Source organism: Panthera leo, chromosome E1 (genome assembly GCF_018350215.1).
Source record: "Panthera leo isolate Ple1 chromosome E1, P.leo_Ple1_pat1.1, whole genome shotgun sequence".
Taxonomy (NCBI): Eukaryota; Metazoa; Chordata; class Mammalia; order Carnivora; family Felidae; genus Panthera; species Panthera leo.
Genome location: NC_056692.1, coordinates 37,911,513 through 37,974,138, shown reverse-complemented (window position 1 = coordinate 37,974,138; position 62,626 = coordinate 37,911,513). Strand labels below are relative to the sequence as shown.

At 40.2% G+C, this 62,626-nt stretch overlaps 1 protein-coding gene across 4 annotated transcripts; it reads left to right on the top strand.

The window, feature by feature from the left end:
* The first annotated feature begins 18,435 nt into the window (after positions 1-18,435).
* Positions 18,436-62,075, top strand: FBXO47 (F-box protein 47). 4 transcript variants are annotated; one of them, XM_042915633.1, is made up of 11 exons: positions 18,436-18,484; positions 42,662-42,871; positions 43,304-43,396; positions 46,290-46,366; positions 47,899-47,976; positions 50,606-50,714; positions 55,744-55,920; positions 56,868-57,014; positions 57,681-57,823; positions 60,611-60,770; positions 61,424-62,075. In XM_042915633.1, the coding sequence occupies exons 1-11, from the start codon at positions 18,469-18,471 to the stop codon at positions 61,534-61,536; spliced, it is 1,323 nt and encodes a 440-aa protein (XP_042771567.1). In that variant the 5' UTR covers positions 18,436-18,468; the 3' UTR covers positions 61,537-62,075. The 4 variants fall into 4 exon arrangements, with proteins under 4 accessions (XP_042771567.1, XP_042771564.1, XP_042771565.1 ...); XM_042915630.1 differs by having other exon boundaries at positions 43,226-43,396; XM_042915631.1 differs by lacking the exon at positions 18,436-18,484 and adding an exon at positions 39,616-39,792 and having other exon boundaries at positions 43,226-43,396.
* The last annotated feature ends 551 nt before the right edge of the window (positions 62,076-62,626 follow it).

Sequence of the window (62,626 nt, the reverse complement as noted above, 5' to 3'; positions counted from 1 at the left end):
CCCCAGCCTTGTCCCTGAGAAGCTGTGTGATGTGGGCCAAGTCGCCCAACTTCTCTGGGTAGGAATATGCTCGTCTTCTTAGCAAACAGCCTCACCTCCTTCCACCTCCCACCCCACAACCCTCGCCCTTTCACACAGCACCTCAGACCCAAGCGACCCTTCCTTTTCCATTATCCTGATAAGGTTACCAACTTGTTCTACTCTGCCTGGGACCTTCTTGTTTCTAACACTGACAGTCCTGTGTCCCAGGAAACCTCTCAAGGACTAGCACCAGTTGGTTAGTCTAGCCTTAGAGTCTATTCAGACTCCACAGGCTGAAAAGATAAGATTAATAATTTCAAGCACTGTAGGCAGGGGCGGGGCTGGCTGGCTCAGTTAGTAGAGCAGGCAACGTTTGACCTCAGGGTCCTGAGTTCAAGCCCCACACTGGGTGTGAAGTCTACTTTATAAAAAAAAAAAAAAAATGGTACAAAAATTTTCAAGGACTTTAGAGTCTTGGACGTAGCTACTCAAAGTGTGGTCTCTATAGGCAACCCCTAAGGATTAGCCGGAAATGCAGAAGTCAGGCCCACCCAACCCAGACTTCCTGAGTCAGAATCTGCACCTGAGTAGCTCCCCAAGGTGACTCATGTGAAACCCAAGAAAGTTTAGGAAGCACTTCCAGGAAGCAATTTTACCTACATGATACCAGCCCACTGGGGAGGCATTATTCCCCCGTTTCCTAGATGAGGAAACTGAGGTGCAGACAGGGGGTTTATACTTGTTTGTTTATTAATTTGACCCATACTCATTAAGCACCTACCGTGTGGCATGTGCTGGGTACCATTAAGTGACTTGCCCCAGGTCACATAGCTAGTTAAGTAGCCGGGACAATCTCCACACCCAGGACTTGGGGTTCCCATCAGAGGTTATTGCCTGTGCACCACAGGGCGGCACCAGAACCACACAGCCACGGTTCAGTTGTCGAAGCTGACTGCAGAGTAAACGGAGTCCTCCCAGGCCTGTCGGGAGCCTCAAAAAGATGCAAAACAATGACTTCAGATACTCATTCTTGGCTCCTGGAACTGTGAGCTTATCAGGTATTTATCTCCACAGTCCCAAGAGCTTGAAAAGGTCCTCATTGTTGCTGCCTCCACCCCGTCCCCCCCTGGGAGACCCTCTCCGCAAGATTTGGAAGCACTTTCCATAAGGCTTTACAGAACAAGGACCATGCCTCTGTGCTATTTTTCTTCTTGAATGGAGGATAATTGATTACTTCATTTGCCACAATGGGGCTGGAGAGAAGGGAGGGGGGAAGGGGGAGTCCTCACTTGAACTGCTAAAACCAAAGAGAAAGTCTCTGGGGGACGATTTTTCTGACGTTCATGAGGCATTTTTACATTTGGTCCCTCGAGATAGCTAAATCATGCCCACAGTTTTCCATAAAGTTAAAAGCACTGAAAAAGAAATATCTGAGTATAGGCCAATAACATTTCATCATTCATTCCCCGTCGTACAATCCAACCTTCCCTTCCAGCTTCAGTGTTTCCTTTTCAATTCAGAAATTGACTGTCACCACCATGGGATCAGATGGAGGGTCCAGAAGGTATAATCTAAGGCTCACCAGGTCCAGCTGAGGAAAGTCTGAAAATCCTCAAGAAATAACAAATCCCATCTCTCTCCCAAGGACCCACAGGTCTCAAGAAACTCAGATGTGGTGAATCAAGTGCCTAATGGTGAGCCTTTTGCCCGGACTCCTCTCTCCCAAGGAACAGTAACTGATTCAAAGAGCCTCTCCTCAAGGCCAAGAGGGCAGCCGGTCCCAGGGCCCACCCTGTCCCCTCTCTAGAGGGTCCACACTCCTCTCTGTTCCTTGGGACTCTTCTCCCCCAAGACCTCTATGGACTGAGCAAAATCTTCCCAGCTGCCTTTGCTCTTTCTTCTGCCTCCAGAGACAAGCACCCAGCCCTCTTCCTTGCAAGGGAGGAACCAAAACAAACAAAATTGGGCATTGGCAAAACTTACTTACAAAAGCCCTGATCCCATTTACTTTTGTCCTCTGAGATGATGATGGGGGCGGGTGGCAGACAGCTCACATTTACTAAGCGCCGGCTATATTCCAGGCAATGTGGTATGAGATTTATTTGTATTATCACCTAGGAGGCAGGTGTTATTGTTAGCTCTACCTTACAAGGAGGCCACTGAGGTGCAAAGCACAGGAGGAAATTTGCTCCAGATCACCAGCTAGGTCGCTCAGGCAAAGTAACTAAACCTTGGCAAAGGTAACTAGAAGTCAGTTGGCCTATTGTTCGATGTCTCTGCTTTGGTTCCTGGGGTCAGGCCTGCCCTCCGTCAAAGGCCCTGTGAACTCTGTCCTCCATGGAAGCCAGGGAATGGAATTAGATCGAAAGAGGCAACATCGCCTCAGGTTTTAAGTCTCTGAGGCCGCCCAGATGGGGCGCCCAGTTCACTAGGTGTTAAGCTCTCTAGAAATGAACCCCCTTGTGGTGCTCCTCCTATCCTTTGGGTCATACATCTTAAAGACTGTTACCTGATGTTTTCTTGTCCATAAGAGCCCAGATTACAAGAATGGCTTTGTCCAGTTCCCCAACCCCTTAGTTTTACAGAGGGAAAGCAGAGCCCCGTGAAGGCCAAGAATGACTCTCCCACAGCCACAGAGAAAGCAGGAGGGCCCAGGCTTGCTGGTTCTCAGAGCTAGCATGTGCGGTGGGTAAAGCACAGGGGCTCTGGTGCCCCTGGGCCTCGGTTGAATGCTGGCGATGCCACATGCCCCCTCTGTCACCTCACACAATCGCTCCATATCCCTGCTCACTTACAGCATCAGCTAAACGGAAGCGATGAAAATAGGAGCACCTGCCTCATCAGGCTGTGTAAGGATTAAATATTCTAGCATTTGCAGAGCACTCAGAAAGTGCTCTCCAGGTCTCCATTTCTCCTTCTCCTCCTCCTCCTCCTTCTTTTTAACGTTTATTTATTTTGGAGAGACAGAGACAGAGCACAAGCAGGGGAGGGGCAGAGAGAGAGCGAGACACAGAATCCGAAGCAGGCTCCAGGCTCTGAGCTGTCAGCACAGAGCCCGAGGCGGGGCTTGAACCCACGAACCGTTGAGACCATGACCCGAGCCGAAGCTGGACGCTCAACCGACTGAGCCACCCAAGGGCCCCTCTTTGCCTCTTTTTCACTTGTTAATTACTAACTGCAGCATGATGCATTATCACTGGGGGCGAATGGATTTTCTAGCACCTTCTACTGCCTTTATGTTTGGGTGTCGTTTCCACCAGAAGATGGTGCTCTGCTGGGCGACCTGTTCAGCAGGCAGCATATCTCTCAGAAAGCCTCCCACTTACCCCAGGGTGGGGACAGATGTCGTCGACAGACATCCTTGCAAAGGGGTGGCTCTTGTGACTCTAAAGGAAACAGGCACTGAAATGTCTCCTCACTCTTCACTCTTAGCTTTCTATATTTATCTTCAAAACACTAAGTTAGTTTCGTGTTCTTTAGAGGGAAAAAAAGAGGAATATGAGAAAGGGATATTGCAGAATTTCCGCAGAAATCAACCCCTGAAAACTGCTCTCAGCGATTAATTTTGAAGGAGGGTCTCAGTACCCAAGGCTGACTGTTTTGTAAGTAGTCTAGATGAGGCACTGGGTTTTCCTTTCTAGTTCCTTTTAAACCTAAATTAAGAACAGATTGAACTAAACAAAACTGGATGCATCACAATCCCAGATATCAAGATCTACTACAAGGCTGTAGTAATGAAAACAGTATGGCACTGGCACAAAAATAGAGACACAGATCAATGGGACAGAATAGAGAAGTCCAGAAATAAACCCACGATGATATGGTCAATTAATCTTTGACAAAGGAGGCAGGAATACGTAATGAGGAAAAGACAGTTTTTTCAACAAATGGTGCTGGGAAAACTGGACAGCCACATGCAAAAGAATGAAACTGGACCACATTCTTACACCATACACAAAAATAAACTCAAAATGGATTAAAGACCTAAATGTGAGGCTTGAAACCATAAAAATCCTTGAAGAGGGCACAGGCAGTAATACCTCTGACATTGGCCAGAGCAACATTTTTCTAGATGGCTCCTAAGGCAAGAGAAACAAAAGCAAAAATAAACTGTTGGGACAACACCAAAATAAAAATCTTCTGCATAGCAAAGGAAACAACAAAACAAAAGACAACCTACTTAATGAGAGAAGATATTTACAAATGACATATCTGATAAAGGGGTTACTCTTCAAAATATAAACAGAACTTATGCAACTCATCACCAAAAAAACAAATAATCCAATTTCAAAATGGGCAGATGGGGCACCTGGGTGGCTCAGTCAGTTAAGCATCCGACTCGACTCTTGGTTTCAGCTCAGGTCCTTGATCTCACAGTTGGTGAATTTAAGCCCCGCTTAGGGCTCTGTGCTGACAGCTCAGAGCCTGCTTGGGATTCTCTCTCTCTCTCTCTCTGTCTCTCTCCTTCTCTCTCTGCCTCTCCCCTGTTTGTGCTCTCTCTCTCTCTCTCTCTCAAAAAATAAATAAATAAACTTTTTAAAAAATGGGCAGAAGACATGAAGAGACATTTCTCCAAAGAAGATATACAGAGAGCAAACAGACACACGAAAAAATGCTCAACATCACTCATCATCCGAGAAATGCAAATCAAAATCACAATGAAGTATCCACTTCACACCCGTCAGAATGGCTAAAATCAAAAACAAGAAACAACAAGTGTTGGCGAGGATGTAGAGGAAAAGGAACCCTCATGCACTGTTGGTGGGAGTGCAAACTGGTGCAGTCAGTATAGAAAACAGTATGGAGGTTCCCCCCAAAATTAAAAATAGAACTACCCTACGACCCAGCAATTGCACTACTGGCTATTTGCCTAAAGAGTATGAAAACACTAATCTGAAAAGATATATGTACCCCTATGTTTATTGCAGCATTATTTACAATAGCCCAAATATGGAAGCAGTCTAAGTATCCATCTATATACGAATGGATAAAGAAGATAGGATACACACACACACACACACACACACACACACACACACACAGTAGAATATTACTCAGCCATGAAAGAATGAAATCTGGGAGGGGCGCCTGGGTGGCTCAGTTGATTAAGCGTCTGACTTGATTTTGGCTCAGGTCATGATCTCATGGTCTGGGCATGGAGCCTGCTTAAGATTCTCTCTCTCCCTCTCCCTGTTTTTCCCCTGCTTGTGCACACATGCACACCGCACACTCTTTCAAAAAAAAAAAAAAAGATGAATGCAATCTTGCCATTTGCAATGACATGGATGGATCTAGAGGGTATAATGCTAAGTGAAATAAGTCAGAGAAAGACAAATACCGTGATTTCACTCACGTGTGGAATTTGAGAAACAAAATAAATGAATAAAGAAAAAAAGAGACAAACCAAAAAACAGACTCTTAACTATAGAGAACAAACTGATGGTTATTGGAAGGGAAATGGGTGAAATGAGTGATGGGGATTAGAGTATGATGAGAAGCCATAAGGAAGCTGAGGGCCAAGCACAAGCTAGCACAACGCCCCCCCACTCCCCCCACCAGGTGGGGTATGTGTGACATTACTCAGGCACTCCAGGCTGCCCAAGAACAAAGGAAAGGACAGAAAACAAATGGTTAAAGTGATAGAGTCTCCATCAGTTTACAAATATCTCATCAAAGGCCTAATCTCCAGGAACTCCCTACTATCTTAATAATGCTTCCCTAGAGGGAAAAACAACCTTAGCTTGGCAATACCTATGCCTCCAGTAATCTGTAAACCCTCTTTAGCATATGGAAATCCCTTTAAAAAACTTCCTCTTGACTTTACCTTCCCCAGCTCTACAGTAGATAAGCAGTCACTCTGCAGAGCCCCAGTGCAGCTCTTCCTGCCCACGGTCCTGTCTCTGTGCTTTAATAAAATCACCTTTTCCACCAAAGACGACTTCAAGAATTGTTTCTTAGCTGTCAGCTCAGAACCTCCACCAATACCCCCAAAACCCCATCAGAGTATACTTATCATGAGGAGTGCTGAGTAATGTATAGAATTGTGGAATCACTATATTGTATGCCTGAGACCAATATAACACTGTTAACTATATTGGAATGGAAAAAAAAAAAACAAAACAGATTAAACTAATAAAGCACCTATAGGGTGCCTGGGTGGCTCAGTTGGTTAAGCGTCTGACTTTGGCTTAGGTCACGATCTCACGGTTTGTGAGTTTGAGCCCCGCGGTGGGCTCTGTTCTGACAGTTCAGAACAGAACTCCCCTGCTCGCTCTCTCTCTCTCTTTCTCTCTCTCTCAAAAATAAACATTAAAAAAAGAAAGAAAGGTGAAAAGCCTTCATTTTCTTCCAAAGGCACATAAGGCCAAGACAAGTCCAGATGTGGCTCTCTTATAGGGTATGTGTTCAGGTGGGCTGCAGGCTCACAGGCCCCAGGGAGAGCAGGAGGAGGGGACCTCTAATCCCTAGGCCCACAGGATACCCAGAAAACCCAAATTTAGAACCCTCAATTCTCCCTTTGGAGGCTTCCCCTCCTTCAGGAGAAAAGGTCGCTGTCCCAACAGCTTCCAGAAACAGCACAGGCTGGGTCTGCTGGTTTCTGGTTATTTGGCAAAAAAGCATAAATTAACTCAGTCCTCAGCACCCAAATAGATGACTCATAGTCAGCCCTGCTGCATAAAGAAAGGACACAAAATGAAGAAATGCAGAGCAAGCTGCCAGAGGCACCGGGTGCCTTTCTGGAGCATTTCTGGAACGAATTCCTTCCTGGCCTGGTATTCGCAATTCAGATTCTCAGTTTCTGGGGAAAATCACTTACTGCTATATAAACACCCTGGGAGAGTGGGTGGTGTGGGATCATGGCCCAGGGCGGGTTAGAATCAAGCACCAAAAGGCTACAAAGGAATTTCTCTTTTCCTTTGTTAGTGAAGATTTACCAAAAAGGCCCTTTGAGGAAGTAACTGCCTTTGAGATCTCAGAGACGCAGAACAGACCCCACAGGGTCTCCTCCAGGCTTTCTCTCTGTTCCTTGACTTGGATCTGATGGTTAAAGAAATAATTCACCGCTGTGGCGGTTTCTGTTACTTCCGTCTGAGTTCCTTCCTTTCAGGCAACTGTACAGATTTGACAACTAGCAATTATAGGAGCCTAAATGAGCTCGAGTCTCCCGCACCACCTGTATTTCCTACACTCCGGAAAACAAAGCGCCTCAGCAGTTTGGCATATACAGGGCTCCTCTCCCACCTCCACACTCACTCAGAATAAAAGCATCCCTCCTAGGGGGCTTTACAGCTTTCAAAACACGTTCACACACTCAGGTCTCAAAGGCAGGGCAAGCAGAGCTCACACCATCCAGCCTTGGGGACACTCGACTGCCTGTCCCTTCTCCAGCCCCAGCCCCAGCCGAGCACGATGTCGAGTTCAGTATAAGCATAACTATACGTCTTAGCGATTAATCTTCTTAGTGGTCAAGAACATTTTCTCAATATCTCGGTTATGGTCTGAGCTCCCTAGTTCTTCCAGGTTGGCAGGGTAGAAACTAGATCTCATTGTAAGGATAAAGGAAACTGAAGCTCAGAGCATGAATGGTTTTCCCAGGCCCCACTGCCTCGGACCGGAACACCGCATGGGAACTTCACCTTAGCCCACCACCAATAATATGGCAAGGACAGCTAAGGTTATGGAGTGTCTTTTGTGGACCTGCAGTGCTAAGCATTTCGGTGGCATTTCAACAGAAGATAAGAAGGGAGGCCATGACCTTTACTCATGGTTGGATTCCCACTGATGTCAATGAAAACATGCCTCTTGGGCACCTGACCTTGGACCCTGCAAAGCAAGAGATGTGGGCATATAGAAAAGAAGAGCTAGTCGCACAGTCACAGTTACGGTACTTAGGTAGAGTCTGTGAGAAAGATGAGGTCGCATGGAACAGAGAACCATAGAACCGAATCCACATTTATGGCCTAAACTGGTAACTCTCAGACGGAGGTACGGTAGCCCCAAGGAAAACCAAGATGGAAGATCTCCAGCTGCTCCTTTCAGTAGAGTAGCCACTAGCTACACATGACTACTTAGCACTTAAAAGACATGAGCTGCTGGGGTGGCTCAGTCAGTTAAGTGCCTGACTTCAGCTCAGGTCATGATCTTACAGTTTGTGGGTTCGAGCCCCGTGTCAGGCTCTGTGCTGACAGCTTTTTTTAAAAAAAGCTTTTTAATTAACAAACAAAAAAAGAAACACAGCTGGTCCCAGTTGAGATGTGCCATAAGTGTAACATACACTCTGGATTTAAAAAATTTAATACCAGAGAAAAGATTGTAAACATATGTCTTTAATAATTTTGATATTGATTACCTGTTGAAATTATGTTTTGGATATGTTGAGTTATATAAATTATTAAAATTAATTTCACTCCCTTAATGTGCGATTAAAAAACTAAATAAAATTAAATTTTTGATTAAATCAAAATTTGATTAAAAAATAAAATAAGAGGGTAAATTAAAACTATGTGTACTGTGATGGAAAGAATCCATCTAAATTGTTTTTTTTTTTTTTAATGTTCATTAATTTATCTTGAGAGAGAGGGAGAAAGAGAGGAAAAGAGAAAGAGAGAGAGAGAAAATCCCAAGTAGGCTCTGCACAGCACAGAGCCCAATGCAGGGCTTGAACTCATGAACCATGAGATCATGACCTGAGCCAAAATCAAGAGTTGAATGCTTAACTGACTGAGCCACTCAGGTTTTTTAACCATGATCATCCTTTATCAGGAAAATAAACTATGCCTGTGTAATTTACTTTAAATAAAGACATTAAGTGACTTGCCCGTATCCATTCAACAAGTGCAGAGCCAGGACTCGAACCTGGATCTATGACAACTCCTCATTCATGTTCTCATCCCCATGAGAAACTACAGAGGTAAGAAGGCTTTGGAGGTGTTAAAATCAAGGAGAGGGAGAGAGAGAGACCGGCCTTGAAAGGTTCCCTGAGGAGACAGAACCAGTTTAGTCATGCAGGCAAAGCTTAATTTAGCTTATTTTGCAAGGCTAACCTGACCTGGATTATTTCTTGCTTGTGCCTCTGCAAACGATAAGCAAAACTTGAACTGTTTCCCAGCTTGCTAGGAGGGAACCACTGAAAATTGTCACGTTGTAACCAATCACTGTGAAGAATAAACAATCACTGCTTTCTCATTATCTAAGCTGCTTGACAGCAATATACTCCTGAGCCTCATTCCATGTTCTGGTCTGAGTGCTCCCAGTTTGCAAACTGCCTTTTTGGTGTGTGCACAATAAATTTCTCCTATTTACTGCTTCAGTGATTCATTGGCTTTGCTTTGGCTATTTGGAACCTTTGACAGAGGGCAGAGGAGCTGAACTCCCACCCAAGTCAGGTCATCTCTCTGCAGCATTCCTGGAAGACAGACGGCTAGCATCTGCTTGAATACCTATGGTAATGGGGAGGTCATTACCTTTCCTGGCAGCATGCCCTATTGTTGGCCACCTGCTTATTAGATTTTCCTCCACTAAATGAGGAGACATCATCCTAAGTTCTGTCCTTGAGTTTCGTATACTCAGAGAGGAGGCAGCCAACTTGAGCTTAGGCCGAAAGGACAGGCTGGCTTGCACTGGCCTCTAAGGAGAGGTCTCAGATACAGGTCCGGCAGTTTCATCACTGCTTTGTGGGGAAGGGTGCCCTAATTTGCCCTACACACGACTCAGGCCACCTCCCTGCCCAGCACGTCCTACAGACTTGACCTAGGTAAATCTCACTTGCTTCATGTGCACAGACAGCCTCCCTGATTGGCTGTGGGGCCACAGCTGCAGCAAACATCTGAATTTCCATTCATGCTAAGGCTTCCCAGCACTGAAAGGATAATTATCTGCCCGCTGTGCTGACAGGTTCCCATCTGGTGAGGGCTGAATGCTGTGTCTTTAGAAAAGGCAAGCTTCTGGCCTGGCTTTGACAGGTTCCCTCAGCTACTCTAAGGGGAAAAAAAGACATTGCTGGGGGTAGGGACTGGGACTCAGGGTTGGGAGAGGCATAGAGAGGAGAAGAGGAAGGATCTGGGATGCTAATGAATTCCTTGTGATCTCACTCTCCTTCCAGCACACCCTCCTCTGCAAAACTCAACAGGGCTGCTTGGCCAGCCGGAGCTTGCAATGTGCCCAGGTAGATGGAACCCCGAGTCCCAGCGCAGCCTGTGAATTGTTGGCTGCTTGCTAACGGATGAAAGTCGAGGACATGGGGTGCCTGGGTGGCTCAGTCGGTTGAGCATCTGACTCTTGATTTTGGCTCAGGGCATGACCTAGGGTCCTGGGATCGAGCCCCGTGTTGGACTCTGAGCTAAGTGTAGACCCTGCTTAAGATTCCTTGCCCCGGGATGCCTGGGTGGGTCAGTCGGTTGAGCGTCCGACTTCGGCTTGGATCATGATCCTGCAGTTCATGAGTTCAAGCCCTGCATCGGGCTCTGTGCTGACAGCTCAGAGCCTGGAGCCTGCTTCCGATTCTGTGTCTCCCTCTCTCTCTGCCCCTCCCCTGCTCATGTTCTGTCTCTCTCTGTCTCTGTCTCTCTCCCCAACATTAAAAAAAAAAAAAAAAAAAAGATTCTTTGCCACCTCCCTCTCTCTTTCCAATTAAATAAATAAGTAAAGTCGAGGACAGAATACAAGAGGAGGGATCTGCAAAAGGGATTCCCCCCCACCCAGCTCCCGTGACATTATACTCCAGGGGTCTGCTTTCCTGGTCTGTCCCCCTCACAGTGACAACAGAGCTGTGAACCCAGAACACTCACAGCCATGAGAATTGGCATCACTAAACCTTACCATTGCCTCTTCCCTCCTTTCCCTGCCACTTTCTTTCTAAAAATTTTTTTTAACGTTTATTTATTTTTGAGACAGAGAGAGACAGAGCATGAATGGGGGAGGGTCAGAGAGAGAGAGGGAGACACAGAATCGGAAGCAGGCTCCAGGCTCTGAGCTGTCAGCCCAGAGCCCGACGCGGGGCTCGAACTCACGGACCGTGAGATCGTGACCTGAGCCGAAGTCGGACGCTCAACCGACTGAGCCACCCAAGCGCCCCTCCCTGCCACTTTCAAAATAAAAAATAATAATAGTAAAAGAAATGCTCTTTACGGGTTTTAGTAAAGGGTCTGAAGCCTATAATTTGATCCCCAGTTGCAATTCATCTAGAGAAGCCGTGGCAGGCCCCGTGTGGTCAAGACCTCGGGTCTACCGTCTGCCAGCAGCCACGGTTTGTGGTTCTAACCACGACTGTTTCTAAGAGTTGGTGTAACTAGCATAGTTAGGCTCACGTAAACCCCCAGTAGCATTACTGATTCCAGCCATGTGCTTTGCCCTAAGTCTCTATCTACATAGTTGCCACAAATGTGTGAGCCAGGAATTATTCTTATTAACATTTTGGAAATGTGGAAACCGGACTCGGAAGAATTAAATGACAAGATCAACCAGACAAAAAGTAGCAGAGAAGGGATTTGAAGCCAGCTCTGCCAACGCTCTAAAATCTGTGCTTTAAAAAACAAAATAAGGGGCACCAGGGTGGCTCGGTCAATTAAGTGTCTCTCAGTTTTGGCTCAGGTCATGATCTCACGGTTCGTGAGTTTGAGCCCTGTGTTGAGCCCTGTGCTGACAGTGCGGAGCCTGCTTGGGATCCTCTCTCTCCCTCCTCTGCCCCTCCCCTGCTCATGCACACATACTCTCTTTCTCTCTCTCTCTCTCTCTAAAAAATAAACAAACTTAAAAAAAAATAAAGAGGTCTTTATAAAAAGTTTTTTAAATTTTATTATGGGAAATTTCTAACATACAGAAAAGCACCACAAATAGCCATATACCCAACACCAAGTTATGACAATCATCAACACAGAGCCTTTGTTGCCATTCTATGCTTGCCCATTCTTTTTTTAGGTTACTTCGAAGTAAACATTAGACATCATGCCATTTTATCCATTAACAATTCAGTTTGTATCTCTAAAAGAGAAAGATCCTCTAAATCTGTGCTCTTGACTCCCTCAAAATAATGACCCCGGGTGAGAGATTGCCACAGAATGTCCAGAAAAAGTGTAAGATTTACATCACCCCCAGGGGGGAATGAAGCATTCCCTGGCCGCCTGTGGCATTTCAGCATAATGTGGGGAGGCTACAGTCATGATCTGCTAAGTCCAAAAATGCCCCTCTGGCAGCCCAACCCCATGAAGACCCGCCCACCTGGCCATATGGACAAACCTTCCTGCCTGTTACCCCCAGTAGCATCTCTCTAAAGAAAAAACATAGGGCAGCTCAGCCGGTTGAGCGTCCCACTTCAGCTCAGGTCATGATCTCATGGCCCGTGGGTTCAAGCCCCACGTGGGGCTCTGTGCCGACAGCTCAGAGCCTGGAGCCTGCTTCGGATTCTGTGTCTCCCCCTTTCTCTGCCCCTCCCCTGCTCATGCTCTGTCTCTCTCCGTCAAAAATAAATAAACATTAAAAAAATAAATAGGAAAGGAAAATGTAAAAAAATAAAAATAAAAAAATAAAGAAAATGTTACCGAACCAGTTTCTTCCAGCTGTGCTATCTCAGGACACATTACTGAGTTGGCTGTCCAGTGCTCACGGAATAACATTAACATTTATTCAGCACATCCATACGTCAGACGCTGACCTAGGAATTTTTATGTGGCAGGAACCCAATGCTTGGGTTTTTTTAAACATTTAGATTTGATTTTTGTGGTTCGCATTTCCGTTTGGTTTGGGATTTCATCATAATGTTTCAACTGAAACACTATGGAAGGGACCCTTCAAGGGCTGGATCCATCAATCAAGCAGTATTTCTTGAGAACACGTGTGTGTGAGTCACCCTGGAAGCACCAAGAATAGAATATAGCTCCTGCTTTGTACTGCAGTGGAAGAAGTTTCTCTGTATTGAAATCCGCAAATACTTTGCGAGTCCCCGTCTCTCATGCCACGGGGCTCGTGGTCCCCATCCTAGGGAGCTTACGAGTCTAGCAGGGGGGATAAGACAAAGTACACAAATAAGCAGGACTCCAAGGCAGAACATCCCAACTGTCGCGGTTGCAACTGGGTAACTGGTGTAAAAAACAGCACGTCATGGGAGTTGAAAGGTGGTAGCAGTAAAGCGTGACCTGGAGAACTCAGGAAAGCGTTGGTGGCACCTGAGATGTAGCATGTCCCCCAGGACTCTGTGACATGCGCTACACCCCGTGTAAAACAGACTCAAGAGACCACCCGCTGGGTCTACTCTCAGCATCGCCTCACCATGACAGCGGTGCGGGGGCTCACCGAGTGTCGCTGGCTCTGGTCCCATCTGCGTTCTTCCTCCATGAGCCCGAGGTGCCCCCTAACAGCTCTGGGCTGTCTACACTTACTGTGGAAGCCTGGCTGCTGCTGGTGATGGCTCTCGGGGGGTTGCTTGCTGACCCCAGACAGTTGGGTGATGCTGCAGCTCTCTGTGTCTCCAGCAGCGGGTTTGCTCACCGAATCAGTGGTTTCCTGCACACTGGAGGGATGATGAAATGGTCTGAAGCACCAACGGAGGAAAGAGTTATACCTCCCGGAATCAGGGCTGGAAATAGACCCGTGGTTGGGATTTTTACAGGCAGGGGTGACGGGGGGATGGAACTATTAGCAGAAGGCACAGATGCATGGGGCACCTGGGTGGCTCAGTCTGTTAAGTGTCCGACTTGATTTCGGCTCAGGTCATGATCTCACTTGAACCCCACGTCTGTACTAACATCGCAGAGCCTGCTTAGGATTCTCTTTCTCCCTCTCTGTCTCTACACGACCCCCCCCCACATCAAAATAAATAAACATTTACACACACAAAAAAAAAAGGCACAGAAGCCGGAACAGAGCATGTTCAGGGAACCCCATCTAGAGGGTGGGCCATGGGGGAAGACAGAGAGGGAAAACCATGGAGGTGCATCTGAACAAGCAGGCTGGGCACTTGATGAAAACCCATTAAAATATGCTAAGGACATGGGGCGCCTGGGTGGCTCAGTTGGTTGAGCATCCGACTTCTGCTCAGGTCATGATCTTGTGGTTCGTGAGTTTGAGTCCGGTCCTGCACTGCATTAATTCGTTGTTTCCCCAGAGCTTGGCACATAGTAGGTGCTCATTAAATATTTATTGAAAGAAAGAAATAGAAAGGGAAGAAAGGTGGGAGGGAAGGAAGGAAAAAAAAAAGCCAAACCTGTGGTATGCTATGAAGATGGTTTGGGGAGAGGCACCAGAGACCTTTCTGCAGTGACGGAGGAGTTAGAAATGGTCAGGTGGGCGATCCACAGTACTTCAGTAAGAGCATCTCTGGCATGGCCAGTGGGGGTGGAAAGCAAAAACAAGGATCCTAGGATGACTGGGAAAATGATGGGGCCATTAATAGAAATAAGACAACCAGGAGGAGAAGCACGTAGGTGGGGGAAGGCAGTCAAAGGATGATTTTCATTTTGGACACTTTGAGTTTCAGGTCGTGCCCAAAGTCAGCTAGCCAAGAGGCAATGCAGCGGGAGCTCTGGAGCCGGGGGGCATCCGCAGAGAGGTTCCAGTGGCAATCTTGGGAGCGGGTGAGGTCACGGGGCAGAGGAGAGAGAAGACCCAAGCCTCGAGCCTCGGAGGCAGAGCCTTGAGGAATGCCCACACCAAGGGAAGAGAATAAGCAGCAGCTGGAGAGACAAAAGGGAAACCAGGAAAGCGCAGCACGGCATCGCGGAGGGGGCTGGTTTCGAGGGGGAGGTGATCAGCAGGACCAGATGCTTCAGAGGTCCAGTGGGACGAGGTCTGAAAAAGCCCGCAGGATTTGGCAACAGGAGGTCACCAGAGCCCACAGAGGGCGCAGTGACTGTGACGCTGCTGAGGGATCCAGATGGTGTCTGGTAGGGAAGGAGCGGGCAGTGAAAGCCTGGGGGCGGCCAGCTAAAGCGCTCTTTGAAGGGCCCTGGCAGCCATGGGGAGAAGAAAGGAAGGACCAGGGCGGTGTGGTGGGAGGTAGGGTTGGAGGAAGATGGGATTTCTGGAATGGGTGAGATGATAACAGATTTGTAGGCAGACGAGAAAGAAGCAGAGAGGTGGAAAGGAAGGGGACAGAGGCCATTTGGGGGAGCAGAGCAAATCCCAGAGAAGGAAGGGAAAACCGAGACAGCATGTATTTTGAAAAAGCCTACCAATCAGAGCAGCACATAGTGATAACAATAAGTCCTTGTATCTGAAAAGCAATGATGGGGCCCCTGGGTGTCTCAGTCGATTGAGCATCTGACTTCGGCTCAGGTCATGATCTCACATTCACGGGCGTCGGGCTCTGTGCTGACCGCTCAGAGCCTGGAGACTGCTTCTGATTCTGTGTGTGCGTGTCTCTCTCTTGCCCCTCCCCTGCTTGTGCTCTGTCTCTGTCTCTCAAAAAATAAAATAAAAAACGTTGAAGAGCAGTGAAATGCAATCTACAGAGCACTTTAATGTGCTTTATCTCATTTGATCCTTGTGAGGGTCGTATTATTATCTCTACTAAAACATAAGGAGGTTAAATGATTCACCCAAGATCACACACCTAATAAATAGAAGAACTCAGGATCAAAAAGTCCCTCATGAGACGCTTATTGACCAAATGCCTGCTGTGCCAGCACTGTGTTAGGTGCCAAAGGTCCCAAAGAGAACAGAAATGGCTCCCGCGCTCAAGGAGCTCACAACCCCGGAGACTGACCTCCACGCTACTGACCAATCTGCTCCAAGACATAATTGTGCTCGGACCGAGGAAGGGAGAGCGTTAGGATCCAAGGGAGGCTTTCCAGAATTGGTGATATTGAGCTGAATCTGGAAGGATAAACAAGAATGAGCTGGCGACAAGCAGGCTGACAAGGGGAAAGGCATTTCCAGCAAAGGAGAGTGGTGCAAGAGCCTGGAGCCTTTGGAAGCCAAGAGCAATTCACTCTGCTGGAACAGAGGGTAGGTGTGACAAGGTCCAGGAGAGGCATGTGCCAAGTCCGGGTGGGGGGGCGTGGCATGCGTCCCTGAGGACCTCTAATCAGGTCCTTAAGGTGAGAGCACCAGCAAAGGGTTTTAAGCGAGGGAAAGATATCAGATTTGCGTTCTGGAAAAATCACTCTGGACGACCCCTGGAGGAAGCATGGAGGATGGGTGAGAGCAAGATATTATGGGAAGCGGGGAGACCAGTTAAGATGCAAATTCAGTGGCCTAGGCAAGAAAGGATGAAGCCAGCCTTGATGGGACAGTGGCATTTGTAATGGAATAGAGAACAAATATTTATATGTAGGAAAAAACTGGCCAGCCTTAGAGGAAAAAGAAGAGGAGGAAATAAGGAAATGGAAGGGTCTAGGATGACTCCCAGCTTCTGGCTGGAAGCAGGAAGAGAGGCAGCTATTGGTAGAGGTGGGGCATTAGGTAGAAAAATGAGTTCAGGGGCGCCTGGGTGGCGCAGTCGGTTAAGCGTCCGACTTCAGCCAGGTCACGATCTCGCGGTCCGTGAGTTCGAGCCCCGCGTCAGGCTCTGGGCTGATGGCTCGGAGCCTGGAGCCTGTTTCTGATTCTGTGTCTCCCTCTCTCTCTGCCCCTCCCCCGTTCATGCTCTGTCTCTCTCTGTCCCAAAAATAAATAAAAAATGTTAAAAAAAAAAAAAAAAAAGAAAAAAGAAAAATGAGTTCAGAACATATTGGGTTGAGAAGCCCATGGACGTCCAGTTGGAGGTGCTCAGTGGGTAGTTAGATATGGGATCTGGGGCTCCTGGGGAAACTGACCTGAAGATATATCTTTGTGAGTCACAACATAAGGCAGTGGATGGAGCCTCAGATGGGGGTGCGTCTTTGGCTGGGGAAGAGAAAACAGTCTCTCGCACAGCCTTACGGAGCACTGGCATTTAAGGAGTAGGTGGATGAGAAGGGGCTCTTGAGAAGGCGGTCAGGAGGAGAGGCCAGAGAGGTAAGAGAGGAAAAAAAAGGAGAAAAGGATGTTCCAGAAGACACTGAGATGTAGTGGGTCACTTGGGGAGACGCTACTGAGAACAAGAGTACCTTCCTCATTCCCTTTCAGGAGGAGAGGACTTCCCCCAGGCTGGTCAGAGAAGGTTTTAGAAAATAGAAGGAAAGTGAGAAAAAGAAAAGAGCTTCCCAGCTGAGAACAGGAAGGAGAGAGGGTTAAGTGCATCTCGTCTCGTCTTTGCCGTGTTTTCTTGACTCTGGCTGCAATAATCAGTGCATTCATAGAAAATAACGCATGTTATTTAATGAAATGAGGAGAATCAGATGTTCAAAATGTTTCAATGACGTGCTTCAAAACCAGACACGCTAAAAATGGAGACCATCCAATGTGATCATGCTGTCCTTAAAAATATTCCTTTGATAAACATCAAACTGTTCTGTTTACCAGAAATGTTAACAAGGAAAATAAACAATAGGGCTATTTAGGAGTATTTCAAAATTGAAGTTTAAACCATAAAAGAAAACAAGAGGCAAACAAAAAAAAAAAAATCCAAAACTGCATGAACATTGCAGACTTCAGCTGCCCTTGAAATCTTTTTCTCTGCCTAACATTACATAATTCTTCATTGGCCCAAGCTATCAGGTTCACATGATAAAAATTTGGTCAGTATGTGTCATACTTAAAAGACAAGGTACTGAGAGAGAAGAATGGGATAAAGAGAAGGGAAAAGGCTTGACACATAAAAGCCTAAGGATTTTCTAGAGGAACTTTAAGAATATTAATGAGGGGCGCCTGGGTAGCTCAGTTGGTTAAGTGGCCGACTTCGGCTCAGGTCATGATCTCTCGGTCCGTGAGTTTGAGCCCCGCGTCGGGCTCTGTGCTGACAGCTCAGAGCCTGGAGCCTGTTTCATATTCTGTGTCTCCCTCTCTCTGACCCTCCCCCGTTCATGCTCTGTCTCTCCCTGTCTCAAAAAGAAATAAAACGTTAAAAAAAATTCTAAAAAAAAAGAATATTAATGAAAAGTGATGCAGTCTTCAATTTCACATGACATAATGAACCCAGGCACCCTGACTGTCCTGCTGTAAATAATTTAAAGTTCTAGGGGTGCCTGGGTGGCTTAGTCGGTTAAGCGGCCGACTTACGCTCAAGTCATGATCTCCTGGTCCCTGAGTTCGAGCCTCGATCAGACTCTGTGCTGACAGCTCGGAGCCTGGAGCCTGCTTCCGATTCTGTGTCTCTGTCTCTCTCTGCCCCTCCCCCACTTGCACACTCTCTCTCAAAAATAAATAAACACTAAAAAAAATTCTTTTAAGTTCTAGATAAAATACTAAAAGTATCTTCTTCTAATACATGAATAAAAGTAAGACATATTCAGCCCAAACCACGGGATGATAGGAGCCCAGAGGGATCACGGGAGCAATTGCCAAACCAGTTAACTCTCAGTCTTCAACACCTTAAGGAGCTCCAGGGTCAGAAGACAGAGCCTCAGGTCTGCCTGAAGTGGAGATTCAGATTGGATGCCCTCTCCTACAGGTGAGGCCTTACAGACTATATCTTCACTGTTAGACTAAGCTAGATAAACAGATGGTCCCCAACTTGCTATGGTTTGACTTACAATTTTTCGACTTTATGATGGTGCAAAAGTGATACATGTACAATAAAAACCATACTTCGAATTTTGAATTTTGGTCTTTTCTCCGGCCAGCAATATGCTGTCAGATACTTTCCCATGATGCTGGACAGGGCAATCATGCAGGTAAACAATCGATACACTTACAAGCACTTTGCACCCAGAAAACCATTCTGTTTCACACTTTCAGTACAGTTTTCAGTAAATTACATGAGCTATTCAACACTTTATTATAAAACATAGGCCTTGTGTTTTGCCCAATTGCAGGCTCATGTAAGTGTTCCGAGTACATTTAAGGTAGGCTAGGCTAAGCTATGATGTTCCATAGGTTAGATGTATTAAATGCATTTTTGCCTTAAGATATTTCCAATTTACCATGGCTTTATCGAAGGTAACCCCACTGTAAATCAAGGAAGATCTGTAAATCTCATCTTTCCACCTGGAGGGTCTGCAACCAAAATGGGCTATCTCAGTTCTTGGTACCGCATGAAAGTGAAACGAATTCCCACGAATGTATACCCAGAGCTAGCTTGCACACATCCACGTTAGTGGTTTGGTCTGAAAAGCCTTCACCAGAGAATTCAATGCAAAGTGGTCCTAAGTGCCTGTAGTGCTAGAAGAAACAAGTGCAAATCGTCTCTAGATGAACCCACCTTTATCTCAGGGTCCCCCCAAATTCCCACAAAGTTTAAAAAAAATTTTTTAACATGTATTCATTTTTGAGAGAGACAGAGACAGAGCATGAGTGGGGGAGGGGCAGAGAGAGAGGGAGACACAGAATCCGAAGCAGGCTCCAGGCTCTGAGATGTCAGCACACAGCCCGACGCGGGGTTCGAACCAGTGAGATCATGACCTGAGCTGAAGTCGGACACTTAACCAACTGAACCACCCAGGCGCCCCTCCCACAGATAAAGTTTTAAGAAATGTAAGGCCATAGTCAAAAATCATAAAACCCAAGGAAACTAGGTACCATGAACAAGAGAAGCTGAAACACAGACAGCAGAACCAGATTTACAGACTTTAGATAAAGGAATTATCAGAGACATGGCATAAAATAACTATTTTAGAGCTTTTAAGAAATAAAAAAGGCATTAATATGCTTTTTGTGTATTACTAATATAATATGAGTAAATAATAAGACTACAAAAATGATCAAGCAGTTTGTAAAAAGTAAATAAGATACTGGAAATGAAAAGTGTAATAAATAAAATGTAAAACTCAGTGGACAGATTTAATAGCAGACAGACACAGTGAAGAAAGAATTCATGAGCTAGAAGACATCTAAGGAAATGATTCATCTGAGCACAGCGGGACAAAAAATGGGAAACAAAAGCATACTCAGATTCAAGAATCCCAATGAATTCCTACTAGAGATAAAAGGAAATTTGCATTCCAACATATCATAATAAAATTGCAGAACACCAAAGACAGAATCTAGATCATAAAAGCAGAAAGAAAGGTCAGATAACATCAAAGCTGCAGCAATTAGACTGGTAGCTGATTTCTCAAGAACAACAGCAAAAGTAAAAAGATAATGGAATTCCCTGTGCTAAGAAGAAATTACAATCAACCTAGAATTCAATACCTACTGATATTTATGAAAAGCAAAGGTCAAGGGCACCTGGCTGGCTCACTAAGTAGAGTGTGGTACTTTTGATTTCAGAGTCATGAGTTCAAGCTCCACGTTGGGTATAGAGCCTACTTTATTTTTTTTGCAAGTTTTTATTTAAATTCCAGTTATCCAAATACAACATAATATTAGTTTCAGGTGTAGAACTTAGTGATTCGAACCTACTTTAAAAAAAGAAGAAGTACGGGGCACCTAGGTGGCTCAGTTGGTTAAGCATCCGACTTCGGCTCAGGTCATGATCTTGCAATTCGTGAGTTCAAGCCCCGCATCGGGCTCCGTGCTGATGGCTCAGGGCCTGGAACCTGCTTCAGATTCTGTGTCTCTCTCTGCCCCTCCCCGCTCATTCTCTTTCTCTCTCTCGAAAATGGAGAAACATTAAAAAACTAAAAAAATATATTAAAAAAAAGAACAAAGGTGAAAAGAAGGAATGGCACACAAATAAACACTAAATGCATTTGCTACCAAAGATCAACACCTAAGCAAATTTCAAAGTATATATTTCAAGCAGAAGAAATCTCAGATGGAAGGAATGAAATGGAGGAGTGAAGAGAGATAAAAGTGGTAAAATAATGAATCAAACATAAACAACCTATTTTACTGGCCTACTACTGACTATATAAAACTATGATAATGTCCTATAGCATTGAAAAACTAACAAGAGGCTATCTGCTGTCACCTAGCCCCCAGGGATGCAGTATAGGTCCAGACATGGTTCTGTACTGTCTCACAGCCATGGATCTCAACAAGGGGCCAAGGTAACCAAGAACATGAGCAGGCCAAGACATAGCTGTAGCCTTAGGTTCCTCATCAAGCACACCACGTTTCTGTGGAACATAATCCAAGAGGTATGCAATTGTGCTCTAAATGGTACATGAACTGCACCCCATGGAACTGCTCAAGGTCTCCAAGGGCAAGTAGGCCCTCAAGTTCATCAAGAAAACAGTTGAGACAGGGCACCTGGATGGGTCAGGTGGTTACATGTCTGACTTCGGTTCAGGTCATGATCTCACAGTTCGTGGGTTCGAGCCCCACTTTGGGCTCTGTGCTGACAGCTTAGAGCCTGGAGCCTGCTTTGGATTCTGTGTCTCCCTCTCTCTCTGCCCCTCTCCGGCTTGCACTCTGTCTCTGTCTGTCTGTCTGTCTGTCTCTCTCTCAAAAATAAATAAACATTTTAAAAATTAAAAGAAAAGAAAAGAAAACATTGGAGACACATATCTGCACCAAGAAGAAATAAGAGAACTGAGCGGCATCCTGGCCACCATGAGGAAAGCAGCTGCCAAGTGGCCCGAGCCCCCTCCCCCTTCTGTGCATAAGAAAAGCTTTACAGAAAAAAAAAAAAATAAACTGGCAAGAAAAAACTAAATACACACAACCCAGGGGCACTTGGGTGGCTCAGTTGGTTAAGCGTCAGACTTTGGCTCATGATCTCGAGGTTTGTGGGTTTGACCCCTGTATCAGGCTCTGTGCTGACAGTTTAGAGCCTGGAGCCTGCTTCAGATTCTGTGTCTCCCTCTCTCTCTGCGCCTCCCCTGCTTACACTTGGTCTCTTTCTCAAAATTAAATAAAAACATTAAATAAATAAATAACATAACATAACATAACATAACATAACATAACATAACATAACATAACACACAACCCAGTAATACATAAGTCAGAAGATGGGTGATTGGAATTGTAGTGTTTTAAGGTCCTTACAGTGTTTGGAAAAAGGCAAAAGAATAACGGTTTACTTTAGACTTTAATGAGTTAAATCTACAAAATAAATTTTTAGATCAACTACTGGAAGTCTAAGAATAGAATATTTAGCTTCCACAGTAATAGAGGAGGAAAATTGAAGTGATAAAAAGTTAGAAAAGAAAAAATAAGCATAAAAAGGGAGAACCGGGGGCGACTGGGTGGCTCAGTTGGTTGAGCTGATTTCAACTCAGGTCATGATCCCAGGGTCGTGAAATCATCCCTTGCACTGGGCTCCATGCTGAATATGGAGCCTGCTTAAGATTCTCCCTCTCTCTCTCTCTCTCTCTCTCTCTCTCTTTACCCCTCTCTCTCACTCACTCACTCTCTCTCTCTCTCTCTCTCAAAAAAAAAAAAGGGGGGGGTGGGGGAGACCCAATACAGTTCACTCTTGAACAAAACGAAGCTTAAGGGCACTGACACCCACATAATAAAAAATCTACATATAATGTTGGATTCCCCCCAAAACTCAACTACTATTAGCCTACTGTTGACGGAAAGCCTTACCAATGATATAAACAGTCAATTAACACATATTTTGTATATTACATGTATTATATACTGTATTCTTATAATAAAGTAAACTAGAGAAAACAAAGGATTATCAAGAAAATAATAAGCAAGAGAAAATACATTTATAGGACTCTACTGTAAAAAAAAAATGCCTACAAGTAGAATCACACAGTTCAAATCCATGTTCTTCAACGGTTAACCAAAGACAACAACAGTTTAAAAAAGAAAAATAAGGGCATGTGGCTGGCTCAGTCAGAAGAGCATGCAAGCCTTGTTGTTGGGGTTGTGAGTTCGAGCCCCACGTCGGGTGTAGAGATTAAATAAATAAATAAATAAATAAATAAATAAACTTTTCAAAATGATAAAATAAGAAAAAATAAAAATAATACATCAGCAATTGCAATGTGTAATGCAATAAATGCTGTAGTTAAGAGATTGTCAGAGTAGAGGAAAAACCCAGCTCTATACAGTTTATTAAAAAACCCACCTAGAACATAAAGATACAGAAAGATTGAAATCAAAAGAATGTAAAAGACACACTAGGCAAATGTTAAGTAAAAGAAAGCTGATATAACTCTGAAAGTATCAGACCAAATGTACTTGAAAGCAAAAAGATATATATTATTTGATAAGAGATCACTATATGTATAATGATAAAAAAATTGCAAAAACTGACAGACTCAAAGTGGAGACTGAAAATCTATCATGATAATGGGAGACACTAATACCACCCTCCAGTGATCAATAAACTAAACAGGCAAAAAAAATCAGTAAGGATTTATGAAATTTGAATAGCATAATTACCTAGATTAATTTAATGGACACACATAGAACAAAGCCAAAGTAACATTCTAAGTAACATCATACAAGGACAATATAGGGAAAGAATACTGTTTACCAAGTTCACTCATGAATATAGATGCAAATATCATGAGTAAACTATTGACAAACTGAATTCAGCAATGTTTAAAAAGATAATAGATTATTACCAAGTTGGATTTTCCCCAAGAATGCCTAATAGATTTATTATTAATAAATCAATTAACTATTCTTTTTTTTAGGTGTGATGATATATTGTGTTTTGGGAGGAAAAATGTCCTTATACTTAGGATCTGCATGCTGAAGTATTTTATGGGTGCTGTGTAATGATATCTGCAGGTTAACTTCAAATGGTTAAGAAAAAATATATATATATATGATGTATACATGTTGTCTATATAGAGAGCTATATAAGCTACATAGATAAAGCAAAAATAATAAAATGTTAACAATGCTTGTACCTAAGCCATAGGTACATGTGTATTCATTGTACTGTTCTTTCAACTTTTACGTACACTGGAAATTTTTCATAATGAAAAATGATGAAAAAAATAAACCAGGTAATGAAATTTACCACATTAACTGAGTAAGGGAAAAGTCTTTGACAAAATTGAACATCCATTCATGATTTTAAAAGAAGAAAAACTATTAACAAACATAATGGTAGTATGTAAAAATTATTTTCTTAGGACTGAAAACAAGACAAAAGTGACTGATTTTCTATATTGTACCAGAGACCACACAGAGCAAGTATAAAAATCGGAATGAAAGAAACAAAATTGTTCTAGGTAATAGGGTTACTTACTTGAAAATCTCAAAGAATCTACAGACATATTACAAGAATTAATAAGAAAATTTAGCAAGCGTGTTAGATACATTTAGCAAGCAAGTATTAGATAAATGAAAATCAAGTGCATTTCTATAACCATCTAATAGAAATTGTACTTTTAGAAGAGATATTATTTATAATAAAATAAATAATATGAAATTCCTAGGAATAAATCTAACAAAAGATGGGCCACACCTCTATGGAGGAATATTATAAAACTTTATTAAGAGATATTAAAGAATACTAAAATAAATACAGGGCTATACTATGTTCAGAGAATGCAAGACTCTCATGAATAAAAATATCACCTCCTCAAATTGATCTATAAATCCAATGCAATCCCACTCAACAGATTAATTATTAAGTCTTTAAATTTTTTTTTTCAACGTTTTTTATTTTATTTTTGGGACAGAGAGAGACAGAGCTCGAACGGGGGAGGGGCAGAGAGAGAGGGAGACACAGAATCGGAAACAGGCTCCAGGCTCCCAGCCATCAGCCCAGAGCCTGACGCGGGGCTCGAACTCACGGACCGCGAGATCGTGACCTGGCTGAAGTCGGACGCTTAACCGACTGCGCCACCCAGGCGCCCCAATTATTAAGTCTTTAAAAGGAGGGGTGCCTAGGTGGCTCAGTCGGTTAAGCATCCCACTCTTGATTTCGGCTTAGGTCATGATCTCATGGTTGTGAGATGGAGCCCCGCTTGAGTTCTGCGCTGAGTGTGGAGCCTGTTTAAGATTCCCTCTCTCTCTCTCACTCTCTCTCTGCCCTCCCTCGCTCACACGCACTCTCTATCTCTCTCATACATACGTACATACATAAATGGAAAGAAGTTCTGACACATACATGGATGAACCTTGAAGACTTTCGAGATGAAAATGAAGACGAAACTTGAATGCTAAATTAAGTCAGTCGGTCACAAAAGGACAAATACCGTATGATTCCACTTACATGGGGAACCTACAGTAGTCAGATTCCTAGAGAAAGAATGATGGTTCCCAGGAGCTGAGGGGAGAGGGGACTGGGGAATGGATTTGTGTTTAATGGGTACAGAGTTTCACCGGGAAGATGGAAAGTTCCGCAGATGGATGATGGTCAGTGATGGCTGCACAACAGTGTGAATGTACCTAATGCAACTGAAGTGTACACTTACAAATGGCCAAAATGGTAAGTGTTCTGTAGATTTTACCCCAATAAAACATGGTTAACACAAAATTCCAGAGAATACTCATCTCTGGGATGAAAATAGGAGATGCAATTGGAGAGGTACACACATGAGTCTTCTGGGACGTGATAATGTGCTTCCTCAGCCTGGTAATAGATTCACAAGTGTTGATTTTATTGTTGTTGTTGTTGTCTTTAATTTTTTTTAATGTTTATTTCTGAGAGAGAGAGAGAGGGAGTGCAAGTGGGGGCGGGAACAGAAGAGAGGGAGACACAGAATCCGAAGCAGGCTCCGGGCTCCAAGCTGTCAGCACAGAGCCCAACATGGGACTCAAACTCACGAACAGCGAGATTATGACCTGAGCCGAAGTTAGACACTCAACCGACTGAACCACCCAGGTGCCCCTTATTTTTGGTTTTTTTAAGTAAACATAGATTTTCATGCATGATTTTGTATGCATGCCATATTTCTCTTAAAATTTTAAACACATATTGGGGCGCCTGAGTGGCTCAGTCGGTTAAGCATCTGACTTCGCCTCAGGTCATGATCTCGTGATTCGTGAGTTCGAGCCCCTTGTCGGGCTCTGGGCTGACAGCTCAGAGCCTGGAGCTGCTTCAGATTCTGTGTCTGCCTCTCTCTGCCCCTCCACTGCTTGCACTCTGTCTCTCGCATTGTCTCAAAAGTAAATAAAATTAAAAAAAAAATTTAAACACCTATAAACACAGGTAGCAAAACAATAATGAAAAGCAAGGGAAGTTATAGACACAAATGCAGGATAATGGTTACTTCTGGGGGGAGAGGGAAGGAAGGCGATCTGGAAGGGGACCCCAGGGAACTTCAGAGGTCATGTTGATTTTTGTTTTCTACAACTGGGTAGTGGGATACACATGGGTGTCCCTCACATCATGATTATTTACTCCTTACATATATTTTGCAAATATTCATTTTTATTTATTCAAATAGTTAATAAGTGTAATTTGTAAAGAAAACCCTAATATATGTGTATATATTTTTTTTAACTTGTGGCTTTATTTGTAAATCTGGCTTGTGTCAAACACTGAGGCCAGCTACTTGATCGAACTACTTGTCCCGGCTTCTTCTTTCCTAATACCTTAGTGGTGCCCCGGGATGACCACAGTGGTCTGAAAAAGTGCTTGTGATGTAATAAACAGACAACCTCAGTACATAATAAACTATCACTCTCCTGTATGCTGGTGGTTAAAAGGAGAGCGTGCCCTCCTTTGGGGCATATTAAAGGCTTACTGAAGATCCTCCAGTCCCTTACAGGGTAGAAATTGGGCCACCATGTCCCTTGGCTGCATTCAGCCCATTAGCTCTCTCTGCCTTTTTCCCCAACATCAACAACAACAAAAAAACAACACATAAAATACAACCACGTAAAAGATCTTGTCACAGTTGACAAAGGAAACAATTTTCTAGGATGAAGTACCAACAATCTCTATTATATCAGAAAGTGAGTAGGGTTGGGGTGCCTGGGTGGCTCAGTCAGTTGGGTGTCCGACTTCGGCTCAGGTCATGATCTCAAGGTTCGTGAGTTCGAGCCCCACGTCTGTGCTGACAGCTCAGAGCCTGGAGCCTGCTTCAGATTCTGTGTCTCCTCTCTCTGCCCCTCCCCTGCTCATGCTCTTTCTCTCTCTCTCTCTCTCTCTCTCTCTCTCTCTCTCTCTCTCTCAAAAATAAATATCAAAAATAAATAAGCATTAAAAAATTAAAAAAAAAAAGTGAGTAGGGCTTATGGTTGGTAGGGTGGGGGGGGGGGGGGCAGAGGGCCATCTTGGGCCCTCACAGTCACAAAAGACCTCAAACTTAGATCTTTGACCTCACCTATAATGAGATTGCAATACAATCACAAAGACACACACACACACAAACTGAGGGTTGATGGAGTAAGGTGGGTGGGAGATGGGTTAGATGGGTGATGGGAATCAAGGAGGGCACTTGTGATGAGCACTGGGTGTTGTATGTAAGCGATGAGCCACTAAATTCTGCTTCTGAAACCAATATTGCTCTGTATGTCAACTAACTAGAATTTAAATTAAAAAATTTTTAAAAGACACACAAAAAAGATGAAAACATTTGTTATGCAGTTTTAAATATATGTCTCAATAGCAGACCACACTTCCCTAAGAGTGAATGGTTGTTGTAAGTCTTATCGTTATCTTGTGGCCAGCAGTTATATTGCACGGGAGTTTGGGTGGTTTTTTTTTTTTTATTTTTTTTAACATTTATTCCTTTTTTGAGACACAGAGAGAGACAGTGTGAGCGGGGGAAAGACAGAGACAGAGGGAGACACAGAATCCAAAGCAGGCTCCAGGTTCTGAGCTGTCAGCACAGAGCACAACACGGGGCTTGAACTCACGAACTGTGAGATCATGACCTGAACCAAAGTCGGACGCTTAACCGACTGAGCCACCCAGGCGTCCCCTGCACTGTAGTTTTTGTTTGGAATTCTAATTTATTAAATGTAAATATTTAAAAATTTTAGCATAAATTTTATAACACTGCTTAGGCATTTCTTCATTTTGTAATAAACTAGCAGCCTTTAAAACTTAGGGTCGCCAAACTAAAAGGCAATCAACGGAACGGGAGAAGATATTTGCAAACGACATATCAGATAAAGGGTTAGTATCCAACATCTATAAAGAACTTATCAAACTCAACACCCAAAAAACAATCCAGTGAAGAAATGGGCAAAATACATAAATAGACATTTCTCTAAAGAAGACATCCAGATGTCCAACCAATACATGAAAAAATGCTCAACACCACTCATCATCAGGGAAATACAAATCAAAATCACAATGAGATATCACCTCACACCTGTCAAAATGGCTAACATTAACAACTCAGGCAACAACAGATGTTGGCAAGGATGTGGAGAAAGAGGATCTCTTTTGCACTGCTGGTGGGAATGCAAACTGGTGCAACCACTCTGAAAAACAGTATGGAGGTTCCTCAAAAAATTAAAAACAGAACTAGCCTACGACCCAGCAATTCCACTACTAGGTATTTATCCAAGGGTTACAGGTATGATGTTTTGAAGGGGCACGTGCACCCCAATGTTTATAGCAGCACTATTAACAATAGCCAGGGGCGCCTGGGTGGCTCAGTCGGTTAAGCGTCTGACTTCGGCTCAGGTCATGATCTCACAGTCCGTGGGTTCGAGCCCCGCGTCAGGCTCTGTGCTGACAGCTCAGAGCCTGGAGCATATTTCAGATTCTGTGTCTCCCTCATTCTTTGACCCTCCCCTGTTCATGTTCTCTCTCTCTCTGTCTCAAAAATAAATAAATGTTAAAAAATTAAAAAAAAAAAAACAAACAATAGCCAAAGTATGGAAAGAGCCCAAATGTCCATCGATGGATGAATGGATAAAGAAGATGTGGTGTATATATACAATGGAGTATTACTCGGCAATCAAAAAAAATGAAATCTTGCCATTTGCAACTATGTGGATGGAGCTGGAGGGTATAGTGCTAAGTGAAATTAGTCAGAGAAAGGCAAAAATCATATGCCTTCACTCATATGAGGACTTTAAGAGACAAAACAGATGAACATAAGGGAAGGGAAACAAAAATAATATAAAAACAGGGAGGGGGACAAAACAGAAGAGACTCATAAATATGGAAAACAAACTGAAGGTTACTGGAGGGGTTGTGGGAGGGGGCATGGGCTAAATGGGTAAGGGGCACTAAGGAATCTACTCCTGAAATCATCGTCGCACTATATGCTAACTAACTTGGATGTAAATTTAAAAATAAATACATTATTAAAACAAATAAACAAAAGCCACCTTAGGGTTGCCAGATTTAGCAAGGAAAAATACAGAACACCCAGCTAAATTTTAACTTCAGATAAATAACAAGTAATTTTTTAGTATGTAGCATGCAAAATCAGGGACATATTTACACTAAAAGAGTGTTTATTATTTATCTGAAATTGAAATGTTACTGGGCGCCCTGTATTTTATCTGGCAGCTCTGGGAATGAAGCGCCCAGGCTTTCCATCTCTGTGTACCCTGGAGTGGATGGGAAAAGGAAGTAACATTCATTCATTGAGTGTCAGCTATGTATAAGCCAAGTGCATTATAAGTGTGATCTCATTTAAACCTTGCCACAGTCTATGGGGGTACATTTTACTCCATTTTACAAGTAAACACAGAGCTTGAGTAATTTTTTCCAGGTGAGACAGCAGACATGAGATGGGTGAAGAATGAAATTCAGGTTTGCTTCTCCAGTCTGTACCTTTTCCCTCTCGGTGCACTTTCTACCAGAAAGCTTTTAGCTGTCTTGCTGGCTCTGTCGGTTAAGCGTCCGACTCTTGATTTCCACTCAGATCATGATCTCACAGTTGGTGAATTTCAGCCCCACATCAGGCTCTGTACTGACAGTGTGGAACCTGCTTGGGATTCTCTCTCTCTCTCTCTCTCTCTCTCTCTCTCTCTCTCTCTCTCTCTCTGTCTCAAAAATAAATAAATAAACTTAAAAAAAGAGAGAGAGTTCTCTGGCCATTTGTAATGATACGGATGGAGCTAGACAGTATAAGGCTAAATAAAGTAAGTCAGACAGAGAAAGACAAATACCATATGCTTTCACTCATATGTGGAATTTAAGAAACAAAACAAACAAGCAAAGGAATGAAATGAGAGAGTCAAAGCAAGAAACAGACTTTTAATTATAGAGAACAATCTAATGGTTACCAGAGGAGAAGTGGGTGATGGAAATTAAGCAGTGCACTTGTGATGAGCACAGGTTGATGTATGGAACTGTTGAATTACTATATTATACACCCAAAACTAAAATAACACTGTAGGTTAGCTGACTGCGATTAAAATAAAAACTAAAGTAAAAACTAAAACACACACACACGAAAGAGAGAGAGAGAGAGAGTTCTGGAAATACCCCCAAAGCTTTTTAAATTATAACTTAAATTTCATGTGAAATATAATATTTTGCCATATCTAATTAAATTTGTTTGCATGGGCTGGAGTATAATTATAAATGAAATCTGCACAGCCTGACATGTTTCAAGGAAGTATAATGCAGAGTTTTGCCTTCAGAAGGTCAGATAATCTCTCTGGAGCTCAGTTTCCTCGTCTGTGAGAAGAAGGTGTTTTGTGACTAAAGTGTTTTCCAGTCCTCTACCTTTGGGATTTCCAGGCCTCATTCCAGAAAACGTATTAAAATCTTGTACGGCTCTCTGCTGCCACCTGCCGGAAAAATTACAGCATCCATTTCGGCTTGAAATGAACTCTGTCTAGCATCCAGCCAGTACCCTTGATACTGGGGCTTGTTTACTTAGTAATTTCAGTCAATTAATGAGAATTATGGTTTTCTGAGTTTTCCCGGTTTCAGTGTTTTTAATTTGTAAAACATTCCAAATGAGTCAAGCCTGAACTTTGACCATCTGGAAATTAATTTTTTAGCAGGTTTTCCCACAGGAACGTTTTTTTTTTTTTTTTTTTATAGTTGTCCAGTGTTTTGCAATGACTGCCCTGCCAAATCTACTCATGGAATTTTTTTCTAATAATTGCTGTTAGTTACAAAAAAAAATAGTGCCATTAGTCTTGCACTCATGAGGTCTGATAACAAGTATTTAATAGAACAGAAAAACTATTTTTCTTAAAATATCTTTTAATGATTTTTGAAAGATTTAAGAAGACAAAGATACAGTGTTCATCTACTTTCCCATAAGCACACACAGCCTGGAATACTGTACATATTTTTAAAAATCTGACTGCTTAACATCTATAGTCTAGTTTTTCTTTTAAATTTTTTTAATGGTTATTTATTTTTGAGAGAGAGAGAAAGAGAGACAGCACAAGTGGGGAAGGGGCAAAGAGAATCTGAAGCAGGCTCCAGGCTCCGAGCTGTCAGCACAGAGCCCGACATGGGGCTTGAACCCATGAACCATGAGATCATGACCTGAGCCGAAGTCAGATGTTTAACTGGCTGAGCCACCCAGGCGCCCCATATAGTCTAGTTTTTTTAACTAGAAAAAATTTTTCTAAATTAAAGGCTAAGTTGTATGTTAACTATCCTGGAATTAAAATTTAAAAACTTTAAAAAAAAATAAAGGTTCAGTGCCATCCTTAAAATCTTTTTACATATAGACGTGATTTTTTTAGAGCAGTTTAGGGTTCCCAGCAAAACTGAGAGAAGTTACAGAAGTTTTCCATATGGCCGTGCACACCCCCGACAACACATACAGCCTCCCCCCACATCAACATCCTGTACCAGAGTGGTACATTTGTTAAAACTGATGAAGCTGTATAGATATATCATTGTCACCCAAAGTCCACAGTTTACCTGAGGGTTTACTCTTGTTGTACATTCCATAGGTTTTAACAAATGCATAATGATATGTATCTACCATTATGGTATCATACGTACAAAATATTTTCAGTACCCTAAAAATCCTCCACATTATGGCTATTCAGTCCTCCCTCCTCTCCAGCCCCTGGCAATCCCTGGTCTTTTTACTGACTCCATAGTTTTGCCTTTTCCACATGTCATGTATTTGGAATCATACGCTATGCTGCTTTTCCAGACCAGCTTCTTTTATTTAGTAATATGCATTTAAGGTTCCTCCGTGTCTTTTCGTGGTTTGATAGCTCATTTCTTTTTAGCACTGAATAATATTCCATTGACTGGAGGTACCACAGTTTGTTTTTCTGCTCACCTACTAAAAGACATCTGGATTGCTTGCAAGTTTTGGCAGCTATGAACAAAGCTGCTATAAACGTCCGTGTGCAGGTTTTTGTGTGACATAAGCTTTCAACTCCTTTGGGTAAATACCAAGGAGCATGATTCCTGGATCATATGGTAAGAATATGTTCAGTTTTGTAAGAAATCACCAAACTGCTTTCCAAAGTGGCTATACCATTTTGCATTCCCACCAGCAATAAATCACAGGTCCCGTGGCTCCACGTACTCACCAGAGTTGGTGAGAATCTTGGTGTTGTCAGAATTTTGGATTTTGGCCATTCTAATAGGTGTGGACTGGGATTGTTGTTTAAATTTGCAATTCCTTGATGACAATATGATGATGGCGAGCTTCTTTTCATATGCTTATTTGTGACTTGTCTATCTTCTTTGGTGAGATATCTGTTCGGGTCTTTTGCCCATTGTTTAATTGGGTTGCTAATTTTCTTTTTTTTTTTTTTTAATGTTTATTTATTTTTGAGACAGAGAGAGACAGAGCATGAACGGGGGAGGGGCAGAGACACAGACACAGAATCTGAAACAGGCTCCAGGCTCCAGGCTCAGCTCACAGCCCGACGTGGGGCTCGAACTCACGGACCACGAGATCATGACCGACTGAGCCACCCAGGCGCCCCGGGTTGCTAATTTTCTTACAATTGAGTTTTAAGACTTCTTTGTATATTTTGGATGATGGCCCTTTATAAGCTATGTCTTTCACGCCCAGTCTGTGGCTCATCGGGCTTCATTTTTAAGACAGTTAAAATCACTTTCCAGAGTTCCCATCATAACGCTACAAGTGCAATCCAAATAATTCAATCATAAAATATAAAATATAGGACTAAATTTATTGCCAGATGGGGTTGAGTCAGCTTCAGAGGGTGGGAGCCAACATCCAGTCCCTTCATATCTGAATCCACATTATCACAGGATTTTGTTGTATAGCTGCCAGGAGCTTGATGTAATCTGAAGGGCAATAAAATCAGAGTCCCACTCCTTTCTAAAAACTAACCTTGGGGTAGGGCGTCTTTTGAAAGGAGAACAGGAAGAGATTTTGGGAAAAAGAGGTAATGCCCACTCACTTCTGCTTCCTGACAGAACTATCGACAGGCCTAGATATTTGAATACATTTATTTATCACCCATCTTTCACCTTGTGATGATACTCATTAAAACACATCCAAAATTACTTTCCAACCCACCTCCACCTCTTTTCATTTATGATACAGTAATATACAACAGTGTATCCTATTACTATTTTTTCTAATAATACAAATAATACAGGCTCGATACAGAAAGCTTGGAAAACCCAGAAATGCACAAAAGAAACAGAAGTTACTTAAATCTTCCTTAATATTGCCACGCAAACATAACTACTGCCAACATGTTAATGGTGCCATTCCTTCCAATATTTTATATACGTATATATATATATATTTCCCTTCAAAACTACTATAACACTGTGTGTATTACTTCATAGTTGATTTGGTAACATACACTTTTCCAGGCAAAATGTGACATGGCCCAAATGTGATTACTCAAACTGGGTTCATGCCAGGATGCTGGAGTTGAAAACCTTGGGAAAGACACTTACTTCCTTGGACCTTGGAGTCCTTGTCTGAAAAGTGAAGAATTTCTTGCCATTCGCCTGCCAAAGCCTATTTGGGGATGAAATTTTATCACTGTGCTACATCCTGAGGACTCTATGTAACAGCCCCTACTTCCACAAACCCTTAGTTTATACAGAGTTTTATTTTTTGTTAGTATATATTTTTAACTGCCTTATGCAAATCGTTTGAATCTGTCTTATTATTTCTGCTGGCAATTTTTGTGAGCCGGCTGACTAGTCTTTAAAGATAAAGAGTAAAAATAAAGTACCCATCTTTTTAATAAAAAAAGGAGAACAAAAGAGAAGCTAAAAAAAAATCCATCATTGGGCTTTACTCTTAGTATGTAAAGAAATAAATGCACAAAAGTACAGGATGAACATCACTATATTTCAATTCGATGCAATTCAGACAATTATGACTTAGTAAGAAAAAAAAGTAAGAAACTTAGGAACCAAAATAAAGGAACATCAGTAGAATGCAACAACTATCTCAGAAGGATGGAATAGGGTTTTGGAAACTCTAAGGAAATCCAACTAGAAAGGAAATTACTTTGTCTAAAGAAGGGAAGTTAGAGGTGGCTTTAATTACATTCAATTTCATAAAAGACATAAGCCAATTGTGTGTCTTCTTTATCAAGAACCAACAGGAAATTGGTTTAAGCTGTTGGTAGATTAATTAACACATTAAAAACTGTCGATAAAGGGCTGGAAAAGACGGTAAAATGTACCAAAAATGGAAAACGTGCTAACCTTTTGTACAGAGACTGCTGTTTACAACCTGATATCTATCCTTCCCTTCTTATATATTTTATTTTTCAGTGGGGCACAAGGCCCTATGAAATATTTTCTAGTTAAGAGTGACCATGTTACTAACTTCTGGTCAAATCCATGTCAAGGAAAGTGTCTTTAAAGGGCCAGAGAGAAGTCTCTTCTTCCTCCTCCTTTCTCCCTGCAGGCTGAAATGTGAATATGATGCTTTGAGTTCAAGCCACTATCTTGGGCCATGAGATGGAATCCACAGGGTGAGCATGTAAAGCAAGAAGATAGAAGGAGCCTGGATTCCAGATGATGGTGAAGCTGCCACATCAGCCCTGATTGCTTATCTCTAGACTTTATTTATGTGAGAAAAACAAATTCCTATCTTGTTTAAGCTGCAATGGTTGAGAGTTCTCTATCAGTTGCAGCCTCTCCTAATTTTAAGTGATACACTTTTTTTTTTTTTTAACTTTACTGTTAAGTAATCTCTAGTTGCACGCTCTACTGACTGAGCCAGCCAGGCACCCCTTAAATGATCTACTCTTAAAAGTAGAAGTTAACTTTAAAAAGTTTATCCTAAGATGAATATACAAAGTGCTCCCTGCAGCATTCAGTAGCAAAAAATTGAAAACAATTTAGTGACTCTAATTAAACAAATTTATACGATATATATCTTTATAGTGAAATACTATGTAACTAGTAAGAAGAATATAGATTTATATTTTTGACCAGGAAAGATCCCATCAGGAAGGAAATGTACTGAAGTGTTATCAGTAGTAATCATCAAGTAGAAAGATGAGGTTGATTTTGGAGTGGGGGATGGGGTGGGGGAAGAGGTGGAACTTGTGTACATTTTTACATTTTTTTGCAGTGATCATTGATTTCTTGTAGGAATTTTGAGTTATTATTTCGTTTAGAGAGAGGGAGCGCAAGCAGGGTAGAGGGGCAGAGGGAGTGAGAATCTTTAGCATGGTCCACGCTCAGCATGGAGCCGGACACGGGGCTCGATCCCATGACCTTGGGATTGTGACCGGGGCCGAAATCAAGAGTTGGACACTAAACTGACTGAGCCACCCAGGCGCCCTGAATTCATATTTTTAAGAAGAAAACCTGTGTATTGCTTCAGCTTAAAATATCTGTGGAATTTCCTTCCCTAAAGTTTTTACAGAATGTTACAGATAACCAGCTTTTTTGGAATAATTTAGGCCAGCTCTCTCTCCTCTTACTCTGAAAGTCAGGAATGAAGATAGAATTTTATCACACGGCATCCCATAAAGGGAATGGGAGTGCCTGGGTGGCTCACTCTGTTGAGCGTCCAACTTCGGCTCAGGTCATGATCTCAAGGTTGGTGGACTTGAGCCTCACATCAGGCTGTGTGCTATCAACACAGACCCTGCTTCAGATCCTCTGTCCCCTTTTCTCTCTGCCCATCCCCCGCTCATGCTCTCTCTCAAAAATGAAAGAAAAAAAAACATTAAAAACTGTAAAGGGAATGATATTCAAGACTTTCATGACATACAATAACGGTTAGGTGCTCATTTTCTTAAATAAAAATAATTGCAATAGATCTCCCTGCCCACACGTGGCATATCTGGGAGTCAATGTATATTTGGATCCTTGCAAAATTCTGTGTATCGAGTAAAACAACACCAGCATCACCTAGGTTTGGGTGGGTGTATGTGTGTGTATGGGGATGTAGCAGGAGCACAGAGAGAAATACCACGGGAAGTAACTCATCTCTAAGTTGAGACCATTGTTAATGCTTTCAAAGAGCTCAAAGAATAACAGGATAACTTAGACCAATACATAATTAATTACGATTCAAGGCAGAATGAAGTGCCCATAGAACAGTATCAGAATGAAGAAGGTTCAAAAGAGGAAAAACATTTCTCATTATAGGGATTTTTAAAGGTTTAAGACTCTTAGAGGAAACAGCCTGTGAAATGGGCTAAGTCAGTATATGTTGAACTCGACTATGGATTTTGTTAAAATGCAGATTCTGATTCAGTAGGCTGGATGCAGGGTCTGAGATTCTGCATTTCTAACAAACTCCCAGGTCATGCATACTGTTGGTCCTGGGACTCCTCTTCCAGAAGCAATGGTCTAAAGTCTATCTTAGGATGTCCAAAGATAGAGCTGGAAGAGAGAGATTTCCAAGCAGAGAAATCAGCATGAATGACACTACCAGGGTGACAGCAATGGGGTCGGTGGTGGGGAGTTTGGGAAGTTTTCTGGAGACATAAAATTCAGCCACATTGAGGCAGGTCTTGAAGGCTAGCTTGAGAAGCTTGGACTGAATTAGAGGCAATAAGGATCCATTGAAGGCTTTGGGGCAAGGGAATGATATAATCAGTAATTAAATACTCATATATATCCCAGTGAATAAAACAAGCTTAATAAATCTATAAATATTTGAAGTTAGTTAATTTGGAGTCCATGAGCAAACATGCATTCATGTTCCCCTGCTCTTTATGAATACAAAATTAAGTGCAGGACCTTGGAAGGAGTCTATGCAAGTAGGAAGTCCTGAAGTTTAAATTTCACTTGGCTCATGGTGGATCCATTTCTATATCTGTTGTTCTTCCATATGTGAAGGAAGAGGTATAAGGCATCTCAAAGAGTTTACAGTGTCATTTAGGAGGGAAAGCATACCTATTGAAGAAACAAGCTTCATGCAAGGAGGAAGATTTTTTTAAAGTTTGTTTCTTTATAAATAATTTCTACACCCAACATGGGGCTGAAACTCACAACACCTGAGATCAAAAGTTGCATGCTACCGACTGAGCCAGCGAGACACCCAGGGAAATCATTTTTGATGGACGTTTCAACACAAAAAATCTGCTAAAGGAGACACTTCCCCCATCCATTCTTCCCTCCCCCCTCATCCCCACAGGAGTAGCAGGTTTGTCTTCTTGGGAAGGAACAGAATACATGCTAGTCCAGGTCAGGTGCTTGTGACCTTGAGCCATGGAAGGCAGAAACTATACTTCCCTTGCAGTTAACATGGGGCTTGGCAGAAAAGTAGGCATGGATCAAATGTAACAAATGAACGAACAAGTTGAGGGAAATAGATTATAGAGGACACTGAAGAAATGGCAGAGATTTGAGTTTGATGTGGCTGGCAAGGCAAAGTCACTGTACATTCTTGAGATGGGAAATGACAAACGGACCCAAAGTTCTTCGACCTCAACTGGATTGCCAATCCAATGGACACTGGTAGTACTCATCTAACAGACACCCTGCAGCACTCAGCACTACTGACCGCTCCTCACTCTTGAAGCACTCTATTTCAAGCCTCCAGGACTCCATTCTCTCTCCTGGTTTTCTTCAGCTAACTCTACTGGATGCTCCTTCTCAAATTCCTCTAAGAACTTGTCCTACTTTCCCCAATCTCTGAATGTCCATCAACGTGTATCTCCAACCCAGAGTTTTTCTTCCAACCTCCAGATTTGCAAATTCAACTACTTTCTTGATATCTCGATTTGGATGTCTCCTAGACACATCAAATTTACCATCTGCAAAATTAAACTCTTAATTTTCTGCTTGGAACGCTCCTCCTCACTTGCAGATCTCAGCAACTGGGATTAACATCCACCCACTCATTAAACACCAGAGGCCTGGGAATCATTCTGTATTGTCTTCCTTTCTCTCCCACCAATTTCTAATCCGTCAGCAAATTCAGTTACTTCTACCCCCAAAATATATCTCTAACCTATCTCTCCAGGCCACCCCTCTAGTCAGGCATCAACATCCCAACAGATCTCCTCTCTTCTGCTTCTACCAGCCTCATTCATTTTCCACAGAAAAGCCAGAGCAATTTTTCAATGATGTAAAGCAGATTATATCACTTTCTGCTTAAAACTCCTCCGTGACTTCCCATGACACTTTGAATAAAAGGTAAACTGCTATCACTCAGGATCTTTGTATCCATTAGACACTACTGGCCAACTGCCTAAGGGCTGAGATCTTCATGGACCTATAAAAACTGTTTGGGGGGTTGGGGGGGGTGGTTAGCGGGGAAGAACTAACTCCAAAAAACTACAGTCAAAATTAATAAATGTTCGTGACTTCATAATATAACAATATGCCAACTAATGCTAAATATAAAGTCAATCTTTATGTAGTCATTTATGTATTTTATTTCAATGAAGGATGTGGGCTATAAGAGGAGTAGGTCCCCTACAGGGCTTCTAAAATAAGCTTCTTTTAAGGCCTTCATATAAGGTTCTACACACCCCCATCTGTGCTTACCTCTCCATGGTCTCCATGATGCTACTCTCCTATTTGCTCACTAAACTCAGCCAGGCAGCATGACAAATTCCTACAATGTACCAAAATCTTTCTTGCTTTTCCCTTTGCCCCCCATCCCTTTGCCTGACTGGCTCCCTCTCCTCCACTAGTTCTCAAAGTATAACCTCCTCAAAGGGACCTTCCTGACCAATCCATCTAAAGTAGGCAGCACCCCCCCCCCCCCCCATACCACCTTGCCTTATTTCCTCCATAACACTGTTTATGTGATCTTTCCCATTAAACTAGTAAGTTCCAGTAAGGCAGGAAAACGTATGTGTCTTGCTCTCTGTTGTATCCCTACGGCCTACTCCAGTAACTGGCCCAGAGCAGGCTTTAATAAATAGCTATTGAATGAATGAATAAATGAATGTAAACTTCATTTTCAAGGGAAGAGGGGCAAGCTAGTAAGATCTGTCTTGGACTCCATCTTGGGAGGCTGGAGGCACAAATCCTCCTTTGATTCTAGGCACCCAGATAGATTTAAAAAGGAATGTTTGGAGGTTTCTTCCAACAGAAGTTTTGATCAAAGCTCTTGTAACTTACCCTACTGGGGTGGGGGCAATGGGAACAAAAATGGGCTCAGAACTAGGCTGAAGGGAAAGGAAGTGGTTTGGAGGAGATGCGTGGCGGGCCAGGTTGGGGCTCTTCGTTTGCACCCTCCCCTCCCCCAGATTCTAACGGCTCCACCCCTTCCTGTCTTCAGCTTGGAGCAAAGGGTGCCTTTGGCCTCCTTTCGGGCTCCGTGGACTACATCCTCGTCAATTATTCATGGCGTGGGAGGGCACTATGCCTGCCGGGGCTTTTACTATTCATGAGGAGGCGGAGTCTCCTTCCCGCGGGAGCTCCTGAGAGGGTTCTAAAATATTCATGAGGGAGGAGGGGCTTCTTGCTATTCGTGAGGGGGCGGGGCTTCCTTCCCGCTGGGGCTCCTGGGAGGATTCTAAAATATTCTTGAGGCGACAGGGGCGGCTGGGAGGCGGGAACGCAACTCCGGAGCCGACCGGAGCTGAACCCGCCGTCTACCCGGCGGGAAAATCTTGAGGAGATACTTTCTTTTTTAAACATTAAGAAATTTGAGGATGGTGGGGCAGACCAACTAAATCCCATTTGCCTGTGATTCCTTAGCCGGAAAACTGTCAAAATCTGTGGTAAAAAGAGATTTTTTTCCCCCCAGTACTTACTTGGGATGGTTTCATCTTCTCGTGGACTGAAGGGGGTAAAAAATGCATCGCCATGTGGTTTGACTCTTCTGTCGGCCAGTTTCTCCCTTATGGCCTCCCTGGTTTACCTCTCTGAGGTGTTTGGAGCCAATGCCCCTGCAGATGTGGCGGGTCTCTTCTAGGGTTTGTTAGGTTAAAACAAAACAGAAATCGCGGCGAATTGCTGTGGGACGGTTTTCTCCGAAAGCGGGGGGGAAAATTCAGCCAAGAAGGCGCTCAAAGCCTCTCGCAGTCCAAAACGAGCGGGCTGGAACAGAGGCGTCGAAACATTTTATTACTATTATTTCGGGCAGTGATTCTCATTCTCTTGAGGGATACGGGGGGTGGGGTTGGGGGGGGGGAAACCGGAAGTAGTTTGGATTACACCTTTAGGATTTTCTGGAAAGCCCGCTTCCCCGCCCTCCCCCTGCCCCAGAAGCCTCCAGGTCTGAGTGAGGAGAAGCAAGGAATTGTAAGGGGAGACTTCGGTTTTGAAAGAATGGGCCCACTGCGTTTTAATCCTCAGAGGTTTAAGTACACACGCTCGGTGGTTGACGCAGAGTCAACCACTGGGTCTCAGGTGTTCGGCGAGGCCCTGAAGAGCCCGCAGGCCCCACCCAAGTCCCACTTGACACGTTCCTCAGGGGCAGGACAAGCCCTAGGCCAGGTTTAGAATTTTAGAAATCGCATACTGTGAAAAGTGAAAAACAGCCTCGCGGATTAAATAAATGAAGATTCTTCCATTTGGTGGATTTGCATGCAGCCTTTAAAATATCTATACTTGTAGAAGTATCTGTTGGTATGGAAGGAAATTAGTTTCACTTACAATTGCAACTGAAAAAAAAACCCAGATTACAAAATAATATGAACGATGATCCCTGTTTTGTTAGGAACATACATATATATATAATATATATATATATGTATGTATATATATAATATATATGTGTGTATATATATGTATATATATTATATATGTGTATATGTAATATATATGTGTGTATATATATGTATATATATTATATATATGTATTATATATTTGTGTATATTGTATGTGTATATGTATTATATATGTATATATTATATATGTGTATATATAACACATGCATAATATATAATGTATGTGTTATATGTGATACATATGTTATTAAATATATAATTCTGGGGTGATATGAATTCTAGTTTATAAGTGAATTTAATGGTCTTTTTGTTTTGCTGTATTTTGTAAACTTTTGACAATACAGTATGTTACTTCTGTAATTTTAACGAGTATTTTGAAATCTCTTCTAATTTAAATGCTCGTGGAATGCTAAAGCAAGGTGCTATGGTATGTTTTTAAAGGAGGGCCTCAGTATGCTTTTCACTAAGAACTACACTTATTGGCCATGTTTTCAAATGTAACTGATTTTAAGTTGCTATAAGTAACCTCTTAGAGGAATACGTAACAATGTGATTTTAGCAATTTTGTGACAAAAGGAGGAAATGCATTTGGTCAGATGTATTTGTAACTCTGATGAAATGTCTCAGTCGTTACTTCGGAGACAGAGAGCCTTAGATTGGAGTTGTAGTTATGCATCTGTACATATACCTGTGTGTGTATATACAAAAGACTGTGTTTTCTGAATGGGAGCAGTAGTGACACAAAGTCACTGCATGTTATGAATATTTTTTTTTTAAATAATGTTCTCGGTGTAAGTAAATTATAGAAGAAATGCTCATTTTTGAAATCAAGTTGTATAGGCCCTTCCTAAACCTTATAAGTAATTAATATTAACCAAAAGTGGAATTAAGAGGAAAATCATTGCTCATTTATTTTTTCTAGTCTTATTAATTTTACAAGACTTTAATTTTACTGCTTATTTGTGTTAAACAGTACCTAATTGGTAATAGTAATGCAATCTTCTTAATCTGTTAGAGCTGGTAACTTTTAAAAGCTCTAAACTTAGACTTTCTTTTTTTTTTTTTAAGTTTATTTATTTTCAGAGAGAGAGAGCGAGTGGGGGGAGAGGTAGGGAGGGGGGGGAGAGAGACAGAATCCCAAGCAGGCCCCACACTGTTAGCGTAGAGCCCAATGCAGGGCTTGAACTCACGAAGTGAGAGATTATAACCTGAGCTGAAACCAAGACTTCGTTGGACATTTAACCAACTAAGCCCCAGGTGCCCCTAAAATTTCTATTTCTTCTCTCTTTATTTTTACTATTTCCAACAAAAGAAAATGTTAGTACTCAGTTTTAAAAACATTGAAAGACTTTACTACAAAATTTTAAAGCTACATTGATATTTTGATTCTTTTTAGAATGTAAAGATTGTGAAAGCAACATACTAACGGACAGATATTGAATGTTTTGAATTTGTTATATTGGTTTTTTGTGTCAGATCTTTTACTTTTTCAAATTTTTGCATATTTCTTTTCTTAGACTATATCTTACCCAAATACGTGTTTCTTATTCTACTAAAATTCTTTATCTAGAATATTTGGCTAAGGGGGAAAAGATTTTTAAACATTTCATATCATGTGAAATGAATAAATAGACTCCACCGGGGGGAACTCCATAAATTGGATATTATATTAAAACATTTGTAAATAGAGGGGCGCCTGGCTGACTCACTTGGTAGAGCATGTAACTCTTGATCTCGTGGTCATGAGTTCAAGCCCCACAATGGGAGTAGAGATCACTTAAGGAAAAAAAAAAAAAGATTTGTAAATAGACAGACAGCTATTGCCCATCAAAGTGTCAAATTCATTTTAAAAGAACAGCTCTTCATTGCTATAATCTCCTTTCTTCTTTGTCTCTTATATTTTATTTTTCTAACCAGGATCAATTCATGAGATAAGAAAGAGGATGGCATCTAGAATAAATACCAGTTTCACTTTGATTCCCAACCAGAAATACAGACGTAGTAATCGTCGATCCAACAGCTATTTTTCCGATACCCTTGGCTCAGAATCTCAGCCCTTATCAACGCTTGGAAATTTTAAAGCCTTGCCATTGGAAATATTCCAAATAATCTTAAGATATTTGTCAGGTGAGGTCTGGGGACTATGAGTAGGTTATATAGACACTTGAATATTTTTTCCCAAGAACTAGTTTATCATCTTAGGCCCTGCTAGAATATTAATGGTATTTACATTATGTTTATTTTCTAAATTTTCATCATTGTTAGGCAAGGGGTACAATGAAGAAAGTACGACACTCAAACTCTTTAAAGCATGCCTCTAAGTATAATAACATGGTAACTTGACGGTTACATCCCTAAATATTTCCAATTCATTGAGCGGTAGATTTCAAACAATTTAAAGATTATAAGTTAAGATTGTATAATAGTGCTATCCTTATAATTAAGCCATTTATATGTATGTATATATATTTCTTTTGGTAGTGAAGGATATCAGCATGCTAAGCATGGTGTCCAAAACAGTCAGCCAGCACATTATTAATTATATCTCAACCTCATCAGGAAGCAAAAGACTTTTACTACAGGATTTTCATAACCTTGAGCTGCCTAGCAAGAGACAAGACTCTGCCATACTGGAACATTACAGATCTCTAGGTAATTTATGTAATGAGAATTGTAACAAGTAAAGAACTACACTTAATTAAGGGGATTTTATTAAACAATTCTGTAAGGCCTGTGGGAAATGGGGTATTTCTTAAGATGTGCCTATTGCTATGATGCTTTTACCCTTCAGTGTGAGGACTTTCCCATAATAGTCTCTTATACTTATCTTTGAAGATGAGAGAATGCACTTTAATGTAAAGTATCAGTCCTTGTGATTTCATGTCCATACAATGTCACCTTTGTGACTTATCAGTCACTGATAAGTGATAAGTAAACTGATAAGGTGGCTTATCAGTTTAGGAAACTGATGTATTTTCTATGCTTTACTTCCTGTGTATCTAATGAGTTTTATCTCGAAACCTCTTTTCTCTTTTAACCATAATCTATAGTCCTTAAAACAGAAATGTTGTGGAAGATCACTTATTCTCTTATCAGAAACAATGTGTTTTTTAAGGTACTCTACACATTTACTAATAAATCATTATGCTATAATAAATTAACCTTATCAAAGGAAATTATAATTTCTTCCCTTGATTTATAGTTGTTTATGTCTTTCATCCCATTCATCGATTTTATTCTCCCTCAGAGTGCTGAAATAAAATTCTAATTTTGACTTGACTAGTGACACCAGTTTAATTATGAAACTACCTTGTAATTAACCAAAGTATGGCAATAAAACCAAAAATTAATGAGATACCTGGGTGGCTCAATTGGTTAAGTGTCCCACTTTGGCTCAGGTCATGATCTCATAGTTTGTGAGTTCGAGCCCCATGTCAGGCTCTGTGCTGACAGCTCAGAGCCTGGAGCCTGCTTTGGATTCTGTGTCTCCCTCTCTCTCTGTTCCTCTCCCATTCACACTCTGTCTCTCTTTCTTTTTCTAAAAAGTAAACATTAAAAAAATAAAAAAAAATTAAGATGATGTTTCAGGTTTTAAATTAAGGTATAATAGTTCAGTGATTATTATCTTTTAGTAGCCCAAGGATGCCTAGCTTTAAGATTATACACCTGTGTAAATACATAAAAGTGTATTTGATAAGTGTATTTAATAAGATTAAATGAAAGGTATGTAATCTGATTGCAGTGTTACTGGTTTCGGTATTTATGATTAGACTTAGTAAAGCCTGTAACAGAATATAACAATGGCTTTTTGCTACTTGTCATTGTAAATATCCTTTTCCAAACATCCTTAGTTACAGAACAAGTGGTGTGGTGAAAGAGCTTATTTTTTTGGTTTTGATCTGAAAGAATTTTTTTCTCCATGACCAAGACTTAGTCACTCAAATAAGCAAAACGGCCTTAAGATAATTATATGGATAATTCAGTGGAAAAATACAAATATGTATTGATCTTAATAGCCAGCTTTTAAAAACAGTTTTATTCACGTAATGATTTCAACCTTCCATTTAATTTTGGTGCAGACACCTGGCTTATGACTTATTCTTTAGGTAAATTTGATGTACCTACCATTTTCTCATGTTGCCATTCCTATCTGATCTGTTCTTGTTTTCAGACATCAAAATAACATTTTCAGAATTCTGTGCTCTGAAAATCATAAATTTTAATTTGCTTCTTCATACAAAACAGAGCAGATGGCCAGTGTGAAAAGAACATTACATCTGATTCTACTTTAGTGGGAAGAAATTTTAAAAGTTGGCCTCTAAAGGGTATAGCAGAGCACCTGTGTTAAAAAAAAAATAAATAAGCCAGCCAGTACTGGTTTTTATGGTAAATTGCAATCCTTAAAAATAGGAGTTTTACATTAGAAAAAGCAACCAACATACAATTATAGCTTACAATTCCCCAGCTATGCTATGCCATGGAACTGGATGCCAAAACATGAAAAGAAAAAGAACTCAGCTTAAAAACCAAGCACTGAAAATGTCTTTTTATGTACAAAAATAAGAAGGGTTTATATTTCAAACTCAATTCTGGTCATGTGTTATCCAAACATAGCAACTTCTAAAAATAAATTGGATTCCCATAGATTCTACAGAATTATATAAAGCAGTTATTATATGTGTTAAAAAGTAAATGCAGAGGAGATAAAAATGGAGAAATTCATGATATTCAGATATATATTTTCCTACCATGTATCTTATTTTTAGTGTAAGGACAACATTGCCCTTATAGGAATGTTAACAGTGTATTGCCATTTTAGGAAAACAGAACACATAAAGTTACAGAAAACAAATCATACACTGTCACTGTAGTTCAAGTTACATATCTCACTGGGAAATTGAAGAGGTTTTTTTTCTTTTTTAAAATATCTGAATACAAAATTCTATACATTCTTAACATATAAGCCCCATAAAAGGATATCTTTGAAGGAAGAAATGGATATTTCATCCAAACTGGATACTTTCTGTGAGGGAAAATAACTTCTAACCTCTGAAATTTTAAGTACTTAATGCTTTAAAAAATTTTTTATCTGGAGAAAGGAATACAAAATCCCTTTTTTCATTCTTTCCGTGTTTTACGTTAACGACTCTTAAAACATTTCCCTTCGTGAACATGATGTTAATTTCAAGAACTATTGGAATCTGTTCTTGAGAATAAAGATAATATAAAGTTCCACTAGTGTATCTTTGTGTCTGTTATTGTATCTTTTTAAGTCTAAATAGTTTCCGTATCTGTCTTATAATATCAATTTCATAATGTTTTGTAAGATTTTATGCCACTTAGTAGACATCAGAGTTACTTGGTAAATACCATATACTCTTGCTCCCAAACTTCCTCTTCAGAACCATGTCAGCTCACAGTCTACTGTGATATACCATACTTGACTTTCAGGAAATGTTATGCTGTGCTTTATAGGTACTCTTAAATTAATTGCATTGTTATCTTTTTTTTTTTTTTTTTTTCATGTGTCTCTTTACTTTCTCAGGTCTGCTGTTTAAAAGATGTACATTGCTGCTACCCACAAGGGAAAGACTAAAGTACATTCACAGGATACTGGCAGAAGTAAGATCACACTTCTTAATTAGTTCATAATCTTGGTTTCCAGTAAAGATATTTTAATGAATGTCTTACACTCATTTTAGATCCATCTTCAATTAGTAGAATTTCATAAGTTAGTACTAAAAACTGATTGATGATGATCTAATACCAAGTATCCAGAGATTATAAACCACCAAAATGCAGTAGTCTTTTATTTATCATATAACAATGTTTTAAATATTTGTTTGTTTGTTTGTTTGTTTGTTTGTTTGTTTCGAGAGGGAGAGAGAGAGAATGAGCAGGGGAGAGAGGCAGAGGGAGAGAGAGGTCCCAAGCAGGCTCTGTACTGTCAGCGCAAAGCCTGATGTGGGGCTCAGTCCCACGAGCCATGAGATCATGACCTGAGCCAAAATCAAGACTCAGATGCTTAATCAACTGAGCTACCCAGGCACCCCATAAAATAATATTTTTACATAACTAAGAACATCATTCAAGTTTGTTAAGCTTATCAGAGTATAAAAGTATTTTTACCCTACATGAGAATCCTGAGGATGTTTTAAAGTGGTGATTTACGTATTTTATTAAAATGAAATCATTTCTTACTGTTTAAGTTTTCAAAAAATAAGAAAGTGTTTTTAATATTAAAATAATAAAACTTTTATGATAATTTATGACTTGGAAATATGTATCAATGTGTTTAGGCATAATCTCTGTATAAGCTTTTGAATTTCACTATACAAACTCAAATATACATCCAATGCTGCGGTTCAGTTCTACACTCAATAGTATGCAAACTATTTCTGATGCATCAGCTTTTTTCATGTTGGCATTTGCATGAAGTTCAGATCTATATTATTGCAGCAGCTTCTCAGATGATCTTTCTGCCATCTATTTCTTCACTTCCTAGGACATTCTGTATGTTGAATCAAGATATTCTTCCTAAAGTATCCCTTTCATCAAGTTAATTTTCTTGCTTAAAAATCTTTTGGTGGTTACTCAATTTCAGCAAGATAAAGTCCAAAGCCCATATTTAGGGTTTTCCCTGACGATGCAACCTTACTTCTACTACATTGAGCCCAATTAAGCATGTCATATCTTTATTTCCATATAAACCTTTTTATCCTACCTCTATAAAATTTTGTCTTTATCATTTCCCTCACCTATCTTTTCCATTCATTATATTTGCATCTTACTCTAAGACAGTGCTTTTTTCACATCCTTCAGAAGCTGTTTTGATCAAATTTATCTTGTTTCTGCTTTCAAAATATCTGATACAGTGTATATTTGGTCATTTTAACATTTATATGTATTCTAACCTGAATTATCAAAATAATTTCATGTGCATGTATTTTATTCTAAATAAATTATGAACTTGAAGATGGACTCTGTTTATACTTCTTTTGAGATCCCACCTATATAACACAATGCTAATTAGTTATTTAGTGTTTTAATTATTTTCAATACTGAAAAATTCCTGCATATTTCCATTAAATTTGAATGTCCAATCATTGTACAGTTCCATTGAAAAAGAGGAATTAATAGTTGTTTCTTTACAGGTTTCCTGTTTTAAATTCAATGGCTGTGCAGCCCCTATCCAATGTTTAGGATTACCATGTTATGGCATGTTTTTGCAGGTACATTTTTAAAATTTATTTTTTATAGGTACATTTCATGAAAGAAGAAGAAAAGGAATGCTTTTCGAAATGTTAACAAGTAGAGCATGTAATCTAGCTTTCTGTAGGTTAATAAAAATAATCTAGAAGAGAACAAAATATAAAGATCTGAGGATGTGTTAATCTAATAGTGTGCCACCTCAGATTTTTTTCTTGAATTTCTCAATGGTAAGAACATTTAATATTTATTTGCTCCATACCAATATCCTTGACATTTCCAGCCAATTGTAAAGACTAGTAATCTTGTGGGGTGGAGTGTGCGTGCGTGTGTGTGTGTGTATGTGTGTGTAATGAAGTTTTAGTCTTGAGCTAATTATTTAAAATGTGATTTTAGGGGTGCCTGGGTGGCTCAGTCGGTTAAGTGTCAGACTTCGGTTCAGATGATCTCGCAGTTCATGAATTTGAGCCCTGCATCAGCTCTGTGCTGACAGCTCAGAGCCTGGAGCCTGCTTTGGATTCTGTGTTTTCTTCTCTCTCTGCCCCTCCCCCACTTGCACTCTGTCTCTCTCTCTCTCTCTCTCTCTCTCAAAAATAAATAAACATTTTTAAAAATGTGATTTTAGAAGTGAAAAAAATTGTAACTTTGGGAGATGACAGATGTGTTAATTATTGTAATTATTTTGCAATATATACATATATAAAATCACTACACGGTACACCTTTGACCTACACAATGTTAATGTCAATTATATCTCAATTAAGTTGATAAAAAAAAGAAATAAAACTACATGATTTTAAAAGTTTTTGACAGGGGCGCCTGGGTGGCTCAGTCGGTTAAGCGGCTGACTTCGGCTCAGGTCATGATCTCGCGGTCCGTGAGTTTGAGCCCCGCGTAGGGCTCTGTGCTGACAGCTCAGAGCCTGGAGCCTGTTTCAGATTCTGTGTCTCCCTCTCTCTGACCCTCCCCCGTTCATGCTCTGTCTCTCCCTGTCTCAAAAATAAATAAAACGTTAAAAAAATTTAAAAAAAAAATAAAAGTTTTTGACTAATCTTTTATTATAAACAAAGAAGATAACAATACTATTATTTAACGTTATTCAATATTAATGATATATTATTAATCTATTACATCGTTTTAAGTAGTTTAAATGTACAGTTTACCCTTGAACAACACAGGTTTGAACTGTCCAGGTCTACTTATAGACAGATGTTTTTCAATCAATCAGTATAGTACATAAATGTATTACCTCTTTCTTATTTTCTTTTTCTTTTGAGAGAGAGAGAGAGAGAGAGATCAGAGGAGGGGCAGAGAGAGAGGGAAACAGGATCTGAAGCAGGCCTTGCACTGTCAGCAGAGAGCCTGTGTGGGGCTCAAACTCATGAACCCTGAGATCGTGACCTGAGCCAAAGTTGGATGCTTAACCGACTGAGCCACCCAGGCACCCCTTTATGATTTTCTGAATAACGTTTTTTTTCTCACTTTATTGTAAAAATACAGTATACAATACATATAACATACAAAATATATGTCAATTGACTATGTTATTGGTAAGGCTTGTGATCAACAGTAGACTATTAGTAGTTAAGTTTTGGGAGAACCAAAATCTATATGTGGATTTTCGACTGTGAGGGGGTGTCAGTGCCCCAACCCCTGCCTTGTTCAAGGATCAGCTGTAATAACTTATTTAAAACTTAAACGACCTTACAATGTTTATAACAATCTTGCTCTATATCCCAGCCTCCCAGCCACCATCTGCCTGCCCAGATTCCAGGGGCCTAGTTCCTCTTACTATCCCTCTTTTAAGATAGACTTTTGCTTTGGGAGAGGGGGTGGGGATAGGTAATATAAACACATATATGCATATAAAATTCAAAAGGTACAAAATTGTATAAAGTGAAAAGTAAATCTCCCAACAAGGCCTGTCCCTTATCTACCAAGTTCCCTTCAACAGAAGTAACTGTTGTTAGCAGTTTCTTCTATGTCCTTCCAGAGAAAATGAGATTAATTTTTAAACTACTAAAATCCAGTTCAACTATTTTAAGAAAAATTTGTATGAGTAGTCAACCTTTTGAGAATCTAACTGTAGTGGTATACCGTTTGAATTTCCTTTTCATATATGTATAACTTTACATTATGGTTTGTTCAATGATAATTATTGAACTCTGTCCTAATAAAAATGTTTGCTTGTTCACATCAAAATGTCATTAATAAATATTCATAACTGTCATATTAAAATGAAATCATTATCACTTGTATGTAATATCATAAATGATAACTAGAGGAGATTAAAGGGATTCTGTTGAAGTCTAAAACTAAACTACATACAGTATGTTGTGAGTCAGATAGCTAATGCTGTGTTCTAGGGTTTTGGCTTTGTTATTTTACTCATACTGTCAGAGTTCAGGATTCAGTACCATTTGAAAGTTCTCTGAAAGGATACTCCCTTTACAACCAAAAAGAAACTGGGTTTTGGAGCATTTCTAGGATTTGTTTATATAAATTTTCTTATTAAATATTCCATAGTGGATAAAAATTGCACATCACCTCAATCATGTGATACAGCTATTATGTTCATAAGGCAGTAGTGACTTACATTTTGATTTGATGGTCTGAACATCTACAATATTTCCTTTATTTTATTATTCTCAGACCTTAACAGCAGGTTGGGATGAACTCGAGTGCCATCGTGTGTATAACTTCTTATGTGAGCTGACTGATCTCTCCCGGAAGATGCAGACCGTTGTCTGCAGCAAACCAGGTAAAAAAACTACAATTAATTAGTATTATTACAGATATTAAAATAGGGGGAAAAAAGGAGGGCACCTTGCCTGAGAGGCTCAGTCAGCCTAGCGTCCAACATCGGCTCAGGTCATGATCTCATGGATCATGAGTTCAATCTCATGGATCATGTGCTGACAGCTCAGAGCCTGGAGCCAGATTCAGATTCTGTGTCTCCCTGCCCCTCCATGCCCCTCCACCGACCTCCCCCCACCCACTCGTGCCCTGTCTCTCAAAAATGAATAAACGTTAAAATTTTTTTTTAAATAGGAAACAAAAAAGAGCAGAGTTCAAAAATGTATTTAAAAGTAAATCATGACAGGGGCACCTGGTTGGCTCAGTCAGTTAAGCCTCCAACTCTTGACTTCAGCTCAGGTCATGCTCTCAGGGTTCATGAGTTTGAGCCCCGTATCAGAGCAAAGCCTGACAGAGCAAAGCCTGTTTGGGATATTGTCTCCCTCTCTGCCCCTCCCCTACTTGCTCGCTATCTCTCTCTCCAAATAAATAAAAATAAACTTAAAAAAGTAAATCATGACATCCATATGTAGTAAAAGGACAAAGAAATGTAAGGGAATGATAAACACTGAATTAAACTGTGAAGCAAATATGGCATGTGATTAGAGAAAGAAGTACTCAGGGCTTAATTGTATTGATATTTTATTCCTTAGGTCTGGATGGAGGATACAAAGGTGTTTGTTATAGCATTACTTAAACCTTTGTGTATATATATGAAATATTTCATATTTTTAAAATTATGGAATCCTACAATCTAGCAATATCACTGGGAGACACTCCCACAGTGTGCATAAGGAGACATGTATAAGAATGAACATTCTTATACAGTATGGAACCATGAAAAACTGCAAACAATCTAAATGCCCATTGTCAGGTGAATGGATAAATAAAGTATTCATACAATGAAATCCATTAGTAGTTAAAATGTATTAATGAGTAGTTAAAATGTATGGATAAACCTTAAAATATAATTTGAGAAAAAGGTAACCAAAGGATATTTTCAATATAATACTATTTATATACAAATTAAAAACATGTAAAATAATTCTATATATTCTTTATGGTAACATACATGTACTAAAAAGTGTAAGAACAGGAGTGCCTGGTGGCTCAGTCAGTTAGGCCTCTGACTTTGGCTCAGGTCTTGATCTCACGGTTTGTGGGTTCAAGCCCCGTGTCAGGCTCTGTGCTAACAGCTCAGAGCCTGGATCCTGCTTCAGATTCTGTGTCTCCTTCTCTCTGTGCTCCTCCCCCATTCGCACTCTATCTCTGTCTCTCTCCCCCTCAAAAATAAATAAACGTTAAAAAAAAATTTTTTTTTTTAAGTATAAGAACAGGGGCGCCTGGGTGGCTCAGTCAGTTAAGCATCCAACTTCAGCTTAGTTCATGATCTCACAGTTCGTGAGTTCGAGCCCGGCATCGGGCTCTGTGCTAACAGCTCAGAGCCTGGAGCCTGCTTCAGATTCTGTGTCTGCCTCTCTCTCTGCCTCTCCCCTGCTTTCATTCTGTCTCTCTATCAAAAATAAATAAACGTTTAAAAAATGTAAAAAAAGAAAAGTATAAGAACATAGTTGGGAAATGTGATAATTAAGTTTGAGTGCCCACGTGGCTAGGCCACAGTACCCAGATATTTGGTCAAACATTATTCTAGACATTTCTCTGAAATTATTTCTTAGATGAAATTAACATTTAAGCAGTAGACTTTGAATAAACAGATTACCCTCATCAATCACTTGAAGGCCTTAGTAGAAAAAGACTGACCTTCCCAAGCAAGATAAAATTCTGCCAGCAGACTGCCTTTGGACTTGAACTGCAACTATTCTCTGTTCTCTAGTCTGCCAGCATATCCTGCCGATTTTGGATTGCCAAACCTCAACAATCTCATGAGCCAGTTTCTCAGAATAAATTCTTCTCTGTGTATATATACACACCCTGTTTGTTTTATTTTTCCGGAGAATGTTGACTAGGTATGAGAGGGTCAAAACCCAAATTCAAGATGGTGATCACCTCTGAGGATAAAGGGCAAGGGGATTGGGAGTGATATACAAGGAGCTGTAACTGTACCTATAATGTTTTATTTATTTTAAAAATCTGAAGCAAATATAGCAAAAAGTAAAGCTTTAACAAAGCTACGTGATTGGTACACAGTATTTTTGTAGTATCTCTGCTTTTTCTGACAGTTTGAGATATTTCATTATGACACAAATTATGGATCAAAAAAGCAGATTAGAAGCCCAATGAAACAATAACAAAATTAATTTATCATGTCCCTTCCTTGATCAAAAACTTTCACTGGCTCCCTAATGTCTTCAAAATAAAGTCCAAACTTTTTATACTGGCCTTTACATTCTAATCCCACCCCACTTTTGCAAACTTATTGCCCACTATTCTCTGTATTTGTTTGACATAGAGTAGGCTTCTCACTCTACTCACTGTGTCTCACACATCTCTTAAACATTTCCACTTCATATCTTTTATTCATTCTCTATTTTTTTTTTTCTGAAATACCATCTCTCCTCCTTTTTTTAAATGTTTTTATTTCTGAGACAGAGAGACAGAGCATGAGTGGAGGAGGGGCAGAGAGAGAGGGAGACACAGGATCTGAAGCAGACTCCAGGCTCTGAGCTGTCAGCACAGAGCCCAACGTGGGGCTCGAACCCATGGACTGTGAGATCATGACCTGAGCTGAAGTCAGACGCTCAGCCAACTGAGCCACCCAGGCGCCCCTCTCCTCATTTTTTAAGACCCAACTTACCTGACTTTCCTCTGTAAAGCCTTTCCTGATCCCCAGGCCTTCAGTGATCTCTGACACCTACACATCTATATTACATGGCTTAACACATTAGGAAGTACATACTTCATACAGCCTTAGATCGTTGGTAGACTTTCCACTTATACTTGTCTTATCTATAAGTAAATAGATCATAAATTGTATAAAAATGTAAAATGGTGCCACCACTATGGAAGACAAGCTTGACCATTCCTCAAAAAGCTAAACGTAGATTTATCATATGACCAAGCAATTCCACTCCTAGGTATTGAAAGCTGGGACTTGGAAAGATACATGTATGCCAATGTTCACCACAGCATTATTCACAATATCCAAAAAGTGGGAACAACCCAAGTGTTGAACAGATGAATGGATAAACAAAATGTGGTATATTCATACAATGGAATATTTTTCAGCCATAAGAGGAAATGAAGTCTTGATCCATGCTAAAATGGATGAACTTAGAAAGCATGCTAAGTGCAATAAGTCAGACACAAAAGGACAGATTTTGTGATTCCACTTAAATGAGGTACCTTAAACAGGCAAATTCATAAAAACAGAAAGCAGATTAGAGGTTATTAGGAACTGGGGGCAGAGGGAAATTGGAGCTATTGCTTAAATGGTTATAGAGTTTGTTTGAGGTGATAAAGAGTTCTGGAAATAAACAGTTATGATGGTGGAACAATATTGTGAATGTAATTGAGGCCATTGTATTATACACTTTAAAATGGTTAAGATGGCAAACACTATGTTATATATATTTATATACATATAAATAAATATATATATTTACCACAATTTTTAAAAATTAATAACATAATAGATTTTTAAAGTTTATTTAAGTAACCTCTACACTCAACATAGGTTACAAACCCATGACCCCAAGATCAAGAGTCTCATGCTCTTCCGACTAGCCAGGCACCCCAATAATATGATAGATTATAAACTATTGAATTATATACTTTAAATGGGTGAATTATATGGTATGTAAATTATATATATTTCAATAAGTCTGTTTAAAAAACAAACAGAAGATTCCACTTCATACCCACCAGAATGGCTAGAATCAAAAAGTCAAATAATAACAAATGTTGGCGAGAATGTGGAAAAATTGGAACCTCATACATTGCTGTTTGGGATGTAACATGGTACAGCCATTTTGGAAAAAGCAGTCTGGCAGTTCCTCAAATGATTAAACGTAGCGTTTCTAGATGACCCAGAAATTCCACTCCTAGGTATTTCCCAAGAGAAATGAAAACATATGTCCACACAGAAACTGGTACACAAATGTTATAATAGCCGAAAGGTAGAAACAACCCAAATGTCCATCAATGGGTGAATGGATAAACAAAATGAGGTATATCTATGCAATGGAATATTATTTGGCAAAAAAAAAAAAAAAAAAAAAAAATGAAGGAAGTACTGATAGATGCCATAACATGGATGAACCTTAAACACATGCCAGGTGTTGTAGTTATGAACACTTAAAGTTACTTGCTTTATATATTGCTGTAATAAAAATGTGCTTTTAAAAAAAAAACATGCTAAGTGAAAGAAGCCAGTTACAAAGACCACATACTATATGATTTCATTCATATGAAAGTCCAGAAAGAGGAAGGCTTTAGAGACAGAGGGTTGATTATTGTTGCTTAAGGCTAGGGGTGGTAAATAATGGGGGGAGGGGGGTGATAGCTAAAAGAACAGGATTTCTTTTTGAGGTGATGAAAGATTCTAAAATTGGCTTGGTGCTGGCTGTACATATCTGTGAATATACTAAAAGCCACTCAATTGTATGGTGTGTAAAGTATATCTCAATAAAATTGTTTAAAAAATAGTCCCTTGGGGCACCTGGGTGGCTCATTCTGTTAGGCGTCCAACTTCAGCTCAGGTCATGATCTCACGGTCGATGAGTTCGAGCCCCGCGTCGGGCTCTGTGCCGACAGCTCGGAGCCTGGAGCCTGCTTCGGATTCTGTGTCTCCCTCTCTCTCTGCCCCTCCCGTGCTCATGCTCTGTCTCTTTCTGTCTCAAAAATAAATAAAAACATTAAAAATTTTTTTTAATAAATAAATAAATAATAGTCCCTTGATAATCTAAAATTTTTACAGAGGAAAATGAAATAGCACTTTCAGTACAAAGCATGTTACAAATGTCTATCACTGACCTGTCCAATATGCACATCAGCCTTTCTAGGAAGAATGGTTTACAATTCTTTTGTCTTCATAGGAAGTGCTCGAAAACTAGAGTTAAGGATCAGACTGTTCTGTAGGAGCGTCCTGCTTGATCACTGGATACATCAAAGTGATTCTGCTTTTTGGTTGACGCGTATATTAAAACCATGGCCAATGGTGAATCAGGCAAGATTATTATATATCATCTTTGGACCAATATCTCCTCAAGATGGTGAGCATCCATTTTTCAGGAATGTATGTTACAAAACTGGTTAATTACTTTTACTTTAGGAAGCATATCTTTTTGTACCTGCTCAGTTTCATCATTCCTATTGACTATACTGTGTTTCATGATTTCATAGATGTACACTACATTGGCTTATGCATAACTTAAGACTGCAGGCCATTACCAAATATATTCCAATCATCTTTTGTATACCTAAAAATCACTACTTTTTATTTCTAAACATTACCTTAACTCAAGATTATGTTTGCTGCTGGAGGGGACTCATAATGCCTGTAAAGCACAGTAGTCATTGAAATTGATGTTTTGGGTGCATAATATGATTATTTGAAATTTTGCCTTTCTAGTTAAGTTTTGCTTAGGTTAACGTTAATATTAGCGTGCAGTTCTTTGTCTCACATTGTCTCTGTCAGGAAGTAACTAGTTTAAAGTACACTGAATAGGAACAGGAAGCCAATCTGGGATAAAATTTTGTTCTGTGTAATTCACAAAGCAAATTGGTCATAGATAAATAATCAAAAACTGACTGGATTACTGTGTTTTGGTATAAATGTTTGAAAGATACTCAGATACAGCATGCTCTCCTTTCAGAAGGACATCAATAGATTTGACATGATTTTACTAAGATTACATCATTTACTACAATTTCTGTTACAGGAATAGCATTATCTTTGAACTAGAAGCACTATTCTGCTTGGCGAAACTACCTTTACTTCATTTAGCTATTGTTCCTATGCTTCATCACGTCATCCAGAGACATTCAAACTTAGACTGTTATCAAAATTGACTTTCATTATGAAAGTTAAAATGAAAGTAGCATATATAAGCAATGGGATTCCATTATGCAATCCAATTTCCTTTCTAAACAATCCATGAAGTCTTTATCATAAATCCAACTATTCTGTCATAGCCTAGTTTTTGTTTCAATTATCTAGGACAGGTGGTTTGGCAGAAAATGATAGAAGAACCTACAGATGAATCCAGTCTGAAAGGTTTGGCTGATGCCATTAAATTACTATATGACACAGGCACGAAAGAATGGACAGCAGATGATGTTATCAGTCTTGTAGATGAACTATCAGGTAAAAATACATATTTACCACATAGAATAATAGAAATGTATTCTCAGAATATGGTTATAAAATTGTAAGGATAATTCTGTGGGTAATAAATGAATTACCTATTCGAGATCACTAAATGTTCTAAAATATTTAAAGAGTTTGACATTATGTTTGAAGAGAACGCATATCATCAATGTACTTTCCTCCACTTGCCAATACATATATATTTATTACCATTACTGTTTGAAAGTTTCACGAATTTAATTATAGCTCAATCATTCCCATTTTGTAAATTCTCACAAACACCCTCCTAGGCCATGTAAGAAGAAAGCCCTCTCCTATTGGCAAGGAAAAGGAAAACAATTTTTCCCATTCTTGCAGAATTCTTCGGATTCTAAAGTTTATAAGATTTCTTTCCTTACACAGAATTAGACTATCATGCCTTTTGATCTATATGTAGGAGAAATGCTTTGACCATATTACTAGAACATTTGTAAAAGTCACCATAACTTGGCAATAATCTCTGTCTCTAGTTGAGTGCTATACAACTAAAGCATTTTTTCTGAGCTTTTCCCTTGCACTAGTTGTATTTCCAACAAGGTGATATAATATTGCATGTTCTTAATGGTGTTTACTAGAGCTATTATATAATTTTTCACTAAATAACTGTTCTCCCTCTAATAAAAGTGGTTCCCCGTGAATGGCTTCTAGAGAATAATGCACGTCTCCTAATCCTAAGTGGGAACAACATCTGTTTCACTTTCATGGCTAGTAAAGCTGTGAATGGACGGGCCATTGAATTGGCAAAGCTGATAGTCTTTTTGGCTTTGGTAAGTAAACAAGTTTTTCTCTAGCAAGTTAACATTACAGTTTACTTACTAGGGAGCTGGCCTGAAGGAACTGAAATATGTTCAAAACATTTTGAAAGAATAAGTATTTAAGCATATATTTTTATGATACTTAAAAAAATTTTAATATAGTAATATAATATCATATTTGGAAACATTCCTTATAGTCACCTCTCCCCACTTCATGTCTATATTGTTATTATACAACTCTGCCAAATTATATTCTTTTTTTAAAGTCCCATTTTCAAAAAGCGCTTTTTATTTCTTTTTTTAAATTTTTACTGTTATTTATTTACTTTTGAGAGAGAGAGAGAGAGAGAGAGAGAGCGAGCATGATCAGGGGAGGGGCAGAGAGAAAGAGAGATACAGAATCCAAAGCAGGCTCCAGGCTCTGAGCTGTCAGCACAGAGCCCGATGCAGGGATTGAACTCGTGAACCGCGAGATCATGACCTGAGCTGAAGCTAGTCGCTCAACCGCCCGAGCCACTCAGGCACCCCTAAAAAAGCACTTTTTATGATTTGCTTCAAAATAATCAGTGGGCAGCAGGGAGAGGATGTAAAAGTAAATGATAGTAGAGAGGAGACAAGATTGGTGATTGTTGAAGCGAGGGAATGTATATTGGGGGTTCATTATACTATTATTTACACTTTGTATAGTTAAAATGTTTTTCAAAATAAAACATTAAAAAATATATTTAATATGCATTCATTTAACACAAAATTGAGTGTTTTACTATGGGCCATACACTGTGTAATATTCTAAGACTGTGGAAATTGGGGAGCCTGGGTGGCTTAGTCAGTTGGGCATCTGAGCCTTGGTTTCAGCTCAGGTCATGATCCTGTGGTTCCTGGGATCAAAACCTGTGTCAGGCTCCACGCTGGGATTTTCTCTCTCTTCTCTCTCTGCCCCTCCCCTGCTTGTGTGTGCTCTCTCTGTCTCTGTCTTTATCTCTCTCTCTGGAAATAAATAAACATTAAAAAAAATACCTATTAAAAACTATGGAGATTAACAGAACAAATCTCTGACAAAAAGCGGCTTAAGGTCTTTTAAGAGGTATCAGTTTATTTATTTATAAATAAATTCAGTGTGATAAGTACAAAAATAATGTACAAATAGAAACAGAGGTAACAGAGAGGAGCCAATATTGGGTGAATATAGAGCACAGGCAAGGCTTCCCCAATCCCAGTAGAAATATGTTTTTAAAAATGAATAGAAGTTTGCCAGAAGATTGAAGGGGGGGCGTTGCAAATTATTCAATCATGTACCTGCACGTATTACATAAAAATCTCATTGATTTAGCTACCATCACAGATGCCACCCCACCAGTGCTTCAAAAGCAGCAAGAATAGTCTTCCAGTTGACTATTATGAGGAGTAATTGAATGTAATCCATTTCTTATGAAATGGAGACCAGGATCTTTACCAACTCAACTGCTTAAAACATGAATGAAACCTCTGTGGCTCTTCTTAAAATGTGAAACTGTGAAGAAAGCTATAAATTAACTGAATTCGCAATGCAAATATTTATTTTAATAATTAAGCAGATTCCCTCAAAAGGAGAAAGAAATGGAACTGCCTGGCTATATTCAAAGGACTGTAAGCAGTTCAGTATTACTATTTCTGGAGTAAAATGTTCAGAGGAAGAGGAGGTGAGGTTAGATAGGAAGGGAGAGGCTAGGTAAGGAAGGGCTTTGTCAACCATCCTGTGGAGGTTGAACACATCCTCTAATAAGGAGCTGCTGAAAAGTTTTAGGAAGGTGAGTGACATGATCAGCTTTAAGTCTTTGGAAGTTTACTTTGGCAGCACTGTAGCAAGTGGAATGAAGAGGGAGTCACTAAGGATGACTTCCCTGCAAAACCTCTGATAAACATCTTAATTCTGATCCTTAATTTTCTCTAAATGGCGTCAGATTTGTCTTCTCTTTGTCTTCATTTGCTAATAGTGGTCATAAGCCATTGCATGTGTGGGGTAAGTCATCTCCCAGAATTGATCGCAAGCTCTTTGACATCCAGGACTATGTTGCTTATTAATTTCATAGTGCCTGGAACAGTGCCTATTACACAGTGCACAGTCCACAAATCTTTCCTGTCAGATTTACATTATAACTAAATGTTACACTACTATATGGTTTATTTTCATGTTGTGTGTTATTTGACTATGTGATTTAAGTTGGCCATTTAGAATGTTAGTAAATAAACCTTTGTCCTTTCAGCTACTCTTAACTATTAACATGTAATCTTTACTTTAAATGTTTTATCTTTTAAATAATAGAGAGGTAAATACTCCCTACAACTCTTATGGTAGAGAGTTGATAATACCATAGTTCTCTTGCCTATTAAAATTTCCTGTTTGTCACCCTTATTGGATTCCCGGAAAATAGAAGCCCTGTCTTAATGGCTTAACCGTTGTGTCTCCAGCTCTTAGCATCTGCTCAGTAAATATTTGCTGATTGAATGAATGAGCATAAGTCTTATTTTTGATATGCTTAATAATTATTTGCAATGTTAGTTCTTACATTAATAAATAATACCCTATGATAATCTTGAGCAAAACTTTTATTTACCTCACACTTTTTTCCCACTAAAATTGTACCATTTGAAAGCAAAGGAGAATTAAATGTAAGAGCATTTCTCACTTATAAACTCAATATGATGTTATGTGGAATAAAATCATGTGAAGTCATAAACCATTATTATTAGTACCATTTTAAAATTCTACAGTTTCCTTTACATGAAGATTTACCATAATTCTTTTTATATCTAAATCAGGTGTGTGAGAAAGAACTATACTGCATGGATTGGGCGGTTAAAATGATGCAAAAAGTCTGTAAAGTCTTTAGCACTCCGGTGGAAAGAAATAACTTCCTGCAGAGTGTGGCAAGTGCATTTGCTTGTGTTATAATGGAAATGCTGCAGTCAATTATGTCTGGTGAGTGTACATGTAGATGGTACACAGGTGTGAATAAAATGCATTCTAATCTCCACTTGAAACAGATAATTCTGTGTAGACTTTTACTTCTAAACTAAGAATAGAAGGAGCAGACATTTTTGGTTTGTTTTTCCATGAGATATATTTAGTCCCTGGTTTTGCTACTTTTTAACTCTGGTATGGATTTTAATGGAAAACATCAGGTTGAAGAGTCTGCTCCAGAAGGAACTCGTTTCAATTTTGCACAGTAAAATGTTAACTTGCCAACTATCATAATCATCATAATAATATCCCATATTTTTTAGTTTCAACACATATTATTGTATAGTTTAATTAGCTAGTCAATATGATAATCAACCCTATTTTGCAGTTGAGAAAACTAAGTCTTAGCGAAATTACTTGACTTGCCCAAAGTCATATAGTTAGAGGCAGTAAAGCATGAACCAGCACCCTTTTCTTCTACTTCTTAGTCAGTACTCATATATAACTCCCTGATTTCAGTGGTTAGTGTATGACTTAGTAAAGATAACTAACTAGTCTTCTGTTACATATTATTAGGGAAAATTGGAACATCTTGTTCTGAATAAATCATATATTTAAAAATTTAACTGTGATTTTCTTTTCCCTGCTGTCCATTCCTGTGTGGCATACAGGAGACCGTGATGAAGATGACAGAAGCTTTTTGAATCTGTTCCATCTTGTGCATGCTCAGGCTAACTTCCATAAGGAGGTCTTGTATTTGACCATGAATACTCTTTCTACCTAACTACTCAAAAGCCTTGCATTTAGAGAATACCTCACTGAACTAACAATTAGAAGAGTGCTACTTTTCCACACTCAGAGAACAGCATCCACGGGACTTTTTATCACCTAAGTAACCTAAGAACTCAAAAACCATAGAATTTTAGAGGCAACTACTTACACCATTATTAATATAAAAATTACAGACAACCCCAAGAATGTATTGAGATTTCTCTGGAAAACAAGCTGTGCCTCCAATTTTGATAAACCTAACACCCAACTAAATAGAGCATTAGTATCCAAGAATCTGGGGCCAACCTGTATGTGTGGATGTTTGAAGCAAGGGAAAATTCTGTTTTATAGGTAGAGATGACTCAGATTCACTAAATGGCTTGTATCTGTTCACTTTGCTTAGACTGTGTAGACATAACCTAAAATGTTTTGTGAAGATTTGTAATATGATATTTTGGAATGTATAGATATAAATCACATTTTTTACTACCTTTTGGCATATGATTACAAAGAACATATATTTTGTTCATGTTTTGCATGAGCTAACAGATCAAAAACCAAAGGAAGTGTGTGTATACATACACATGCATATATATGTATGTCTGTATATATATATATATATATATATATACTTCCTTCTTTAAGACAAAAATCTATAAATAGAGGAAAGTCTATAGTCTTTTTTTGAATAATTATTTATTTTTGAGAGAGAGAGACAGAGCACAAGTGGGGGAGGGGCAGAGAGAGAGGGAGACACAGAATCTGATTCAGACCTCAGGCTCTGAGCTGTCAGCACAGAGCCCAACATGGGGCTCCCATGAACCATGAGATCATGGCCTAAGTGGAAGTCAGACACTCAACCGACTGAGCCACCCAGGCACCCCAATTAAATCATCTTTTATTCCTTCCTAGAGATTAGAGTAAAATGTTGCAAGTAAGGGAGAATATAAAATGAAAGAAAGTATTTATTCTACTGCCAGAACAATCTTCACAAGTAATTTGCACTTCTTCCTAAAGCTTTCCTCCCAAAGAGTGGGACTTGAAGGAAAGTGCAAGCACACATGGGTAGAGCAACCCTGGAGAGAGTGAGGTTTTCGTTCAAG

Excerpts from the sequence above, each read along its gene's own strand:
- FBXO47 (XM_042915630.1), top strand. Across the intron at positions 42,872-43,225 it reads AATCTTAAGATATTTGTCAG|TGAAGGATATCAGCATGCTA; the intron begins GTGAGGTCTGGG and ends TTCTTTTGGTAG. Across the intron at positions 57,015-57,680 it reads TCTTGTAGATGAACTATCAG|TGGTTCCCCGTGAATGGCTT; the intron begins GTAAAAATACAT and ends CTCTAATAAAAG.